Source organism: Nicotiana tomentosiformis, chromosome 2, assembly GCF_000390325.3.
Source record: "Nicotiana tomentosiformis chromosome 2, ASM39032v3, whole genome shotgun sequence".
NCBI classification, from domain to species: domain Eukaryota; kingdom Viridiplantae; phylum Streptophyta; class Magnoliopsida; order Solanales; family Solanaceae; genus Nicotiana; species Nicotiana tomentosiformis.
In genome coordinates this window covers 39,072,604-39,144,286 of record NC_090813.1, presented here as the reverse complement: position 1 = coordinate 39,144,286, position 71,683 = coordinate 39,072,604, and the positions used below count along the sequence as shown (strand labels likewise).

Sequence of the window (71,683 nt, the reverse complement as noted above, 5' to 3'; positions counted from 1 at the left end):
ACGTGAAGAAGAGGGGAAGTGAAGGGGTTAGGGAATAAGCAGACCGTGGGATTAAATTAGGCTAAAAATAGGGATAATGGGATTGGGATAGTTATTAGCAAATATCAGATTTTGAGATAAAAATTTGTTAACAAACTTTATCTTTGTGACGCTAACTTCATTTTGCTTATTTTTATTTTTATTTTAAAAGATAAATTAAGATAAGAAGATTAACCAACATGTCTTACAATATAGGAAAACTAAATATTTACATGTACTTTAAATGATACTAAGAAAGATTCTATAGCTTACTTATTAAAATTCTAATTAAAAGAAACCATATATATATATATATATATATATATATATATATATATATTTGAATTATTTTTAGAGATAAAATTTATACTCTAAGAATGTGACTATTTTTGTAGTTTTTTTTTTAAAAAAACAAAACCTATTAAGATAAGATAAAAGTTTAAAATATTAAGATTAAACCTAAAAAAAATATTTACACTAAAATAATATATAATTTGGATGTGGTCAAAAATTAGTTGTTCACACACGTTATTTTCGTATTCATGCTGCACTTGCTGTATATTTTATTGTGCAGGTACATATATGTCTAGCGGCTTTGTGGGCGCAGGGGTTGGTTAATAATTGTGGGGACATAGGTGAGTTGCATTCTGTATTACGATCCGCAGCCAACAGAGTCTCCTTCAGAGTTATTGTATTTTTCTGTCTAATTTGTATTCTGGACAGATGTTGTATTTTATTTTTAATTCCCTAGTAAATACTCATGCACTTGTGATACCGGGTTTTGGGAATGGTTGTGAATTGTTTAGAAATTTAGTTGCTAAAAATATTTATCATTTACTCTATGAGTTCTATCTTTATTATTTCATTGAAGAAATTTTGATTTCAAAAATAGTAAAAGAGAATTTAATTAACTATATAGTGTTGGCTTGCCTAACAGCGGTGTCCGGCTCCATCGCGACCTTTAATGGATTTTAGGTCGTGGCATAACCGACCGAATTTGGTCGGTATTTTTCGACCGATTTCGGTCGGTCAATTAAATTCTAAAAAGAAAAATTGCCGAAAAAACCAACCGAAATCAGTCAGTATTTTAATTATGTAATTAAAAAATGAACCATTTAGGAATTGACCCGGGATCTGTACTGTCGCAGGATACTATTCTACCACTAGACCATTGGTGCATTTTATTTTAAAACTATCTTTTATTTTATTTATTCTCTTTAATTGTATTTTCGCGCAAAAATAACCGACTGATTTATGGTAGTCTATAATCTTATGTTTTAGTCGCTTATCGCACTCTAATTTACTGCACTTTAATTGAGTTGTAGCTTTAATCGCTATTGTTTTGCACTAATTGCATGTTTTATGCCTTGTAGGAGTGATTTTGATATATGTAGATGTTATGGAATGAATTCGAGTTATTCTGAAATTTTGAAGTCTGAGTAAAAGCCCAAGGATTAAGTCGAAATCGTGTTCGGGGATCAACGGATGATAGTGGAACGAAGCGAAGAATCGAGCAAGCATATTGCGCAGTGTCCAGTAAAATATATATAACATTTTGCTCGGAACTTCGTTTGGAATCTACAATATATCGTTGGAAAGATATTTAAAAGGGATACAACTTTCATGTTTTACGCTTTCCCAAGTTCCCTACTTATATAACCCAGGTGCGTGACCAAGTGCGCGATCGCGCACTTGGGGCAGAATGGTGTGCAAAGTGCGCGACCAGGTGCGCGGTCGCGCATGTCCTGTCCGGGAAAAGCCCTATTTTGCTAAGAAAGGGTAGTTTCATTCTGAATTTATTTTGGGGGCGGATTAAATACCCTCAAACACTATTTTTGACATACCTTAGACCTATGGAAGCTTAGGAGAAGAAGGAGAAGCAAGAGTACAAGGATTTCATCCTTCCTTCCTCGCTCAAATCCGGGTTTGGATTGTATTTATGTTTTCCTCTATTTTTGTTTAATTTGTGAAGAACTCCTCCATGTCTATGGAGTAGAACCTTTTGGGTTTTGTTGGATTTGGTGTATTGATGGTTATTCGTGGATTATAACTCTATTTTTATGTATTTGAATCGTTTTTGAAAGATTTAATTGTTGCATCTATGTTCACTTGTTTTTGTAATCGAGAGAGGCATAACTTGTGATATATTTACACTATATTGTTGGTTGAGTTCCTAGATTCTTCTAAGTAATCGAAAGAGGCTAGTTGAATCCTTGATTAAACCTATTTAGGAGGATAATCGAAAGAGGTTTTCCTAAAGACTAATCCATTACGAATTCTTGCATATCTTCACCGAGATTAAATTGGTTCATATTGTGAGTTTGAGACTTAATCGAGAGAGCAGTTTTTACTAAATATTTGTACTAATAATTAAGTGAATTCGAGAGACTCACTTGAATATTAGAAGTGAATTATCTAGAATTAGATCCCGAATAATTATCTTGCACCTATCCTATCAACCCATATTTTCTCCCATTGATAACTCTCTTTCTTACCTTTGTTGCGATTGTCATTAGTCAATAGCCGTAGATTTTAGATTATTAATTATATAAATCTCAACTGTTGATCCTCCTGCATAGCAATCTAGTTACAAACTAAGATAATACTATTTAATTCAATCCCTATGGAGACGATAATTATTTTATACTATCTTTGACTAGCGAGCACAATTTGAGTGTGTGTTTTGCGTTCGTCACCGATATCGGTTAGTTTTATTAAAAAATAAAATTACCGACCGAATTCGGTTGGTTTTTTAAAATGACTGGCCGAATTAACCGATCGATTTCAGTCGCTTATTTTAATATTAATTTTAATTTATTTTAAATAAAAAATCGACCAGAGTTGGTCGATTTCTTGAAAAATAAATTTCGCAGGACGCAAAAAATAGTTTCCCGCATTTTTGTGCCAAAGAAAACCGACCAAAGTTGGTCGGTTTGGTAAAAATAAATTAAAAAATAAAATATATCGGTCGGTTGACCGTGATCGATTTTTGCCAAATTTCTAATAGTGGACTAGTGGTATAGGATGGGATAAGTTTTATGAGAGGCAAGTTAGCGAATTAAAATAATTTATAAAATCTCAAATGAGATGGAGCGAGTTGTTTGGTTAAATGTTTTAGAATTTAGACCAATTGTTTGAATTGGAATAAATTGTTTTAAGCTTTTGCTCTCTCACTCTGTCGTTCGTTCTGGTATGTTTTTAGATATGGACACAAGACATAATATTTCTACCCACATTATAAAAAAGTACGAACACTACAAAAGTCTAATGATGCACATGCTAACAAAAATGGTACTAGTAAACAAGTTTTTTCTTGGCATAACACATAAACATAACTTGGCCTCAGCTGTTAAATATGCCCTTCAACTTTGAGTATGCACAAGTAGATCTTTACTTTGTCAGTTGAATTATTGAATACTCCAACTTATAAAATATCATTTGGACACCTACAAAATCTATGTGACAAGTCAACATTTGTGTTTAAGTGTTCAATTTTATACAAATTGAGGTGCCTACTTGTGCACATCCAAAATTAGAGGGCATACTTGCAAGCCGTGGCCAAGTTTGAGGGTCTATTTATGTATTATGCCTTTTTTTAGCTAAGGAAAATTAATGAGCTAAAATTCTTAAGCTAGTGTTTGGACATAGATTTGATTGAAATTTGAAAAAGGAGTTTTTGAAGTTGTGTTGAAAAATATATTTTGCAAGTTGAAGTTGTGTTTGGACATGCATTTTATTTGAAGAAAAATTAAAATTTTATGAGTGGAAGAAAAAATTTACCCCAAAACTGCTTAAAATTCCCCCCCCCCCCCCCAAATATGATCATATTTCATAAATAAACAATATTTTCAATTTTTTTCATAAATATGCCTCGGATATCTTTAGCCTTTCAGGCAGAGGGTCATATAGCGATTCATAATATTAGACCTTGTCTTGGTATGTATGAGAAAGATTCGTTGTGCACAGCAGAAGCTCTAATTCATTTTTGAAATTGGTTACCATAAAAACAATGATTGGTTGGCAGCAATAGAAATGAATATGCTGTAATTTTTTTTTTATTTGGTTGACATAAAAACAAGCAGGTAGCAATAGAAGAATGAGTTTTTACGCTAGTGTAGAACTAAAATACTTAAAAGAGCAGTACCATTTTTTTTTTTGTATAATATTATTTCGAATTGAGTTTAAATGGAATAATACGGTCAATAAAAATTTATATAGCAGAACATAGTTAATCGTGGCATAGTAATTGTTGTTGCATATATATGAAAATAACTTTGATTTAATTTATATATACTAACAACTTTTAAAGAATTTTATGGTATCGACCTATTCTTACTAACTAAAATGGATCCTATATTTTATTTTCTAAGCTACCATGCTAATACACTTAAACACTATCAATTAATAGACCATGACTTTTATCTTCTTCTTTTTTTATCGCTAATTATTCGAAACACAATAAATTTATGCAAAATACACAAAAGAGACATTTAAAGTTGACCTCGCATATTTATCTTATACTCCAACTTACTCAATGATCAAGTAGACACTTCATCTTGGCACATGTGAGTCTCGTGGACACCTCGAGCTGAGATGGCAAAATGTTTGATTTTCACACAACTTTGGACGCGTGAAAGCTCTTAAAATTATATTTTTGTTATATTTTTTTCATGCGGGGCCCACTTTCTTATCTCCAATATAATCAAGGCACAGTCACCACCACTCTTCGCCCACCATCACAAACTCATCACCGCCCTCGTGCTATCATCCCAACAAGAACAACACTGGATACACCATTCAATAACCCATAAAATTAAATAGTGTTATGATTTTTATGGCAGCCATAGAAATAGAGGACAAGCGAATAGAAGAAGCATTATTATTTTTGATTCTAATATTCGATCGAATTAAACAAGCAACCAATTGAATCGTTGCCATTGTTCTTATGAATCTGGACCGGGCCTTAACCCTAGTTTTCAAGTGCAATCGTTGTGGAATCCTCTGACGTATTGTCAGAATCATCACCACCATCGATTTCCGTTATGTGGTGGGGATGGTTGAATTATTGAAGCAAATGCTGAATTTTCTAAAAATAATGGAAATGAAATTGAATAGATATGATAAATTTTCTACAAAAAAAATGATAGTGAAATTGAATAGAAAATGAGGGTTATAGGATTTGGTAAAAATTTATAGAGAAGAAGAAAAAGGGTTTGGCGGTGAAGGAGATGGTAAAGAGGATTTTCTAATATATTTTTAAAAAAATATTAAATGTCTTTTTCTTCTTATAAAAACTAGTCAATTTTTTATTTGTTACTTTTCCATGTCATATGCTATTGTAACTCACAATCTAAGCTTACCACACGAGGGTTTCTGCAAGACACACCAATACCAAATTGAAGTGTCAACTTGATCACTAAATTAAAGTATTTAATTGATCATTGAGTAAGTTGGAATTGTTATAAGAGAAATCAAATTATGTTGGATGTCTACTCTTCCTCCATGATCTTCTCAAATGCTTAATGACATATTCAATGACATATTTCTATGCTTAATGACATATTCAATGACATATTTTTATTCACTTTTCATGCCTATATAAAGGTCTTGTAATAGATAGGAAAAATACACAATTGAAGAAGAAATAAGAATCTCTCTTCCTCTCTTTCTCTCTATATATCTTAACTTGTTTTTCCTTGTTCGATGTTGTTATTTTGAGTTATATTTATAACACGTTATCAGCACGATTATCACCTTCATTTTTACAATCACATCCTAGTTGTATTCGATTCTCCTTCAGGTATATCACTATATATTCTTTTAGTTTATGGTAATATATATGCACCAATATGCTATTTATTAACAAATTCATATACTGTTAAGCATTTATTTTAGTTGATCATGTTACTGAAGTTCTCTTACCTTGCTTATTGTTAAAGAAAATATAAGATATAGATCTTAAGTGCGTTAAACTAACAAAAATAATTTAATAAATATGTGTGGACTTGCGTAGAGCAAAACTTATCTTCAAGACATTCTACAAAAATAAAATAGTGATAACCAAGGTGACAAAGTAATTATTGTACATACTAGTTTAAATTACTTTACAATTGGTAGAAAGTAATATTTGAATACATTCACTCTTATCACTGTATATGGTTATTCCTCAAATCCACGTTTATAATAAATTACTTTTCTTTTACCATACTAAATATATCTCTTTGTGTTTATTCATATACTCCATAATTCTTGTTTATTTGGCATATATATATTATATGTTACTTTTTATACTATATATTTGAAGTGATCAACTTCTTAATTAGTTGTCTGATTTATTTTTACAAGTATATTTTCATTGAAAATTATTTGTATTTGTTCTAACCCATTTACTTTTGTGATTAGTTTCAATATGTCAAACTTGTCAAAGCTTGAATTTGTGGCACTAGACATTACCGAAAAGAATTATTTATCATGGGTCCTTGATGCTGAAATTCACCTTGACGCTAAAGGTCTTGGAAATACTATTATACAAGAAAATGAAGCATCAAATCAGGATAAAGCGAAGGCCATGATTTTCCTTCGTCATCATCTACATGAAGGGTTAAAAACTGAATATTTAACTGTAAAAGATCCACTTGAGTTATGGATTAATTTGAAGGATCGATATGACCACCTAAAACTTACGGTATTACCGAAAGCTCGGTATGAATGGATACATTTAAGGTTGCAAGACTTTAAAACCGTAAGTGAGTATAATTCGGCTATCTTTAAAGTAAGTTCTCTATTAAAATTATGTGGAGACACTATCACAGATGAGGACTTATTAAAAAAAATATTTTCTACTTTTCACGCTTCAAATGTGGTGCTACAACAGCAATACCGTGAAAAGGATTTTAAGAAATATTCTGAGTTAATCACATGCCTACTTATGGCAAAGCAGAATAATACTCTATTAATAAAAAATTATGAAGCCCGTCTCACTGGGTCAGCACCATTCCCGGAAGTGAATGCTGTAGCAGCATATGATAAGTCTGAAAGAAAATAAAATAATTACCGTGGTCGTGGACATAGTCGTAGACGTGGACGTGGCAGGGGACGAAATAATTATCGTCATTATGGTGGAAGTAAACAGGAGAACAATAAGGGTTCTTAAATTAATCCTTCAAAAGGTAAAATTAGTATGTGTCACCGATGTGGTATGAAAGATCATTGGGCACGCATTTGTCGTACGCCAGATTATTTTGTCAAACTTTATCAGGCCTCCCTTAGAAAGAAAGAAAATAATGTGGAGGCACACTTGACCTTTCAAAATAATGATGATGAAGCAGGTCCCTCAAACAAATATGATTCTGAGGCACATCTTGCATATAAAGATGATGATTTTGGAGGCCTAGCAAATATTACTCATTTAGAAGCTGGAGACTTCTTTGAGGATATTGACTGAAGAACTAATCATCTTACTGGGAATGAAGATATAATAAAAGTTGTCATTTTGTTATGTTTGCAACTAGTTTATCTTTCTTAAGTGTATTTTCCTAATATATCATGTGTTGCTAGTTTCTATATTCCTAATGTATTTCTTAATATATATTTTGTTTGTCTTTCGTATTTCTTATAATATACTTTTTAATTTTTTTTTTATGAAGAATATAAAAATTTCCCGGTCTTCAGTTGGACTCAAGATTAATAAAGATGATATATGTCTTCTGGATAGTGCTACAACACACACTATTTTAATAGATAAGAGATATTTTTCTTATTTGGTAATGAAAGAAGCCAATGTTAATACAATATCCGGTAGTACAAAATTAATTGAAGGTTCTGAAAGAGCCAATTTATTACTACCAGGAGGAACAAATTTGGCTATTGATGAAGCACTATATTGTAGTAAATCTCAAAGAAACTTATTAAGTTTCAAAGATATTCGCCAAAATGGCTACCATATTGAGACTACAAATGAGGAAAAGATTGAATATCTTTATATTACTACAATAATGTCTGGTAAGAAATATGTGCTTGAAATATTACCTGCTCTTTCCTCCGGCTTATACCACACAAGTATTAGCAAGATTGAAACGCATGCCATAGTAAATGAAAAGTTTACTAATCAAGATAATTTTATTATTTGGCATGACCGGTTGGGTCATCCTGGTTCTACTATGATGCGTAAAATAATTGAGAATTCACATGGACATTCAATGAAGAACCATAAGATTCTTCAATTTAAAGAATTCTCTTGTGCTGCATGTTCTCAAGGCAAATTAATTATTAGACCATCAGCTATTAAAGTTAGGATGGAATCCCCTACATTTCTGGAACGTATACAGGGTGATATATGTGGGCCCATTCACCCTCCATGTGGACCATTCAGATATTATATGGTTTTGGTAGATGCATCTACAAGATGGTCACATGTGTGCTTACTATCAACTCGCAATATGGCACTTGCGAGATTGTTGGCTCAAATAATAAAGTTAAGAGCACAATTTCCAGATTATGCAATTAAGACAATTCGTCTTGATAATGCTGGTGAGTTTACATCCCAAGCCTTTAATGATTATTGTATATCAACTGGGATAACAATTGAGCATCCGGTTGCTCATGTTCATACACAAAATTGTCTAGCGGAATCATTGATCAAACGCCTCTAATTAATTGCTAGACCAATGCTTATGAGAACAAAACTTCCCATTTCAATATGGGGTCATGCTATTTTACATGAAGCAACACTTGTGCGGATAAGACCCACAAGTTATCATAAAGTCTCCCCATTTGCAATTGGCTTTTGGTCAGGAGCCAAATATTTCTCATCTTAGAATCTTTGGTTATGCGATATATGTTCCAATTGCTCCACCACAACGTACAAAGATGGGTCCCCAAAGAAGGTTGGGAGTATATGTTGGGTATGAATCTCCTTCTATTATAAAATATCTGGAGCCTATGACTGGAGATTTATTTACAGCAAGATTTTCTGATTGTCATTTTGATGAATCAGTATACCCAATATTAGGGGGAGAAAATAAGCAGCTGAGAAACGAGATAGATTGGAATGTATTATCAATATCTCATTTAGATCCTCGAACAAATCAATGTGAACAAGAGGTTCAAAAGATAATTCATTTGCAAAATATTGCAAATCAACTGCCAGATGCATTCACTGACCTACCAAGGGTGACTAAGTCACATATTCCAGCTGCTAATGCTCCAATTCGAGTGGATATCCCGGTAGGACAATTAATTAAAGCAAATAATTTTAAACTACGCTTGAAACGTGGTAGACCTATCGGTTCTAAGGATAAAAATCCTCGAAAAAGAAAAGGAGCAAATGATCAAAGTGATCATAATACGGAGGCAGTGACTCAAGAAGAGCACAAAGACATAACAAATGATAAAACCTCAAGGGAGGTTTAGGTACCTGAAAATGATAAGAATGAAGAGATCTCAATAAGTTATGTCTTAACGGGAAAAAGATGGAACCGAAATAATATTGTTATCGATAACGTTTTTGCTTATAATGTCGCTATTGAAATAATGCAACAAGATGAGGATCTTGAACCAAAATCTGTTGATGAATGTAGACAGAGAAATGATTGGCCAAAATGGGAAGATGCTATCCAGGCAGAATTAACTTCACTTGCAAAACGTGAAGTTTTTGGGTCTGTAGTCCAAACACCAAATGGTGTTAAGCCTGTTGGCTATAAATGGGTTTTTGTACGTAAAAGGAATGAGAAAAATGAGGTACAAAGATATAAGGCACGCCTTGTTGCACAAGGATTTTCACAAAGGCCTGGTATCGATTATGAAGAGACATATTCTCCTGTTATGGATGCTATAACGTTCCGTTATCTTATTAGTTTTGCTGTCCATGAAAAGCCTGACATGCATTTAATGGATGTGGTTACAGCCTACCTTTACGGCTCACTTGATAATGAGATATACATGAAAATTTCCCAGGGATTTAAAATGCCTGATGCACATAATTCGAAGTCCCGGGAAATATTTTCAATCAAACTGCAAAGATCTTTGTATGGTCTAAAGTAATCAGGTAGAATGTGGTATAACCGCCTTAATGAGTATTTATTAAAGGAAGGTTATATAAATGATACCATTTGTCCATGTGTTTTTATAAAGAAAACAACATCAGAGTTTATTGTACTTGCTGTATATGTTGATGACATAAACCTTATTGGAACTCCTACAGAACTCCAAAAGGCAATTGATTATTTAAAGAAGGAATTTGAGATGAAAGATCTCGGAAAAACAAAATTATGTCTTGGTTTGCAAATTGAACATTTGGCAAACGGGACTTTTGTTCATCAATCTGCCTACATAGAAAAGGTATTGAAACGGTTTTACATGGATGAAGCACATCCATTAAGTACTCCGATGATTGTTAGATTACTTGATGTGAATAAGGACCCGTTCCGACCTCAAGAAAGGAATGAAGAACTTCTTGGTCCTGAAGTACCATGTCTTAGTGCAATTGGTGCACTTATGTATCTTGCTAACACTACAAGGCCTGACATAACTTTTTCAGTTAATGTCTTAGCAAGATATAGCTCTGCTCCTACAATGAGACATTGAAATGGAATCAAACACATATTGCGGTATCTAAAAGGGACTATCGATATGGGGTTATTTTATGGCAATGATTGCAGTCCCGATCTTGTTGGTTATGCCGATGCTGGGTATTTATCTGACCCACACAAGGCTCGATCTCAAACAGGCTATGTGTTTACATATGGAGGCACTGCCATATCTTGGCGATCGACTAAGCAATCAATAGTGGCTACTTCATCTAATCATGCTGAGATAATTGCTATTCATGAAGCAAGTCGAGAATGTGTATAGTTGAGGTCTATAATACACCTTATTCGAGACAAGTGTGGTTTGAAGTGTGATAAATTACCCATAATTTTGTATGAAGACAATGCGGCATGCATAGCCCAATTGAAAGGAGGATTCATAAAAGAGGATAGGACAAAGCACATTTCACCAAAGTTATTTTTCACACATGATCTTCAAAAGAATGGTGATATCAATGTGCAACAGATCCGTTCAAGTGATAATATAGCTGATTTGTTCACCAAATCTCTACCGATGTCAACCTTCAAGAAACTAGTGTACAAGATTGGGATGCGAAAGCTCAAGGATGTGAATTGATACTCTCATCAGGGGGAGTTAATACGCGTTGTACTCTTTTTCCCTTACAAGATTTTGTCCCACTGGGTTTTCCTTGCAAGGTCTTTAACGAGGCAACCAAAAGGCGTATTTCTAAACATGTGTACTCTTTTTCCTTCATTATGATTTTTTTTTTCAATAGGATTTTTTTCTAATAAGATTTTAGCGAGGCACATTATCTATGGACATCCAAAGGGGAGTGTTATAAGAGAAATCAAATTATGTTGGATGTCTACTCTTCCTCCATGATCTTCTCAAATGCTTAATAACATATTCAATGACATATTTCTATGCTTAATGACATATTCAATGACATATTTTTATTCACTTTTCATGCCTATATAAATGCCTTGTAATAGATAGGAAAAATACACAATTGAAGAAGAAATAAGAATCTCTCTTCCTCTCTTTCTCTCTATATATCTTAACTTGTTTTTCCTTGTTCGATATTGTTATTTTGAGTTATATTTATAACAGGAATGAGATATATACACTTGATGCCAACTTTTTAAGTATCTCTTTGCCACAAATTTAACTAGATTTAATGATTTTTTTCTTACTAGATTTCATGAATTGAAACCACAATTGTGGCAATTTGGAGAGTAACGGACACATCAAAAAAAGAAGGAAACCCTGAAAAACAGACCTTGCCTCCTTTTCAGTTGGCATTTTCGTTTTACAAAAACCCTAAACAACTTTGAAATAGCAAATTGAGAAAGTTTATCATCCTCTTCAACCATGGCAGAAGCAAATTCTGTGACTCAAAGCTCTGAACAGCCCAACAAATTGCCTGAAGCTGTGGCAAAGCAAAACCCGCTGCCAAACATTCCTGAAAATGAAGCTGAAAAAAGTGGGCCTCAAAGTAAGTTGTTGGTCTCATCTTTCAGATAGTATCTTTAATTCTTTTAGCTGTTTGGTCTCTGGTCTGTAAAAGTCATTGAAACTATCAATTGGTCATATTTAACGTGAGTGATGATAAAAATTGAGCTTTTGTGATATCTCATTTTTGCAACTGTACAGGATGGTCGGGGTTTAGTATTTTTAATCCGCGGAACCATCCCTTGTGTGTCTGGAACTTGTTAAATGTGGATGTACTTGACTTCAAGAGTAGTAAAAAAAATATGATCTTTCTTTTTTCCTAATTGTTTTCATTATTTTAAAAAAAGCATTTGGTAAGCAGAAGAGAAGCAAGCATTGTAGAAAGAACTGGAAGCTTTACCTCCCTCCCCCCCACCCCCACCCCCCCTTTTTTTTTTTTTTTTTTTTTGCTTTAGGCATCTGGAACCCCCAGGCGCGAGATGTTCTCCAAATTCGTGTTGGGTAGGCCACTTAAGGAGTAAATCTCTTCCTACCGAGATGTTCTCCCTTCCTAGGGGTCAAACCCCATACCCATACCGCTAGTTAAAGGTAGAGGACCATCACGTACATACCCATTGGTTGTACTGGGAGCTTTAATGAACTGATTTAGAAGACGAGGGCTGAATAAGTAGGATGATGCATCCTAACCCCTACTCGCCGGAAGTTTTTTGTTCATTTTTTCTGAAGAATTACTTGAAGAATCGGTGCATGATATATTTGATTTGTACGCACATAGATAGGTGTATGCTACTGTATATATTATGAACTATGTAGTAGTTTCCTAGTTAGTTCTCTGTTTTGAGAATGATGTATTGTGTATATGTTTTGAATGGAAACTGACCATGCAAATCTTGCTCTGTTTAGCCTTTTTTTTTGGTTAACATGTTTTAAACTATTGGAACATAATGCGTTTGTGATACAAGCTCCACTTTTCTGAGTTGCTCCTTGTCATTTCTTGTTATAGAGATTCCTGAGGAGCTTACACACAAGAACCGCCTTCAAGAGTTCACCCAACGATCATCCCTTGATCGCCCTGTTTATCAGATTGTCAATGAAGGCTCTCAACATGCACCTCTCTTTAGATCCAGTGTTTTGGTTGATCGGTTTTGGTATACATCTCCTAGCACATTTTCACAGTTAAAGGCTGCGGAGCAGGACGCTGCAAAGGTTGCCTTGATAGGCGTGAAAGAAAAGATGAAACATGAGGGATGCCCTCTTATTCGTGAGGTTTGTGTAGTATTGCAAAATAATGTATCTATGACATTTAGCTAATATATAAGAGTCCCAGTGGCTTGTATCTAGCTCCTAGGTGATTTCTCAAAGGAACACTCTTCTTTAAGGCGTGTTTGAGTTTTAATTGATGCTCATTTTTAGAAAATTGTCCTTCAATTTAGTTATTTCTTTGGCCATGTCTTAGCAGCTATTATTAGGGTTAGAGTATTGGATATCTGGAGGTTAACAAGGTTGATTTTATGATCATCCTGAAGTATGGCACTGCTAATGTTGTAATATGAGATGAAGGTCTCTTATTTTTCCAACTGAACAGGTCAATAGACGAAAGCTTGAAAGTTGTAAAATTAATAATAAAGCATACTCATGTGCTTCATATAAGGATGTGTAGACCGATGCATCATAGTTTTGTATTCATTTTATAGCTCTATGACTATTAAGAAATTCATTGTTGATCTATCCATGATCTATTTAACTAGTGAATATTGAGGAAAGGTTCAGAGTGTAATACTTCGAGATATTTTCTTTGTCAAAGATTTAAGAGAGTATGATAACGTGTAGGCATTCTCTCCAAAATCTTTATCTCAGGGTATAAACAGTCTCCAAATTGCTGGTCAATAATAACCAAGTATGAGTTCTTGCAAAGAAGAATTTTTCACTATCTGTATGTTTAGTCTTGGACTCTCCTATTATGTGCAACTTCCTCGAAAACTTTGTGTCAGCCAAATGCCCAAGGAAGTAATCTTCTTCAGTTGCTCTCTTTACCCATCCTCATGTTCGTTTTCTTTGTCATTACACAATCAATTTTAACTAGCCGTGGTAGTTGTGGTAACTATGATATGCTTGATGTTGATGAATGAGTTTCTATAACTTTCTATTTTAGGCCCTGGGAAGAAGATGTGATGGTGGCAGCATCACAAAAAACAAAAGAAAAGAAGATGTGATGGTGGCATGTGACAAGTTTATCTAAGAAATATCTGTGTGAAAGATGGTAATCCTCTTAGGTTAGTAATGAGCGGGTTAATGACTTAATTCAACTGGAAGGTTCAGATGACCTTCTCATAACCTTGTAACAGTAAAGACAGCTGATTATGGATTGAAAATTCACAGTTTTGGTAGATGATTTACCATTTTAGTGAGTGAAACATGATTCTCTTTGATTGAAGTGTTTAACACAGTCCTGTTTTTCAATACAAGCTGTGAACCTGTAGTGCCCGTAGGTACTTCGGACGTAATTTTTTTTTAAACAACCGTGGTGTCCGGGTCAGCTTGCGCACACTTCGACTAATCCATGGGATACTTCGGACGTAATTATGTGCAAACACTGACCTTATATGGTGCTTTAACTTTTAATGCTCTGTAGTATATATGAAATCACTGAGACTTTATTTTTTTTTTAGCTTACCATAATTAACTTATTATCAACTTTAATTACAGATATTGTTAGGTTGAAGCCGATAAAAGCATTCTTCTTTGCTAACGGTCATATGAAAATTAGTCAACTCTGAAGTGCTATTCGTATTCTTTCCAGCATCATCAATAAACTACAGATGATTTTTTAGCAAATAATAAGTTTAGCAGAAAAAAGTTTGTCAATTACTGTAACTGTCAGTTATTGTGTTTATAAGCATACTAAAAGTAAAATCTACACAATAGGATTCTGCTATGTTCTTCATTTTAGACTTGTATGTATTCATGGCGTTATTGAACCTGTATGTATTTTTGAAAAGAGCATATGAAGGCCTTTATATTGAAAGAGCTGAAATGAAAAGGTAAAAAAAACTCTTAATCTTACTGAATTAGGTGAAGATTACATACCATGTATTGAAGAGTTTATGCTAAGGTGTGACTTACAAGCATATTTCCTTTCTAATTATAAATAGTCAAAGGATATTTGGTTATAACATTAACTGTAAGGTATTGAAAATATTCATTATGGATATCCTGGAGTAGTAAGCTCCTTGACATTATTAACTTTCTACCTTAACACATTCATGTGTGTGTATATTTTCTAAAAGGTTTTTTAATTTTTCATTTCAAATATAAACTCTTAAAAATTCAAAGTAAGATAATATTTTTCGAGATTTTTTTTTTTCGAGAGAAGTAATAGGCTATTTTTCTTTAGCATTGTGACTTTGGACATTTCTGTTCACTTTTTACATAGCATGGATGTATAGGACACATTCTGATATAAAAAGTAGGTTGATTTATTTATGAAGTGTTAAAGATCCAGAGAATGAGATAATGGAGAAACTTTCGGTTAGAGCTGTTGTACTGATGTGGCGTTTGGATCTTAGATCTAGCATGCTGGTTCATCATTTGTATAGTTTCTGAATATCTAAATCTTATGCTTCAAAGGTTAGTAATCCAAGTCTGTTTCAACTCTTGGTCAATCGACCCTATTAAAGTTTTCTAGATCCATTTACTCCAAACCTGGAAGACAATCTTAACAATGTTTCTCCTTTTTCATATTACTTATGATGATTTTACCTTTTGTACTTTGTCTAGGATACAGTGTTTTGCAAGTCTATCCTGAATGAGTATGCTGTAAAGATGAAGCTTGAGAAACCTATTTATCATACAGTTCAACCTGAGGGGTTGCTTCCTGTTTTCAAGGCTACAGCGGTCTTTAATGGTATTCAGTATATGGGAGAAACTGGAAAAAACAAGAAAGAAGCTGAACAAATGGCAGCTCGAGCAGCGGTTATGTCCATTTTAGGTCAATCGCCTTCGACCAAATTCCCCTCCCGGAAAAGGAAGGGAATCTTAATATCCAGTCTTTCAAGGATGTAACAAAGTGTTAACTTTTCATCAATTCTTTTGCAGAAACTGATTCTGGAACCATGATGTTGGAGATCATCAAGTCTAAGCGCAAGCTTTATGTTGCACTTGATAAAGTCCAGGATACAGGTGATATTAATGCTGGCTTCATGCCAACTGAACTTAATCCTCCAGTTCATGTGAGTAAAAGGAAAGAAGTTGAAGTTATTGACGATGCTGGGGAAAAGACTTATTCTGGACTTTTAGCATATGGTTTGGGACAACCTAGTGATATTCACGCACCTAATCAGCTTCACGTCTTTAAAAGACCAAAATTAGCATCTTCATCAGTGGAAGTTGCCCCTCCCATGGTATTTGTGCCCCCTGTCATTGATCCATCTTTGCTATGTTCAACTTCAGGAAAGAAACGTAATCGGCGAAACAAGAAAAAGGCAAAGAAAGATGTGCAAGTTGACCCTCAGTAAGTTTTATAATTTTTTTGAATGTATCTGTATTTATTATACATGTCCAGGTTATTGTAGAGTATGTAACGTAGAATGATTTTAAAGGTTCTGCCATTATTAGATTCGCTAAAATTTTTTATTTCATGGAACTTAAAGTCCTGTATAAGAAGCCCGTTCTATGTTCACAACCAAGTCAGCTAGTGCTCTGCTCATTTTTTCTTCTGTATATAATCCTTTTTTCTCTTCGCTGATGGGTGGCTAATCCTATCTGTTTGCCCGCCAGTGTTACATTCTCCCATGTCCTTGGGTCATTGCAATTTTTTCTTGACTCTAGCAAGTTGGTTTCTGGTCAAACATGCCTTGTCAAGTCATGAGTCTATTAGTTGACCATATTATAAATATCTCATCGAGATGAATACAACAGTAAAAGTCTCGCCCACAAAATTTTTCAAAAACACAATAGTGCATTTGTTTCACATGCCTTCATGCATCATCAATTGTCTATGATTGATTTAATTTGTTCAAACAACAACAAAAAACCCAGTATAGTCCCACAAGTGGGGTCTGGGGAGGGTAGTGTGTACGCAGACCTTACCCCTATCCTGAAGGTAGAGGCATTGATTTAATTTGTTAATATCAACTAATTTGTCAAGTTAGTTATATATGTCAGCTGACCCGTTTAGCAGTCTAGATCAAGTTAGCAATTATGTCAGCTGACCTTTCTAATTAGTTGTCCACGCCAGCTGACACGTCAAATCAACATACTGTTCTTTCAGCAGTACACGCCACAGAATCTAGTACTTAGTGCCCCATCATCAAGCACGTCTTCATGTCTTCTATAATTAATATTGTTAGTATCTGGACAATATAGTAATTGGTTCTATATGTATTATATCGACGTTTTTATCCTATTTTGCAGTCTAATTCGTTAAGTTCATTATGAGATCCTAGAATCCAGTATATGTGTGACAAGTTTAGGACGTAATTGTTATTTTTTTTTTCTTATATATGGTGAAATCCGGGCTAGCTTGTGCGCACCTCGGCTATCCCACTGGGTACCTGCTACCTCTCACCGGCACAGATACCAGCTAATGTAGCTCACCAAGGCTTAGGCAGATGAAAAGAAATCACCTAGTATTTTCCTTCTTCTTTGGGGTTTACGCCCTATTCTTCAAGATCTGTTCTCACACCCTTGGGTGTAGTTTAGGACGCACAAATTGTGCGTTCTACTTTGAGGCGGAGTGAGTGAATGTGTTTAGATGTGTTATATATTTTTAGGTTAATTTTATAGGACACTTCTTCCATGTCATTTTTTATGGTATTTGATTGGACATAGAGTTTAAGATGTTAACTTTTCTTATATATTGTGTTAGTGATAGTGAACAAACTATCAATGTAATAATTGCAAAGTTAGGTTTAATGGAGAAAACATCCCATCAAAGTTTTGAATATAAGTAGTTTAATGAATCTGTATCCCTAAAAGTAGTGAAAGTAGCATAGAAATGGAATGTCTTCAAATATTATATTACGTACATGCCAAATTGGAGAGTGTCATATAAATTGGAACAACGAGTATTATAAGAGAATATTTTAAGGTCATGCCATAATTAGAAATTCTAAAATTAGGAATCTTCTCTTGTTTTATGTAGTCTAAACTCCTGTATAAAGGAAGCCCTCCTGTATAAAGGAAGCCCTCTTTCTGTTTGACAAGAGTGGGTTGCTCTAGTGGTAAGCACCCTCCACTTCCAACCAAGAGGTTGTGAGTTCGAGTCACCCCGAGAGCAAGGTGGGGAGTTCTTGGAGGGAGGGAGCCGATGGTCTATCGGAAACAGCTTCTCTACCCCAGGGTAGGGGTAAGGTATGTGTACAAACTACCCTCCCCAGACCCCACTAGTGGGATTATACTGGGTTGTTGTTGTTGTTGTCTCTTTTTGCTCTTGTTTCAAATTTAATTAGATGCATGGAAGTGGAACAAATTCTTGTGCATGTGATGTTTGTATGTGCTCCCATGCTTTGTTTACAGCAAGAACTGATTTTAATCCATACTTCTTCATAGTAATGCCAATTCACGAGCAAGTCTTTTACCTAGCACGGGATGGCCTGTTGGCCTTGTTCATCTACTTCTGATGTTTTTGTTTGCTGGGTTTTAAGCATTGTGATACTCTTGCCTGCCTTCTGCAGTTTTTAGTACTTCTTAATATTTTCCTATACAAGAACCACCACAAGACCCTCTTTTATGTTTAAAATATTTAAATTCTCTAAAAGGTTTACTTATATCTATGTTGGACCAAGCGTGAAATTGTACCCAAGTCAAGGATGACACAGGAAGTGGGACAAACAGATATATTGGTAGTTAGTATAGATGTTATTTGGCTTGGATCACGTTTGCCTTGGAAGTAAATTCCAAGTCACTTGTGATACTTCATTTGCAATATTTTTGGATAAATATATTGCATTTGTAAGATTAAGGTTGCTCGCTTGTCAAGGATTACTTTGAAAAGCTACAGTGATTTTGTGAAGCGAAGATGGGGAAGAAAAACTCTGCAAAGGGAAAAAGTTGGTCACATGTCTAGTTATATCATATGACTTAGAAACATGTAAGTGGATCTCGTTGATATATTTTTTATGAAACTAAGATAGGAAGGAAAAGCATGAAAAGGGCAAGAGTTTATTTTTTTTAAACAAACTCCGAAGTTGGATGAGAACCAAACATGTATTATATATATATGGCTCATTGTATCATTGCTAATAAATCAATAGAATATTTTCCGTATATTATTTCTCGCATGGTATAAGAGCGTGAGTGAGACACATCCGGAAAGTCAGACAGTCGACGTGCGTCAATTTTCGGCGACTTTCTAGAGGCATGTACTTTATACACTAATGACATATCTCGTTTCTATGATGTGATATCGCGGATGACAAATTTGAAGAAACATGAATTGAATATGTCGACTTACTTGGGACAAGTACAGGCAGTTATGAGGAATTTGAGAAGTTGATGCCAATTTCTGCTTGTGTTGAAAAGAAACAAGAGCAACGACAAAAGATGTTTCTAGTTATTACACTCGCTGGACTTCCTAATGACCTTGATTCAGTGCATGACCAGATTTTGGCTAGTCCGACTGCCCCTATATTGGAAAGTCGGGTATCTCAGACTATGGAGAATAGACGAGGCGGAGGTGGTTTTGGAAGGTCTCGACCCAAGTGTTCTTATTGTAATAGGCTTGGACATACCCGTGAGGTGTGTTACTCTTTGCATGGTCGACCACCTAAAAATGCTCATGTTGCTCAAACAGAGATAGCAGGTAACCAGAGGTTTTCTTTATCTGAAGGGGAATATAATGAGTTCCTTCAGTATTGAGCAAGTAGCAGACACCTCCACAAGTAGCCTCAGTTGCTCAGACTTATACTTCTGTTGCTGGTAATTCCTTTGCTTGTGTTTCCCAGTCTATTACTCTTGTACTGTGGGTCATTGACTCAGGCACCTCTGATCATATTTCTGGTAATAAGTCACTTTTCCAAATATTGTTTATTCATAGTCTCTTCCCAGTGTTACTTTAGCTAATGGAGTCCAAACAAAAGCAAAATAAGTTGGACAAGCTCCCTTATCCTCTGTCACTTTAGATTCTGTTCTTTATGTTCCTGGTTGTCCTTTTAATCTTGCATCAGTTAGTCGGTTGACTCGTGCCTACCATTGTGGTATATACTTTATTGATGACTCTTTTGTTATGCAGGACCGCAATACGGGACAGATGATTGGCACAGGGCGTGAATCACAAGGCCTTTACTACCTTGACTCACTCAATCCTTCCACATCATGTCCAGTTACAGATTCTACAGACCTAATTCACAGACGTTTAGCACATCCAGAATTTTCCAAGCTTTAAAAGATGGTGCCTAGTTTATCTAGTTTATCTCTATTAGATTGTGACTCGTGTCAACTTGGGAAACTTACGCAAATCATTTTTTCGCGTAATGTTGAGAGTCGTGCAGAGTCTGTTTTTTCTTTTGTTCATTCTGATATATGGGGTCCTAGTAGAGTTCGTTCAACCTTAGGATTTCGTTATTTTGTTAGTTTCATGATGATTACTCAAGATGTACTTTGGATTTTCCTAATGAAAGATCGTTCTGAGTTGTTTTCTATATTCCATAGTTTTTATGCTGAAATAAAAAATCAGTTTGGCATTTCTATTCGTATCTTACGTGGTCATAATGCTTTAGAATACTTATCCTCTTAATTTCACCAGACTTTTCAAGGAATTATTCATCAAGACATCTTATCCGTATACCCCTCACCAGAATGAGGTAGCAGAGAGAAAGAATAGACACTTCATTGAGACTGCTCGCACACTTCTAGTTGTGTATTATGTTCCGTTGCGTTTTTGGGGTGATGCAGTTCTCATGGCTTGTTATCTGATTAATCAGATGCCTTCATCTTCCATCCATAGTCAGATTCCGTATTGTTTCCTCGGTCACCCTTATACTCTCTTCCTCCTCATGTTTTTGGGAGCACATGTTTCGTTCATAACTTAGCTCGCGGAAAAGATAAGTTAGCTCCCCGTGCTCTCAAGTGTGTCTTCCTTGGTTATTCTCGAGTTCAAAAGGGATATCGTTGTTACTCACCTGATCTTCGTAGGTACCCTATGTCAGACGATGTCATATTTTTTAGTCTCGGCCTTACTTTATCTCTTCTGATCACTTTGATATATCAGAGGTCTTACCTATACCGACTCTTGAGGAGTTTACTATAACTCTTCTATATCTTCCGCCACAGAAGTCTTACCTATATCGACCATTGAGGAATCTTGTGTTGCTCCTCCTAGATCCCCAACCACAGGAACACCACGTTTGACTTATCATCGATGTCCACGTCCAGCATCAGGCCCAGCTAATTCACGTCATGCACCTAGCCATGCTCCTACTGCGGACTTCTCCTCTTAGTCAACCGATTGCACTTCGAAAAAGTATACGGACCACACTTAATCCCAATCCTTATTATGTCGGTTTAAGTTATCATCGTCTGTCATCACCCCATTATGCGTTTGTATCTTCTTTGTCCTCTATTTCCATCCCTAAGTCTACAGGTGAAACACTGCCTCATCCAGGATGGCGACATGCTATTGATGAGATGTCTGATTTGCATTCGAGTGGTACATGGGAGCTTGTTCCTCTTCATTCAGGTAAATCTACTGTTAGTTGTCGTTGGGTTTATGCAGTCAAAGCTGGTCCGGATGGCCAAGTTGATCGGCTTAAGGCTCGTCTTGTTGCCAAAGGATATACTTTGATATTTGGGCTCGATTATAATGATACTCTCTCCCGCGGCTAAAATAACATCAGTCTGCCTTTTTATATCCATGACTGCTGTTCGCCATTGGCCTCTTTATCAGTTGGACATTAAGAATGCTTTTTTTCACGGTGATCTTGAGGATGAAGTTTATATAGAGCAACCACCTGATTTTGCTGCTCAGGGGGAGTCTAGTGACCTTGTATGTCGCTTGCGCCGGTCACTTTATGGTCTAAGCAACCTCCTCGAGCCCGGTTTGGTAAGTTCAACACAGTTATCCAGGAGTTTGGCATGACTCGTAGTGAAGCTGATCACTCTGTGTTTTATCGGCATTATGCTTCAAATCTCTGTAGGTTTATGTTGACGATATTGTTATTACCGGTAATGATCAGGATGGTATACTAAGTTGAAGCAACATCTCTTTCAACATTTTCAGACTAAGGATTTGGGCCGATTAAAGTATTTTCTGGGTATTGAGGCCGCTCAGTATAGCTCAAGTATTGTGATCTCACAATAAAAGTATGCCTTACATATTCTTGAGGAGACATGAATGATAGGTTATTGACCTGTTGTCACTCCGATTGATCTGAATTCTAAACTTCTGCCAGGAGAGGGGGAGCCGCTTAGCGACCCTGCAAGAGATGGGCGGTTGGTTGGTAAATTAAATTACCTCACAGTGACTAGACCTGACATTTCCTTTCCTGTGAGTGTTGTAAGTGAGTTTATTGATTCTCCCTGTGATAGTCATTGGGATGGAGTCATCCGCATTTTTCGGTTCAGCTCTAGGCAAGGGTTATTGTTTGAGTATTGAGGTCATGAGCAGATCGTTGGGTATTCAGACGTTGATTGGGCATGATCACCTTTTGATAGACGTTCTACATCTGAATATTGTGTTTTGGTAGGAGGTAATTTGGTGTCTTGGAATAGCAAGAAACAGAATATGGTTGCTCGGTATAGTGTAGAAGTAGAATATCGAGTAATGGCTATGGCAACATGTGAACTAGTTTGGATCAAACAGTTGCTCAAGGAGTTGAAATTTGGTAAAATCAGCCAGATGGAACTTGTGTGTGATAATCAAGCTGTCCTTCATATTGCTTCAAATCCGGTGTTCCATGAGAGAACTAAACACATTGAGATTGACTGTCAGTTCGTCAGAGAAAAGATACTCTCAGAAGACGTTGCTACAAAGCTTGTGAAGTCGAATGATCAGCTTGCAGATATTTTCACCAAATCCCTCACTGGTCCTCGTATTAGTTACATATGTAACAAGCTCGGTACATATGATTTGTATGCACCGACTTGAGGGGGAGTGTTAAAATAGTTATATGCAAAATAATCCTAGTCCCATATGTAGTAGGAGTAGAACATGTATTATATATATATGACTTATTGTATAATTGTTAATAAATCAATAGAATATTTTCCCGTGTATTATTTCTCACAGATTGCTTAGCCATTCTCATTTGAGATTTTTTGCTTTCAATAGGTTTTCAGCTTTGTCTTCTTCAGGTTCAGGGGAATGGATGCACAACCATTCAGTGTTTTCCTTCTTGTCTTCGGGAGTGCCTAGTGTGATCTGAGGCAATATAAACTGTGCTGAATAGCAGGATCTATAATTTTTGTAATTCAGAGAGATTCAATCAACTGATTTTTCTGTGATTAATTTGCTCTCTCCATCTCTGACTACATTATCTTTATACTACCTAATCATAAATCTACTCCTGGATAGCCGCCATGCATGGGTTTATATGTATTGTTAGTCCGACCACCTCATTTAGTTTTAGCAACCCAAGAATTATGCAAGTTGTCTTCTTATTCGCAATGATCACATATTTCTTTGGGAGCTCTCTGTATGGTTTCATTTGCTTAATTAACACATCCTCTTATGTATGCAGGGTGCCTGGTGCCATGTTGCCATTGACTCAACTTCCTCCCTGCTCGGTGGCACAGTGAGTTCCTTTGCTGATCATTTCTGCTAGAGGTGAAGAAACTTCATGAACCTCGTTTAAATTCTGTTAAAAATCATGCAATACTAATTGTATTTTGCTAGGTGTGATTAAAAGTCATCTGGTGAAATATGTTGCAGGTGTGAAATCGTTGAATTTGCCGGAATTGCGTCCTATGTCTGACCCCTATATGTATGTAATGTCATGTAAACTGTTGCTCCTTGTAGTAAGTTGGTGGACAGTGTTCGACTTGTTAAAGCCTTGCAACTTCTGCTGTAGTTGTGGATAGTTCGTTATGGGCTTTCCAATTTTCCTTGTGCCTTTTACTTTCTATGGCGTTTTCTTGCCTTGTTATCTCTGATGCTAATAAGTGAAATTGGTTTTACAAATGCAAGGACGTAGCGCGCACAAAAATCAGAGAGACTATTGAGAAAATGTGCCCTACACGTGGAGTGTTAAGTCATGTTTTTTTGTGGTAATCTAAGCAGCATACTGAGGATAACAGTTACCTTTTCTGCTCTCCTTGTCTTCCTATAAATTTGGTATTTTTTGCGCGCGGTAGGTAATTGGGACCAAGTGAAAAATAGGACACAATAGAAGAAAAACAGGAATGGCCTCCCGAGAAATCAAACAACAAAGCTTGAACGAACACGAGACTATTCACTATATGCTATGTTGCATTTGTATTTTGTGTTAATTTAAAATTAGCAGTATCAGTGAAGTCAATTGACATGGGTGGGTTATGATTCAGTGGGTGTTTTACTTTGTGTTACAAGTAAATTACTAACACGAAATTCGTTGGCCTCGACCATGCGTACACTACTTTTGCATACTTGGAGGATTATTAGTGCACCATTTCAGAACAGCCTTAGCTCATACTTAGCTCAAACCCAATTGTTATGTGATTTCCTTAAGCTAGATAGCAGAAGATACTTTTTAGGACTTACGTATAGTAGATCATAATTGGATATTTATAACTGCACAAAACGAAGAGAAGGCATATTCGAATATGCGAGCAGATTCCCTTAATGACCATCTATTAATCCCATGTGGGAATGATATGACAAAAATAATATGAAAAAAGAAATCAAAATACATTCGAGTAAACTACCCTCTATAGCCCCTCAAAATTTTAATAGCTCATGTTTTTTCCCATTGACACGAAATGGCCCTTCGGCCCAAACATATTGTATCTAGTAGCCCGAAATGTCTATTATATATATATTTTTTATATATTGACAGCCTACTTTATATATATATTTTGTATAGTGACAGTCTATTTTGTATAGTAACAATTTATTTTGTATAGTGACAGTCTATTTTGTATATATTTTGTATAGTGACATTCTATTGTATATAAACTATATAGTGGCAGTCTATTTAGTATATTTTTGTATAGTGACAGTCTATTTTGTATATATTTTGTATAGTGACAATCTATTTAGTATATTTTTTGTATAATGACATTCTATTTTTGTATATATTTTGTATGGTGACACTCTATTGTATATAAATTGTATAGTGACAGTCTATTTTGTATAATTTTTGTATAGTAACAGTCTATTTTGTATATATTTCAACTTTATGCATAGTTATCTTCTCTCATCTTCCTCTCATTGAGGGACCATCCACTGGCGTCCATGGCCTCACAGTCGCCGAAAATGGTAACAAGATCGCCGAAGTTTTAAATTTTCAGCAAAAGATCTTCAAAATATTAACTTCATATTCACAGAAACTATAAGAGAAAATCAGAAAAAGAAGACAAGGCTGTCTCTCTCGTTGCCTTATGCTACACCTCTGCCGAAATCCGGTCGGCCAACGATGACCATGACTGCTCCTCTCGCTTTCCTCTTCTTCCATATAGGTTGCTGCTACTGATTTTTACTAGTCACCGCCGGAATTGACCACTGGCCGGTGACGGTATTACCCCCATCGACGACAACTGTTCCACGCTATTGATACGCCATCCCTCTCCTCCTTCATCTCTATTTCTTTTGTTTTGATGTTGTTTTAACGGGTAAAAGTCCAGATCTTCTTAGATCTGGCCGGTTTTAGAATTTTCCGGCGATGTATCTAAACGAAAGGAATTCAGTCAGTGAGGTTTCCGGCTAGCAGTTGTTATTGTTTTTAGGCTATGACTTGTATGGGTCAATTTGTGGCTACTGGATGATATATGTTTGGCCCGATGGGCTATAAATGAATTTCTCTCATTAAAGTAATCCATCTTAACATAACTGTTAATTTTCCGTTTACTTATTTGTTAAACAACCATATTTCCTACTGAAATCTATATTTATTTATTTCAAAGTTTATTCTCCAATTTACTAACAACAAATTCAATTCTAAAGATGTTTCTATCCATGTGCTGACACGTAGCAGCCCATGTTAAAAGAGCAGGATTAAAGGGATAGGACTTGATCAACTTCATTAAATGTTAGCCAAGGCCAATCTAATCTCAGTTAAGTAAATCATTGAGGCTTAATTAGCTGTTTATTAGATAAGGGATTTATATATAGTACATATTACCTGCCCAGATAAGATGTATTCAGGAATCAGGAGCTTTAAAAATGAACATGGGGTTTTAACTATACTACATATAGTATTAGGATATTACTGCCTTTAAATTAAATGCACTAGACTTAAAACACAACATAATCTCCTTGAGACAAGGAATTCTGCTCATCTCCCAATGCCAGCTTTGATTTTCACATTCCCCATTTCTTCTTGTCTGTGACAATACACACAAACATGTGGATGACTATCTTCATCGGGTTTGCCAAAACATAATGAAAAGAAATTGCTTAATTTATTTCTGTTTTATGAGTAACCAATTATTAATTTAATACTGTCAACCATCTCTTAGTTCACATACATTAATTCCTGGAGAAGTGTCGACATCTCAAACTTACCATAAGAAGTAGTATAACGATTTTGCACACTTGTGAAGTAGTTTGCCAAGTCGTGTAATGCAAAGAAAAGGGCTACTATTTGGAAAGAGACGTAGTGCGTTTCCGTTAATTTTTTCCTATTATTTTTCTAAAACTAATTAAAGTTTAAGTTCTATGTATGCTCCGATAATGCAATTTTGTTTCAATAACCAACTCATGTTAAAGCAGCTCTAATAATGTAAATTTTTTTACAATGTCAATATATATGACAAAATGCAAGTAAAACATAGAAGTTCCTCACATAATTAATGCGTACTATTAGCTCTGTTTCAATTTAATTATTTGAACTTTTTCGGAGTATTAGGTTCAAATTGACTAATTTTTTGTGTGAATTTAAATTTAGATTCTTTAGGTTTTTCGAAATATAATTTACATATAAAAAGTAATATAACTCAGAGTAATTAATAATTCAAATATTTAAAAATTATTTGTAAAAAATATGGTAAAAAAACCTTATTTAACTTCTATAATAGTAAAAGGTTTATTCTTTTAAAAACATATGGAGTATATATAGTAATAGTTCCATGGTTATTTTAAGAAGTAGAACCAAGAGTGGCACTGTTAGTCAACAAAAGTGGAAGTTCTGTCTAAGATCAATTAAGACAAAACGTCCCTTTCCTGCAACTACCTGCTCCTTCAGGCCAATTGTTTTAGCAATTATTGGAAAGAAATTCCATATATATGCAACCACACTTGACGACGTGAATAATTGATCGTCAACTCGGTGCTGCATGCTATTAACAATAATATAAGCTGAATGATCCAAATTAATTGTACACGTACAGATAGTATCCGAGTGCAAGCATGAAATTTAAAATATAAATTTAAGACTAATTGTAAAACCTATAATATTAGCATCCCAACAAAAGGGATCATCAACGGCGTTGGAATACGTTGTATAGCTAGTCCTGTAATTGTCTAAAACCTATAAAACTTTCGTTTATAATGTACTTTAGACGACGATCTTTTCATTTCCAAACTTAGTTTGCATCATATCAAATGTTTATACGCCGATTTTCTTTTTTTAACTGTCATAAATATTCGAACTAAGAACCTTCGTGAATGATTTGTAGTAATGCAAATTCATGCATTCACGATAAGGTAATAAGGTTCCATATTGTTTAAAACTCATAAATAAGAGAAGTATAACCAATATTTACCTTACAATCAGAGTAATTTTTTTTCTCGGAAACAACCTGTCTACCTCACACGAGGTAGGAGTAAAGATGTAAGATTTGCGTACACTCTACGACCCTGGGTATATTATTTGTATACGGTAAAAACCGGTTAGTCCTTCGTACGAACTGGTTTAAATGGTAATACATTGGATCGGAGAAGCGTCTTCATAGTATCAGGTTGAGGTCCGAAGTCAGGTCACCAAGCTTCGAGCCCGAAGGACCGATCAATGTCAAGCTCGATGTTATTATCAAGTTGGAATCCAAGTCGAACTATGATGCAAAGTAAAGTTATCGAACTTATGATTCAGAGACCGACCAACACTGACCCCGAATCAATACAGGAATCCGAGTCAGAATCGAGCTCGAGTCAAGATCGAGAGCTCGAGTCAAGACCAAAAACTCGAGTCAATATCGAGCTCACAGACAAAAGCCATTGCAATCCCACTAGAGGAGAGAATCCTGGCAGGAATTATGGAAAAACTAATTTATCATGGGTCTCCCACTATATATTTTTAATTATATCTAAAAGTAGGATCCTCCACTATAAAGAGGGTGGCTACATTTCTGTAAAGGACAGTTCTTTGCTTACATTGTAACTCAAGCACCATATACTCCTATATTGAAGAATTATTCTTTAAAGTTTCATAAATTGATTTATCTTGCTTAGTCCCGAAAATCATATTCTTTCCAACCTCGTTTATTTTGCATTCTTTGCAATCCGTATTTGATATTTCTATTTATCCTTACGATTTGTATTAAGCTATACCACATATCCTTAGAACTACGTACAAATTTAACTCTATCCGTTTTTCAGGTAAACAGTTTGGCGCCCACCATGGGGCTAAGGATAACAATGGTTATTTGATACGAATCTGCAAAAACACACCGTTTTGCGCTTGTTTTCGGATGTATCTTGGATTTCGGATTAGCAACGACTAAGTATCAATCAAATGGCCTTACCTATCGACAATGAAGCTGGTCTTCAAGATGAGAACAACAACCTGACACCCAGTATTGAAAGACCGCTTGTCAACGCCGTTGGAGCTCGAATCGAAGTGCCGACAGACATTAATTCGCATGTGGCCATTGAGGCGAACCTACATTCTGAACCTGAAAATAGCATTCATGGTGGAATTCGATCTGCAGCTCGAGATACCCATAACGTCGAGGAAAACAACGTCAACTTGCGTATGATTTTCGAAATGTCGCAAGCTCAACAGGCAGCAATAGCTCAGTTGCAGAGTCAAACCCAGATACCGAGTAGGCCGGAGCCCAGCAACCCCGAGAAATCGCCCATACAACGGAACCAGCTATAGTGAAATCAAATGAGCAGGAGTCAGGGACTAATCCCGAAATTGCTAAGATGTTCGAAGAACTGACCAAACAAATAGAATCGGGAGAAATGAGGATCGAAGCAAATGACAAAAAGGTGGAAACATACAACTACAGGGTTGATCAGATCCCGGGGGCACCACCAATATTAAAGGGCTTAGATTCTAAAAAATTCATATAAAAGCCTTTTCCCCCAAGCGCAGCTCCTAAATCGATCCCAAAGAAGTTCCGCATGCCTGAGATTCCTAAATATAACGGAACTACCGACCCCAACGGACATGTCACCTCATACACATGTGCCATCAAAGAGAACGATCTAGAGGATGATGAGATCGAATCCGTATTATTGAAGAAATTCAGTGAAACCCTGTCAAATGGAGCAATGATATGGTACCGTAACTTGCCATCTAATTCTATCAATTTTTTTGCTATGCTTGTGGATTCCTTCGTGAAAGCACACGCCGGGGCCATAAAAGTCGAGACCAGGAAGTCGGACCTGTTCAAGGTAAGACAAAAGGAAACCAAATGCTAAGGGAGTTTGTGTCTCGTTTTCAAATGGAGCGAATGGATCTACCCCGAGTCACGGACGATTGGGCTGTTCAGGCTTTCACTCAAGCTTTGAACGAACGAAATTCGATGGCTTCACGACGGTTGAAGCATAACCTTATCGAGTACCCAGCTATCACTTGGGCCGACGTGCACAATCGGTACCAATCAAAAATTATAGTCGAAGATGACTAGTTGAGGTTTGAACCCGCTGCTTGAAGGGATATCAATTGAGAACAAGGTTCGATCAGGGATCGATACCGACCCTATAACGAAAACCACAGAATCAATGAATCGAGACGTAACCCTGGACAAATCAACAAAAGAAGTGATCGAGGTCAAGGGTCTCGGGGGCTGATGAACAGAAGTGGGTTCGACATGCCTACCGGATCTAAGGAAGCGCCTCAGTTATCGGAGTATAACTTCAGCATTGATGCATCCGCCATCGTGTCTGCTATCGGATGCATCAAAGACACTAAATGGCCTCGACCTATGCAGACTGATCCTGCCCAGAGGAATCCCAATCAAATGTACGAATATCATGGCACCCATGGCCACAGAACGGAAGATTACAGGCAACTAAGAGAGGAGGTAGCCCGGTTATTCAATAAAAGGCACCTTCGAGAATTTTTAAGCGACATGGCAAAGAACCATTTCAAAAATAGGGATTTCGGCAAGCAAAACGAACAAGAAGAACCACAGCACGTCATATACATGATCATCGGCGGCGTCGATTCCCCTCAAGGGCCGGTGCTTAAACGCACTAAGACATCGATTATGAGAGAAAAGCGATCTCGAACTCAGGATTACGCACCCATATGAATTTTGTCCTTCAATGATGAAGATGCAGAAGGAGTCATATAACCTCATAACGATGCAATGGTAATATCCGTACTTATGAATAAAACTAAAGTTAAGCGTGAGTTAATTGATCTAGGTAGCTCGGCCAACACCATAGGATCGAAGGTTGTAGAACAGCTCGGTCTACAGGACCAGGTCTTACCCGCAACATTGGTTCTAAACGGATTCAATATGGCATGTGAAACCACCAAAGGGGAGATAATTCTGCCGATAAACGTGGCCGGGACCATCCAGGAAATGAAATTTCACATAATCGAAGGCGACATGAGGTACAACGCCCTTTTTGGAAGGCCATGGATCCACAACATGAGAGCTGTACCTTCAACCCTACACCAGGTTCTTAAATTCCCAACATCAGGGGGAGTCAAAATAATGTACGGAGAACAACCGGCCGCAAGATAAATGTTTGCTGTCGAGGAAGTGAATCCGATATCCTCGCCGTCGCCAAAAAAGGGATCGGACTCAAAAGGGGAAGGAGATGCCAAATAGCAATCACAAACATCATCTTTAACCCAACCAGAAAATTAGAAGATCGATGAAGATGATGATCAAAGGATCCCTCGATCCTTCATGCTTACCGATGATTCCGACGCTACCCAATCAACGATTGAAGAGTTGGAACAAGTCATACTAATCGAGCATTTGCCCAAACGAAAGGTATTCCTGGAAACGGGATTAACCCCCGAACTCAGGAAAAGGCTTATTCAATTTCTTATTGATGACATGGATTGTTTTGCTTGGTCCCATTTAGATATAACAGGGATCCCACCGGATATAACGACGTATCGGCTAAGACTGAACCCTAGGTTCCAACCAATAAAGCAAAAGAGAAGGCCCCATTTCGAGGTAAAGCACGCATTCATAAAAGACGAAGTAACTAAAATTCTCAGAATAGGGTCCATTCGGGAGGTGAAATATCCTGAATGGCTAGCCAATGTAGTTGTAGTCCCTAAAAAAGGGAACAAACTTAGAATGTGTGTAGATTAGAAGGATTTAAACAGGGCATGCCCTAAAGATTCTTTTCCACTGCCTTACATCGATCGCATGATCGATGCCACGGTCGGTCACGAGATTCTTACTTTTCTCTATGCCTATTTAGGGTATAATCAAATCCTAATGAACCCGGAAGACCAGGAAAAGATTTTATTTGTCACCAAGTATGGAACATATTGTTATAATGTGATGCCCTTCGGGCTAAAAAATGCAGGAGCTACTTACCCACGCCTAGTAAATAAAATATTCGAGGAACAAATAGGTAAATCAATGGAAGTTTATATTGATGACATGCTAGTTAAGTCCCTACGCGCACAGGACCATTTGGCTTATTTGCAGGAAACATTTGAGATTTTAAGAAAATACAACATGAAGCTCAACCCCGAGAAATATGTTTTCGGGGTTGGTTCGGGCAAGTTCCTCGGCTTCATGGTATTAAATCGGGAGGTCGAGATTAACCCCGATAAAATCAAGGCCATCGAAGACATCGCCATCGTGGACAGCGTAAAAGCCGTGCAGAGGCTAACGGGATGGACTGCTGCCTTAGGCCGATTCATTTCAAGGTCGTCAGATCGAAGTCTCAAATTTTTCTCTTTACTCAAAAAGAAGAACGATTTCTCTTGGACCCCGGAATGCCAACAAGCATTAGAGGAATTAAAACGATATCTATCGAGCCCACCACTGCTTCATACTCCAAAAACAGACGAAAAAGTGTGCTTTTACTTGGCAGTATCGGAAATCGCAGTAAGTGGTGTCCTAGTTCGAGAAGAGCAAGGTACGAAATTTTTCGTTTATTATGTAAGTGGAACCTTAGGAGAAGCAGAAACTAGATATCCACACTTAGAAAAATTGGCACTTGCACTGATAAGTGCCTCTAGAAAGTTAAGACCGTACTTTCAATGTCACCCCATATGCTTATTGACCACTTAACCACTCCATAATATTTTGCACAAGCCCGAACTATCAGGCCGATTGGCCAAATGGGCCGTCGAACTTAGTGGGCACGATATCGAATATCAACTCCATACGACCATCAAGCCTCAAATTTTAGCGGATTTCGTGGCCGATTTCACGCCGACCCTCGTACCCAAAGTTGAAAAAGAACTCTTATTGAAATCGGGTACGTCATCAAGGGTATGGACCCTTTTTACGGACAGGACTTCGAACGTGAAGGGGTCCGGGCTAGGCATTATTTTAAAGCCACCCATGGGTAACACTTTTAGGAAATCTATCAAAACTACTAGGTTGACTAACAACGAGGCCAAGTATGAGACCATGATTGCAGGTCTCGAGCTAGCTAAAAGCTTGGGAGCAGAAGTTATTGAAGCCAAGTGTGACTCTTTGCTGGTGGTAAATCAAGTAAACAAAACCTTCGAAGTTCTAGAAGATAGAATGCAAAGGTATCTGGACAAACTGCAAGTCACTTTGCACCATTTCAAAGAATGGAATTTACAGCATGTTCCACAAGAACAAAATAGTGAGGCCGATGCACTTGCAAATTTGGGATCATCGGTCGAGGAAGGCGAGATAAGCTCGGGGACTGTCATTCAATTCTCGAGATCCATGATCGAAGAAGGTCATGCCGAGATAAATTCTACAAGCTTAACCTGAGATTGGAGGAATAAGTATATTGAATACTTAAAGAATGGAAAGCTCCCATCGGACCCTAAAAATTCGAGGGCCCTACGAACCAAAGCTACTCGATTCACATTAACTGTAGATGGAATGTTATACTGAAGGACATTCGATGGACTATTGGCAGTATGCTTAGGTCCAAGAGACACCGACTACGTCCTACATGAGGTGCACGAGGGCACTTGTGAAAATCACTCCGGTGTCGATTCATTAGTCCAAAATATAATCAGGGCAGGGTATTATTGGATCGATATGGACAAAGATGCAAAGGAGTTTGTTTGAAAATGTGACAAATGTCAAAGGTTTTCACCAATGATCCATAAGCCCGGAGAGCAACTTCACTCAGTCCTATCCCCATGGCCATTCATGAAATGGGGAATAGATATCGTCGGCCCTCTGCCATTGGCCCCAGGTAAAGCTAAGTTTATTTTATTTATGACTGACTATTTTTCTAAATGGGTTGAAGCACATGTGTTCGTGAAAGTAAGAGAGAAATAGGTTATAGACTTTATCTGGGATCATATCGTATGTCGATTCGGGATACCCGCCGAAATAGTGTGTGACAATGGAAAACAGTTTGTCGGCAGCAAGGTGACTAAATTCCTCGAAGACCATAAAATAAAAAGGATATTGTTAACACCGTATCACCCTAATTGGAACGGACAGGCCGAATCAACGAACAAAACTATCATTCAAAACCTAAAGAAGAGGCTGAACGATGCTAAGGGAAAATGGAGAGAAATCCTACCCGAAGTTCTTTGGTCATATCGAACAACATCAAAATCTAGTACGGGGGCAACCCCGTTCTCCTTAGTATATGGCTCCGAAGCCTTGATTCCAGTCAAAGTCGGGAAACCCAATGCCAGGTTTCGATATACAACAGAAGAGTCAAATAACGAGGCTATGAACACTAGCCTCGAATTATCGGATGAAAAACGAGAAGCTGTTCTCGTCCAATTGGCTGCCAAAAAGCAGCGAATCGAAAGATACTATAATCGAAGAACCAAGCTTCGCCATTTTAAACTCGGGGACTTAGTGCTAAGGAAAGTCACTCTCAGTACCCGAAATCCAAACGAAGGAAAACTAGGACCGAACTGGAAAGGACCGTATCAGGTTCTCGAAAACGTCGGAAAAGGATCATACAAGCTCGGTATTATAAACGACAAACAACTATCAAGCAATTAGAATGTGTCGCACATAAAACGATACTACTGCTAAGGTATGACCTTTCCATATTCGTTTACATTTCGAAACTAACCCCTGCAGGAGTCCGATCAGGAGCTAGGATGGATCCTTCAATATGAAGCCCTAGGTCTGAAAGCACGCGTTGCACTCTTTTTTTCTTAGACCGGTTTTTATCCCAAATGGGTTTTTCGGCAAGGTTTTTAATGAGGGAACCATTGATCATGCTAACTTAGAAACAATTCGACAGTATCCGAGGCCTCTTTACAATCGACCTCGAATACTGGGGGCAATAGCCCCTCAAATATATCAAGTTCGATGCAAGAAACTTACTTCATAATAACAGGGTTCCGATAGGAAAAATTGTAAGAGCCAAATGGTCAAAACGAACCATGCTCATGTAGTTGTCCTGAGCCCTGACACAAAACATGGACACATGTATAATGACTTGCAAAGAACAATTTCTTCTTTACCGATATCTTATATCCAAGAAAGATTCCCCTATTTCGAGATTTATTATGCAAACAGGCTTAAGGTAAATCAACGAGTTCGAGCAATACTCACTCAACTATAATCCCAAGGGCTAACCAACTTGAGTTCGAGCAACCATTCTTACTCGAGGACTATCTACTAAGCCTACGTGCTACATTACTTCGAGTTCAAAATCGCTCACTCGACTATTAAGCCTACGAACTACATTACTTCGAGTTCGAAATTACTCAATCGACTATTAAGCCTACGGGCTACATTACTTCGAGTTTGAAATCACTCACTCGACTATTAAGCCTACGGGCTACATTACTTCGAGATCGAAATCACTCACTCGACTATTAAGCCTATGAGCTACATTACTTCGAGTTCGAAATCACTCACTCGACTATTAAGCCTATGAGCTACATTACTTCGAGTTCGAAATCACTCACTCGACTATTAAGCCTACAGGCTACATTACTTCAAGTTCGAAATCACTCACTCGACTATTAAGTCTATGGGCTACATTACTTCGAGTTCGAAATCACTCGCTCGACTATTAAGCCTACGGGCTACATTACTTCGAGTTCGAAATCACTCACTTTACTATTAAGCGTGCAGGCTACATTACTTAGAGTTCGAAATCACTCACTCGACTATTAAGCCTACGGGCTACATTACTTCGAGTTCGAAATCACTCACTCGATTATTAAGCCTACGGGCTACATTACTTCGAGTTCGAAATCACTCACTCAACTATTAAGCCTGCGGGCTACATTACTTCGAGTTCGAAATCACTCACTCGACTACTAAGCCTACGGGCTACAATACTTCAAGTTCGAAATCACCAAGCCTACGAGCTACATTACTTCAAGTTTGAAATCGCTCAATCAGATATAAAGACTACGAAGTCCGAATTCGATCAAATTGCCTAAAGCCTTATGAAAACATTCATAAGGCATGAATAAAATAAAACCTTCACAAGAAAAAAAATAAAACAGAGGCAAGACGGGAGAAGAAAAGATATTTGTATATATTTACGGGATTGTTTACATGATTGTTTGCAACATCCGAAATAGAAACTAAGGGACTAAGTTTCTTGGTTATCCCCGGGAGCGGTCTCTTCTCCATCGGGCTCCTCCCCGCTCTTTCTCCCGTCATTGTCATCAGCATCATCGTCATCATCGGAAACCAAGAATTCAGCATCGGCTTCGAGCTCCTTAGCCATTTTTATCTCTTCAATAAGGTCGAAACCTCGAGCGTGGATCTCCTCGAGGGTCTCCCTCCGAGATCGACACTTAGCAAGCTCATCAACCCAATGTGCTCGAGTGTTGGCGGTCTCGACTGCCTCTCTTGCTTGTACCTGAGCAGCTTCAGTATCGGCCCAATAAACGGCCACAAATGCATCCGCATCGACCTTTGTCTTTTCGGCATCAGATTCGACCTTAGCAAGTTTAGAGGCCAATCGAGCCTCGAGCTCCTCTATTCTTCTTGCTTGAACCGAGATTTTCTCCTTTATACTTTGAAGCTGATTTTCGGCCGATGACAATTGGGCTCGAGCATCCTCTTTCTCTGCAGCAAAGCGGTCCATACCTTCTTTCCACTTCAAGGACTCCTCTTTTATCACATCAACCTCCTCACGGACTTTCCCGATTATCTCAATTTTTTGCTGCAGCTCTGAGGCCAAAAAATTAGACATTATTCCGGTATCGAGCCCATAGGCTTTTAAAAGTATCATTACCTGCTTAGACTGATCGGTCTGATCTTGGTGAGCCTTGGCCAACTCAGCTCGGAGGTCTTTGATTTCCTCTCCCCTTTCACCTAAGAAGAGTTTAAGGGAGTTCCTCTCCTCCGTGATCCGTTGAAGATCGGTCTCAAACAGATGTAGCTCAGCTCGAGACCAAAAACATACTTCTCGATGAACCGCCACGGCCTGCGAAGAAGAAAGAAAAGAAGTTAGGAAAGAATAACAAAACATGAAAAATAATATCAACAAAGGGAGTTAAGAGCTTACCCGATTCAGAGCTAGATGCACTTCATAGAGAAGGCCCGACATATTACTAGGGCCAGCAGCATCCTTGACCCCGGTAAGCAGATCACGGAAATGGTCCTCCCCTTCATAAGACCGGCTCATCTCGAGGGCCCCCAAAGCTTGGTCTTCCCGAATAGCCCCTTCGAAAAAAGCAGGAAGAGTGGGCGAATCTCCGATTACTATTGCCCCAGGCGACTCTCTTGGGGTGTTCTCCTCAGTTCAGAGAGCTTCAGGACCGGTCCCTTTTGATGTATCCACCATTTGTTGACTTCGGTAGGAAGCATCCTCGATCTCTAATGACTCGGGGACTTTGTCTGAACCTTTCTCTAATATCTCCTCGGTTCGGGGCGGAGCCTTATGAATCACCGTCGATTCAGCTACCTTTGGGGCATTGGTGCTTTTCTTCATTCGGGCCGCCAGCGCGGACCCGTCGTCTTCTTCTTCTTCTTCTTCTCCTTCTTCTTCTTCTTCTTCTTCTTCTTCTTCTTCTTCTTCTTCTTCCCTTAGATGCAGAACTGATTCTACGGTCAAGGGAATGGTATTCTTCTTCGGCTTATGAGCCGTCCTCTTCTTCGATTTTGGATCTTCAGGGACGGTGGCCCCTTTCCTTTTATTATCCTTCACTAGCTTTAGAACGGACACCGAAGCCTCTTCCTCGACGGACGAGGGCCTCAAAACCGCATCTTTGCCCACACCTACATATGGGAAAATTTATTGAAGTATATGGAAAACATCTCATTCTAACTACCAAAAAATACGAGAAATGGGCTTACCATGATTTTTGACCTCCCATTGGTCCTTTGACAAATCACGCGATGAGCACTCGGCGTATGTGGAGGTTGAAGCCATAGCTCGTACCCAGTTCTTGAAATTGGGAACTGCGCCGGGCATCCAGGAAATCGCTGCATCACAAAAAGGGGGATATCAGTGAGAAAAGAAATAAAAAGGCAAAATAGAAGGAAATAACATCAGAATTACACTTACGCTTCATGTTCCACTCCTCGGGAAAAAGCATATTTTCAGTCGCAGGTCCGAAGTCCTTACTCGAACGAACCTGCCTATCCAACCTTGATCCCTGTCCTCGTCTATGCTTGAGAACAGAGCCTTGGTAGCCCGACGCTGAAGTTTTATTAACCCTCCTCAAAAAAGGCGAGGATGGTACAATCGGATGAGATGGTCAAGGGTGAACGACATCCCCTCAATTTTGTTCACAAAGTATCGGATCAAAATAACGATCCGCCAAAAAGAAGGATGGACCTGGCCTAGGGTTATTTGGTATTGACGGCAAAAGTCAATAATAATAGAGTCGAGGGGACCTAACGTGAAAGGGTAAGTGTACACACTTAAAAACCCTTTCACGTAAGTGGTGATATCTTCGTCAGAAGAAGGGATTATTATTTCTTTGTTCTCCCAATTGCAATCTTTCTTTAGCTGTTTGAGGTGCCTCTTAGTTATCGAACACATGTACCTCGATACTGGCTCACATCGGCCGGGAACCGACGAGCCTTTATCGACCTTAAATCAGAGGTAAGAACACACGCCCCAGGAACGCACTCCTCAGGCCGTGGCTCTACCGGTGTTTCGTCGGCGACAGACTGTGAAGATGAAGCTTTCTCTTTCTGAGGAATGGTTTGTGATGTTTTCGCCATTTTTGAATTTAAAGGACGAGAATAGAAAAAAGTGACAAAAATTTGGTAGTTTTGAAGAAGGACTTTTGCAGAGAGGAATCACGGATTTGCGAATAAACTCAGAGGGTACGAAAAAGAACTTGGAAAATTTGGAAGATTGAAGATGTAAAAGTGATAAATGGTAAAAGGAAGGACTATTTATAGATTAAAGCAATGGCGGTTCAATATCAGCGGTGGCCGACCACCATCTGACATGCATTAAATGCCTTGAAAAACTAAACCGATGGGACAACTATCACGTGCGTCATGATCGAGCCCAATGTGAACGTCAGCTTATATCTGATCGAGCCGTTGTGAAATCATGCCGTTTCTCGCTACATCCTTCTCGAGAAACGAGAGGACTATCTGTATACGATAAAAATCGGTTAGTCCTTCGTACGAACTGGTTTAAATGGTAATACATTGGATCGGAGAATCGTCTTCATATTATCAGGTTGAGGTTCGAAGTCAGGTCACCAAGCTTCGAGCCCGAAGGACCGATTAATGTCGAGCTCGATGTTATTATCAAGCTCGAATCCAAGTCGAACTATGATGCAAAGTAAAGTTATCGAGCTTATGATTCAAAGACCGACCAACACTGACCCCGAATCAATACAAAGATCCGAGTCAGAATTAAGCTCGAGTCAAGATCGAGAGCTCGAGTCAAGGCTGAAAACTCGAGCCAATATCGAGCTCAGAGACAAGAGCCGTTGCTATCCCACTAGAGGAGAGAATCATGGCAGGAATTATGGAAAAGCTGATTTATCATGGGTCTCCCACTATGTATTTTTAATTATATCTAAAAGTAGGATCCTCCACTATAAAGAGGATGACTATATTTCTGTAAAGGACAGTTCTTTGCTTACATTGTAACTCAAGCACCATATACTCCTATATTGAAGAATTATTCTTTTAAGGTTCATAAATTGATTCATCTTGTTTAGTCCCGAAAATCATCTTCTTTCCAACCTCGTTTATTTTGCATTCTTTGCAATCCGTATTTGATATTTCTATTTATCCTTACGATTTGTATTAAGCTATACCATATATCCTTAGAACTACGTACAAATTCAACTCTATCTATTGTCGTTGTATTTTTTGTCATTGAGTATTCAAGAAATTCCAAGTGAATCCGGCTGCATGTTAAGTATATCTCAATTAAACACAAAGAAATCCTAGAAGAATTTCCAAACCAATCTTTATCTAGGCTGGAGAAAGTATATGTAAAATCCATCACTAGCTTAATTAATTAGCTGGCCGAGGGTTAGCTTACAGACCTTTATAGAATGTAATATATAATTTTTATATGAAGATCCACGTGCTCTAGCTTGGCTCCTCAAGTTTAAAGGAAAGTTGGTAGGAAAGAACGCCCTCAAGAAAACAAGTCCATTTTGCAGAAATTTAGACTTTTAACAATGTGTTGTATTGGAATCTGAGACGTGGGTTTTGCGAAAGAAACGCCGAAGGTCTTGCTGACTTCTCCAAAAAAATTTTATAACATTAATCACTTCTCTCATTCAATTCTGGTCACCTTCTGCCAGCTAATTAATTACTATCAATCTAAAACTATTTTAAATAATTTATTATGTACCATCTATATATACTCTATCTTAGTCTCACACTTGTTTCAATAAAGACAATTGGACCTTTTCACTACAAAAAAAGCCAGAAAACAAACAAAATTTAGAGCTACCTAGCAACTTAATTTTAGCCTAGCTCTTTGTACTTTCTCCTTTTCTTTGGTCTATCCAATTTTCTTCAGATATGTCTATGGCGCTAGCCAAAGAACATATTATGAATGACACAAAAATGGGCTTAGTTGATAGTTATGAATATTATGAAGGTGAATTTGGAATGAGTGATCATTCCTCTCCAGAGTTATATGGGATAACTGAGGAACCTCCAAAATTAGTTTTTGAAGAGGGTGAAAATCCAGAGAAAACAAGTCCAAATATAGCCAAGAATTTTGCTATAAGCAGTTCTTCTTCACTATCCAGTCCCAGCAGTTCCAATTCCAATGGCCATTCTGTGATTAGCTTCAAAGGGGGGTATGGTAATTTTATGCATTCAACAAATGGTTCTTTGCTAAGCTTTGAGCAAAGTGAAAGATTTTGTCCAAATCCAAGAATGAGTAGTAATAAAGTGGAATGCTCAGTTTGGGAAGATAATAATTTGCAGTACAATAATATTTATCAGAATTCCCTTACTCCTAAGAGTAGCAGCAACACTAGTCCTCGAGTATTGATTAATGAGAATTCCAAGAATATTCAACGAGCCAATAGCTATGGGAATAGTAATGCGATACCATTTGGATGGCTAAATTCTGAAGCTAATGCAACTGTTGAGGACTTAGAGAGAGAGGAATCACGTTTCAATAAGCGCCCTTGCATGGTAATTTCATATCTAACCTTAATTACTCATTCCGTGCGATTTGACATGTTATATAGCAAGTTATTTATTCTTATTTTTCAAGTTACCAAATTATGTTTGTTATAAACAGTACTTACCAATTGTTGCAATAAACTTAACGTAAAAAAATTATACTTTGTTAGTGCACCTAACTTTAACAAGTGTAAATAGTGTTAGATTTACATTTAGAAGATACTTTCTCAATTTAGAAACCACGTCATCTAAATTATGTATACGACACTAAAAATATCCATCATATATTCGCTAACCAATTATATAGGTAATAGTAGGCACTTACATACCTTTTTATTTGTTCACAAAAAAGATGATTCAATACATCGTATTTTATTATCACCAATTTTCTCAATGATTATGATTCCATTATAAAGAGATGGATTTAATGCAGGAAGAGAGCATGCAAACTAATAAGAAGCAATGCACTGGGGGTTCAAAGAAGGCCAAATCAAATACTTCTGTTGCTACAAAGGATCCACAGAGCATTGCAGCCAAGGTTTGCTAGCTCCTAATTAATATTGAAGTAATTTAAAAGCTTAATTATTTTGGAATAGTGTGTTAAAGAACAAAAGGAATGTCTGTTTGTAGAATCGTAGAGAACGGATCAGTGAACGCCTTAAGATATTGCAAGAACTTGTTCCCAATGGTTCCAAGGTAGGTTTAATTAAATCCTTTAATTACTGTTTCTCCATTTATAATTCTGGAGGTTACTTAATCATATGAAAAATCCTTATATTAATGCAGGTTGATTTGGTCACCATGTTAGAGAAAGCAATTAGTTACGTCAAATTTCTTCAGGTGCAAGTGAAGGTGAATACTTATAAACCTAATTATTTTTGTGCTTTTATCCTAAAAAGGGTCACTTAATTTCCTTTTATATGATTTAACTTGTATACACAGGCAATGTAAAAATAAGTTATATTTTAAATATATTTTAACATATCTTGTACTAGGTAATTTGTTCTAGGTAGCTAATTTTATCGTTTTTTATTAATTATTACATGTAAAAATTTCTTATGTGACATAATAGTATAAAATCCGTTATATTAAGCTCCTATCATTATTATTATTATAGGTGTTGGCAACGGATGAATTTTGGCCGACACAAGGTGGAAAAGCTCCAGATATTTCTCAAGTAAAAGATGCCATTGATGCTATCCTTGCGACTCAACGAGACAGAAACTCAAGCTCCAAGTGATACAACCTAAAATTAAGGCGTATCGGAGTTTTCCTTTTGTTAATTACCATGTATTAGAATTAAAAGATTCCAAAATAAGTCGTTGGGAAAAAGAAAAAAACAGCTCATTGAAAAGAAGAAGTTTCTTTTTTTGGATCGTCTTCTTCGATTTGTCATGCTTTTTTTTAAGTTCAGTGATCAGTGTGATATAGGGAGTGAAATTTAGGTTTATGGAAGAAGCTGGCTATTATCATTACAGTCTTCCAAAATTCATTTTTTAGCTTTCTCATATTTGAAGTACTAAAGAAATCCCTAGGAGTAATACAAGAATACAAGGTGGTTGACAAATTGGGGCAAAACCAAGATTTATATAAATGCACGTCAATGGAGAAGCTAAGGGTTTGTTTGGAAACTATATGGTGTAACTAAAAACTTATTTATTTGTCATAATAAAACGCAATTACGGTGTAATTTTTATAGATTTCATGTTTGGTTGCACAATTATAATAATAATATTTTTTAATTTTAAAATAAAAGTTAATTGTAAGAGATTAAATATTTATTTAGATTAACCAATTAATAAAATATAATGTGTAACAAATATATTTATATTTAAGAAATTTTAATGTTATTTATTACTATGTGAAATATTTTTTTAAAATATATTAAATAATTATAAATTAATACATTAATATTGTGAAGAATAATTTTTTATTTCCAATTTATGTGATAATATTAAATTCATGATTTTTTGAGTGTTTTAATATAAACAAGATAAGTATGAGTTTGAAAAGTATTTTTCTACTTTATATATTTATAATAGTAATAATGAATAGAGGACAAAGCTAGTAGCACATGAAATTGCGTTTAACAAGTGTTCCTCTTATGTTTTAAACGGAAGAGAAAGAATGTAAAGAGAATACTAGCTTGAATAATAAAAATAAAAATAAAAAAGAATTTAAAAAGTCATTAGTAAGTATACCCAGTACTACAAGCAATTTTTTTAATCTCCCATTGAGAAATGGAGTGCTCCCTTCAGTTACACTAAATTTCATGATGCCCAAGTAATTATTTGACCCAAATTACACTTAATTATGTCCAAATATAATTGGAAGATTGGCGTAAAAGGAGCTTTTTGGGACTGGTCTTGAAGTTTTATCCCTAAAATTGATAATATTACCAGACGGCCCTAATATGTATAGATGCACGTTTAATAAAATAATTTGTACTAAAATACTGTAAGGTTGAGCGGCAAAGATGGCTGCAAGCTAAGAGCAATCAAATCGGTGAACTGTGATATGCACAAGCTACGGCAAATTGGTAGGACTTCATAATTTCAAAACTGGGAACAAAAGAGTAAACATGCAAGTTATGACAAAACAACATGATTGCATATTTTATTCAATCTAACTATCTTGTTAGATAACTACCACCGCATTATCATGTTTCACCAATGATACCTCAATAACATTATAAATAGTTAAGACAAAAAGGTCAAATTGTTAACTATATTGATCATATCATTATAGTTCTCTACTGGATTGTCATGTTTTATCAATGATATCTCATTTAAAGTAATAAACAAGCATGACAAAAAGATAAAACTTTTAACTATATTGATCATATCACTACAGTTTATTTGGTAAAGAATTCCACTAGATTATCATGTTTCATGAGTGATACTTTATTTAAAGTTATACGGTTTTGACAAAAGATAGAACTAATTTTAGCTATATTGATCATATCACCATGGTTCATCTGGTATAGAATTCTATAAGATTGTCAACTTAGCTCAAACTACTTGTTTTATTTAACTGACGACTATGACAATACGATAGATTTTAAAGTGTATGCATTCTACCAATATATTTAAATTGATTGTGAATCCTAACATATAGACATAACTTAACTCTCACATACTCAACTTATTTACAAGAAATATGCGAAGATATAAGTTTATGTCTGGAAGGCATATATATTATTTGACTCGTCTAATACATTAAATACGCATGGACTATTTTGGAAACAAAATCTGACAAAATTGATAATTAGCGGAGGAATTTGAGTTGAAACTCAGCTGCCATGGGAGATTCATGGAGCTCGGAGGGAATGAAGAAGCTTCTAGAAGAGAGAATTTGGACTGAATTGAGAAAATGATCTTCATTAATTGAGAAAGAAAAATGATAGTGTTCCTACTTATACAAGTTATTGTACAGCTGTAACTAACTAATCTACCATCTAACTGCCACTAACTAACTACTAACAACTTAATCGACTGATTGCAATAATAACCCTTCTTAACAAATGTGGCTAGGAATTAAATACAATACAATCCTAATCTCAACACCCCCTCAGGTTGGAAGGAAGGTACTCACTGCCAACTTGCGAAGCAAAGAAGAGTGCTTGATTCCTGTTAAGGACTTTGTAAAGATGTCTGCCAACTATTCTTCTGTGTGTACATAATGCAAAGAAATTAACCCTTCAAGTAGCTTGTCCCTAACAAAATAGCAATCCATTTCTATGTGCTTTGTCCACTCATGAAACACTGGATTCCTTGCAATGTGTAAAGCTGCTTGATTACCACAGTAGACTTGAATGGGAAGAGTTAAAAGCACAGTCAATTTTTCAAGTAGCTTGAACAACCAAACAAGTTCTGCAACCACTTTTCTGGCAGATCTGTACTCTGCTTCTGCAGAAGACAAGGACACAGTAGACTGTTTCTTCGACTTCCAACTAATAGGACTGTCTCCAAATAATACAATGTAATCACTAACTGACTTCTTAGTCTCAGGGCAGGATGCCCAATCTGAATCACAAAAGGCTCTCAACCTGTAGTCTGCATTGTTTGATAAGAAGATACCCAACCCAAGATCACCCTTTAAATATCTAAGTACATGCATAGCAACTTTAAGGTGAGAAACTCTGGGGTTCTATATATACTGGCTGAGATGTTGAATATTATAAGCCATGCCAAGTCTTGTGTTGGTGAGAAAGTTCAATTTTCCCACTAACTTTCTATATTGAGTAGGGTCTGTGAGTAGATTGCCATCAGCTGCTTTCAACTTTATTGAAGGATCAAGGGGAGAGGACATGGAGGTGCAATGCAGACACTCAAACTCTTTTAGCAGATCAGTTGTAAACTTCCTTTGTGTAATTATTACTCCATGTTTGTATAGTATTTCTGATCCTAAGAAGTAATGTAGTCTCCCTAGGTCCTTTATCCTAAAGGTATCATGTAGGAAGGTCTTCAAAGCTTCAATCTCTCCCAAGTTTGTCCCTATTAGAAGAACATCATCTACATAGACTGCTACAAAGATAACTCAACTTCCTTCCCTTTTGTAGAATAGAGAATAGGCTAGCATGGAATGTACATATCCCTTAGAACACAAAGCTTCAATCATTTTGGCATAACACTGCCTACTGGCTTGCTTTAGCCCATACAAGAATTTTTTCATCTTGCATACCAAATCTTATTTTTCTACCACCATCCCTGGTGGCACATACAAGTCTCAGTGTAATCTATCCCTGTTTGCTCAGTGTATCCCTTAATAATCTGTCTAGATTTAAACCTTTTAACACTCCCATCTGCTTTATGTTTAACTTTATACACCCACTTACATCCTATTGCCTTCTTCCCTGCAGGTAGTGGCACAAGATCCCAGGAATAAAGTGCATCAAACTCTTGATTCATTGCCTTCTGCCAAGCAAGTATGGAAGCTGCCTCCTCAAGTGACTCAGGTTCATAATCAAAAGAAAGTTTTTCAATTAAATGCTGACTATCATTAGTTAATGTATTTAGGGATATATATTATAGATGGGGAACATATGTTTGGAAAGAGAAAGAGGATGAATTGTGGTCATCATTTAGAATGTGTTGCCTATTATCAGTGCTGAGCTTAGGTACATTATAGGATGTTTGTGTGTTCTCTAAGGTCTATTATGAACTAAGGTTGTAGTGTGCTCAGATTGTGTAGAGCTTGATGAATCATCTAGAAGAAGTTGTTGCTGGCTCTGGGCATGAATGGAAGGTTTAGAGGATGTGCTGGATGTTCTATTTGAATTTGAGGAGCTCTGGTAATCTTGATGAGATGGTGAAAAAGCTTCATGAATATTATTAGTAGTGTCATTACCAAATGAGGGTTCAAGTGACATTAATTGATGATGATCCTGATGTGGACCACTACCATTATTACTGTTAGTGGGACTGGTAGTTTCAATATCACTTACACTGGGCCCTATATGAGAAAAAGGAAAGGATAAATGTTTACACTTAATCACCAGATCAGTGGGCTTCCCTGGTAGTATAAATGGAAAAACAGTTTCATGAAACAACACATCTCTTGAAACATGTATCTTTCTTGTGGCAAGACTGAGTACTTTGTACTCTTTTGATCTAAAAGGGTATCCTACAAAGACATGAGGTGTTGACCTTAGTTCAAACTTATCTTTGTGAGGTTTCAGATTTGTAGGAAAACATAGGTACCCAAAACTTCTAAGGTGTGAGTAATTTGGTTTCCTCCCATACATTATCCCAAATGGATATATGCCTTTAAGAGATGAGAATAGTAATCTATTAATCAGATAGGTAGAAGTTAGAATGCATTCCCCCCGGTATCTTATAGGTAATTTGGACTGATACAACAATGCTCTTGCAGTTTCAAGAAGATATTTGTGTTCTCTTTCGACTATCCCATTCTGCTGTGGAGTATAAGGCAGGTTTTCTGGTGTCTAATCAATTTGGTCTGGAAAAACATGGTTGTCTCAGTATTCACAAATTCTAAGCTATTGTCAGTCTTGATTGTTTTTATAGAGGTATTGAATTGGTTTTGGACCATTGCAGTGAAGGCTTTTATAACATGTAAGGCATTGATTTTGCTGGTCAGGAGATGTGTCCATGTACACCTACTATAGTCATCAACTAAGGTAATGAACAACAATAATAACAATAACATACCCAGTATTATCCCACACCGTGGGGTCTAGGGAGCGTAGTATGTATGCATACCTTACCCTACCTTGTGAGGATAGAGAGACTATTTCCAATAGACCCTCGACTCAGGAAAGCATAAGCACCACATTAATAAAAATATAGACAAGAAGGGACAGCACCAAAAAGCCATATAAAAGCAAAATAAAAACAACAATATAGTAAGGTGATCAACAATGAAATAAAACAACGATTAGTCATAAAAACCTACTACCAACATAAAGCGAGACTATGTGCCAATACTATTATTATGAACACTCTAGACTACCTACTCTACTACCCTAATCCTCGACCTTCATATCTTCCTATCAAGGGCCATGTCCTCGGTCAGCTGAAGTTATGCCATGTCTTGCCTAATCACCTCTACCCACCTCTTTTTTGGCCTACCTCTACCTCTCCGTAGGCCCTCCAATGTCAACCTCTCACACCTCCTCACTGGGGCGTCTGTGCTCCTCCTCCTCACATGACCAAACCACCTAAGTCATGCTTCCCGCATCTTGTCCTCAATAGGGGCTGGTCTTGCCCAAATCACACCTCTATTCGGGGTTATGAAGTGGTCGATTTCAATAATAATACCCAACAAGGAGTCAGGATCGAATCCATAGGCAGCGTAGATGGGATTAGGTATATATTCAGAATAAGCATGTGAAGTATCTAGATTGCACTTCCACAAACTGTGTTTTGATCCTACTTCTAAAATAACGCTAAGGTTTGCAATTCTCAAATATAAAGTTAGAGAATAATATTTTTGGTGTTGTTTTTTAAGTATGTAAAAGACCTAGGGCCGTGACTTCCACCTAGGTATTTGCCTAACGTGTTGTGGGCTTTAGAGCGGGTTATGTTGGTCGGGGTGTATTATAGCAATCGACACACGATTACCCACTCAATACCTCTCGGTAATAGAGTGGTTTTGCCCACTTTGGCTTTCTCAAGTCCAAATGAGTAATGCACAAAACAATTGATAGATACTCAAGTCGGGTTTTACTATCTCTAGATTCAACCCTTTAACTGGGACTATCAATTTCTTGAGTTCATCCCAATTTATTGTTAGCCAAGTTTTCCTAGACTAAGTCTCTCTTTCTCAAGTAGAGACTAAGTCAAATAGGCTTGAATCAATATTTGCAACCATTAATTCTATAATTATAGCAAGAACTAGGCCAAATATTACACACCCAACCATAAACAAGCCCTAAATCAAACACCCATTAGGTACCTACACTAGGGTTGGGCCACAACCCTAGCTAGAAATTTAGCTACTCATATTGGGTAAAGAAGAATATAAGAAGAAAAGATGATCAAACTCATATTTAATGATAAATAGATGAAAATCCAATGTAAAATTGACAAGCTATGATAAAGTTTCCTGAAACAGTAAAGAAAAATGGCTACCAACTTTCAGATATTCAAAACTTGACCTAATTTCGTGAAAGTAGTCTATTTATACAAAGCTAGAATTTTCGAACAAAATTTCCCTTTATGAGGTTCTGCGGCCGCATAATTCTATGTGCGGTCCACACTTTTCTTCAGCTCTTGACAGGAGTGGATTCTGTGTCCACACAATTCTGGATTGCGGCCGCATCTCTTAAGTTCCGCGGTCCGCATAATTTTAGGTGCGGCCGCACAATTATAGTGCGGTCCGCAGTTCTTGTTGGGCTTGAATTTGACACTCTATGAACTTTGACTTCTGCGGCCATAAATTATTGTGCGGTCCGCACTTTACACTGAAGCTCTGTTGAATTTTCTTCTTGTTCTGTGCCCGCAGACAAAATTCTGCGGTCCGCACTTTAGCCTTTTTGCTTGATTTTTGTCCTTGGTCAAAATCACTCCTTCTTGAGTTGAATTTCATAACTTTGGCTCATTTTCCAATACTCCTACAAGTAAGCATATTTTATCAGTTTTCGAAAATACCTTTAAGCATTTTTGAACTAAAACAAAAGTCAAAAGGTGCAAATAAGTAGTACTCCCAACTTGTCGCGAATAACCTCATTTTTAATCCTATCTAACCTGGTGTGCATGGTAAAGACCCCACAAGTCTATATGTAGAAGTTCAAATATCTTGGTTGTGGACGTAGTTGTCGCACCCTATTTTCTTGCGAAAGCAGGTTTCGACATGTTGATGTCGCCCAAACTCACACCACAAATATAGGTAATGAGGCGGTCGAAGCAATAATAAAACCCAACGCAAGTCGGGGTCAAATCCTCAGAGAGTTAGAATTGGGATTAGGTATATGCTTAGTGCAATTGTACGATATGCCTTAGATTACACTTCCATATTCTTGTTTGTTATTTCTACTTCTACTTTAACTATTGATTGCAATTATAAAACTAGAAGACAATATTTTTGATTTTGGTTGTTTTCCAAATGATACAAGATCTAGAGTCGTGACTTTCACCTAGGTGGTTACCTAATGGGTGTAAACTCTAGGGCAAGTTTGATTGGTCGGGGTTGTAATATAGCAATCACACGCAATTACCCACTCTATATCTCTCGGTAGTTTGAGTGATTTTGTCCAATTTGGCTTTCTCAAGTCCAAATGGGTATTGCACAAAACACGTGATAACTGCTTAAGTCAGGTCTTACTATCTCTAGATTCAACCCTTTAATTGGAGCTATCAATTTCTTGAGTTCGCTCCAATTTCTTATTAGCCAAGTTTTCCTAGACTTAGTCTCTCTTTCTCAAGTAGAGACTAAGTCAATTAGGCGTGAATCAATGTTTGCAACCATTAATTCTTGAATTCAAGCAAGAAATAGGCTAAATATCACTAACCCAATCACAAACAAGTCCTAAATCAAACACCCATTAAGTACCCACACTAGGGTTGGGCCTCAACTCTAGCTAGAAATTTAGCCACTCATGAAAAATGAAGAAATACAAGAAGAAATTAAGATAGAATGCATAATAATTGATTAGGGAAAGAAAATCTAATGTTTAGAAGCTAATCTAATACAATATTACTCAAAATAGTAAAGAAAATTGGCTCAGGTACTCTCCCAAAACAAAACTTTCCCTAAAAATGACAAAAGGTTCTATTTATACTAAGCTAAAAATATCTGACAAAAATGCCCCTGCGGAGGTTGTGCGGCCGCATAATTATGAGTGAGCTCCGCACTCTGAGCTTGACTGGTCAACTGCTCCTTCTGCGGTCGCATAAAAGTGGGATGCGGCTGCACTACATCTAATTATGTGGTCCGCACATTTCTGAGTGCGGCCGCACACTTGATTTGGGCTGGGACTTGGACCTTCTTCTGCGGACCACATAATTATGAATGCAGCCGCACCTTTGAATCCCGTGGCAGCATAATAATAGTACAGTCCGCACAACTGTCACGACCCAAAACCTAACCCATCGTGATGGCGCCTATCGTGAACTAGGCAATCCGACTCATTTCCAAAAAAAAATTGATATTTTCATTTCAAAGTTAATTTTAGGCTATTTAACATAAAAACTTTCGTAAAAGAGTTCAAATCAAAACAAAAGTGCGGAAAAGAAAAAGTCCGTCATCGGGGTGTCACTAGTCATGAGCAACTACTACAAACTGTCTGATAACATTAAGACTAACATAGTCTGGGAAAAATCCAAAATACAAATAAGGGGAATATAAGGAAGGAGAAAAACAGGGCTGCGATCGCCAGACAACTACCTTGCTATCTCCATTGATCCGCAACTGAATATATCAACAACCACTACCGTGGCCAGCAATGCCTGGATCTGCACACAAGGTACAGGGAGTAACGTGAGTACACCCACTCAGTAAGTAACAATAGTAAATAAAGACTGAGAAGTAGTGACGAGCAATAATGCAAGTAAAGTTCATATCCCCAAAAAAATATTCAGTCAAATACAACATGCTTTTAAAACCAGAGTTTGAATCAAATCAGCTCTTTTAAAACCAGTTCCAGTAAAATCATTTAAAGACATCTTTCAACAGTTTTCAAATGAAGGCTCAATGCAAATGTGAGCAAAAATAATGAAATCATAATCTGCCCCTCGGGCAAGATCACTCATATACAGCCCCTCGGGAAAATCTCACAATCACTCGTATACTGCCCTTCGGGTAAACCTCACCATCACTCATACCTCCCAGTCACTCAGCACTCGGCTCTCTTACTCAGTAGGTACCTGCGCTCACTGGGGGTGTGTACAGACTCCGGAGGGGCTCCTTCAGCCCAAGCGCTATATCAAGCCAATCATGACATAAATCAATGAGGCCCTCGGCCTATATCACTCGTGTACTGCCCCTCGGGCAGACCTCACCATCAATCATGCCTCCCAGTCACTCAGCACTCGGCACTCGCACTTAGTAGGTACCTGCGCTCACTGGGGGTGTGTACAGACTCCGGAGGGGCTCCTTCAACCCAAACGCTATATCAAGACAATCATGGCATAAATCAATGAGGGCCTCAGCCTATATCAAACATACTGCGGCGTGCAGCCCGATCCCATAAATATCCTCACAAATCAGGCCCTCGGCCTCACTCAGTCATAAACCTCTCCAGCCTTTCGGGCTCTCAGACAACAAAGTATTCAGCCCAAACAACATTTATATGATGCATCAAAATAGAGTAATAGAGACTGAGTTATGCTGTAAATATGTATAAATATGACTGAGTATAGATTCTTAATCAAAAACAATGAGAGGATAGCAAGAAAAGACCTCTAAGGGTCCAAACAACACTGGTATAAGGCCTAAACATGGCATCCAACCTAACTTACAGAAATTCTTTCTAAAACACATAAGAATCGTATAGTTTCAACAAAATATTCAACTTTACAGTTGATACGGGGCGGACCAAGTCACAATCCCCAACGGTGCACGCCCACACGTCCGTCACCTAGCATGTGTGCCACCTCCAAATAGTAAAATAATATAAAATTCCGGGGTTTCATACCCTCAGGACCAGATTTACAATCGTTACTTACCTTAAACCGATCAAATCCCTACTCCGCGATGCTCTTGCCCCTCGATTCAGCCTCCCAATGCTCAGAATCTATTCACAATTAGTACAATACCATCAATTTATGCTAAAGGAATGAATTCCACTAGAAAAACTACCAATTTACACCAAAACCCCGAAATTGGCTCAAACCCGGCCCCCGGCCCCACGTCTCAAAATCTGACAAATGTCACAAAACCCGAATGCACATTCACTCACGAGTCTAGTCATACCAAATTTACTAAAATCTAACAACAAAATCCCCTTCAAAACCTTAAAATTCCATCTTAAGAACTCTTGAACTTTTTCCCCAATTGCTCACCCCAATCCACAATTTAGATTATAAAAATCAAGATATATTCATGGAATTTAACCAAAACTAAGTGAGAAACACTTACCCCAATCAACTCCCTGAAAATCCCTTCAAAAATCGCTTAAATCCGTGGTCTCTTGGTCAAAATATGAACAATGGGCTCAAACCCTCGATTTTGAAATTTAACTCTGCTGCCCCAGATTTCCTTAATCGCGATCGCGGAAAAGGCCTCACGATCGCGAAGAACAACTTCGCTCCCTCAAAAATTTACTCTACGCGAACGCGTAACTCCTCACATGAATGCGATGCACTAGCTGCTCACACCTACGCGATTGCAATTTTCCTCACACGACCGCGAAGAGTAACACTCAAACTCCACTGCTGCCTCACTTCTTCTTCGCGAACGCGGCCAAGCCCACGCATTCACGGTGCACTGCCTGATAACCTTACGTGATTGCATCTTCATCTTCGCGAACGCGAAGAGCAATTTTATCTGACCTCTCAGATGACATACGCGATCGCGAGATCTCCCTCGCGAACGCGATGAAGAAAAATGTCTGCAATAACACCAGAAAATCTGCCAACTCCCTAAGTCCAAAAATGACCCATTGAGCATCCGAAACACGCCTGAGGCCCCCGGAACCTCAACCAAACATACCAACCAATCCTAAAATACCATACGAACTTAGTCGAGCCTTCAAATCACGTCGAACAACATCAAAAACACAGATTATGCACGGATTCAAGCATAATGAACTTATGAGATTTCTAAATTCTACAAACGACGTCGAAACATAACAAATCGCGTCCGAATGACCTCAAATTTTGCACACGAGTCTGAAATGACTCCACGAACCTACTCCAACTTCCGCAAATTTAATCCGACCCCGATATCAAAATTTCCACTGTCGGCCAAATTCGCCAAAATTCTAACCTTCGCCAATTCAAGCTAAATTCCACTACGGACTTCCAAATCACGTTTCGGACGCACTCCGAAGTCCAAAATCACCTAACGGAGCTAATGGAACCATCAAAATTCAAATCCAAGATTGTTTACACATAAGTCAACATCCAGTTGACATTTCTAACTTAAGCTTCTACTTTAGAGACTAAGTGTCTCAATTTACTCTGTAACCACTTCGGACCCGAACCAACTAATCCGACATATCATAATATAGTTGAAGAACACAAAAAGAAGTAGAAATGGGGGAAACAGGGTTATAACTCTCGAAACGACTGGTCGGGTCGTTACATCCCCCCCTCTTAAACAATCGTTCATCCTCAAACGGGTCTAGAAACAGACCTGGAGTCTCAAATAGGTGTGGATATCTGCTCTGCATCTCCCGCTCGGTCTCCCAGGTGGCCGCCTCTATAGGCTGACCTCTCTACTGCACCTTCACTGAAGCTATGTCCTTTGACCTCAACTTTCGAACCTGCCGATCCAAAATGGCCATCTGCTCCACATCATAAGTCATATCGCCCTCCAACTGAACCGTGATGAAGTCCAAAATATGGTACGGATCACCAATATACCTCCGGAGCATGGAAACATGAAACACTGGATGCACACTCGACAAGCTGGGTGGCAAGGCAAGCTTATAAGCCACCTCCCCTATCCTCTGAAGCACCTCAAAAGGCCCAATAAATAGGGGGCACAACTTGCCCCTCTTCCCAAACCTAATAACACCATTAATGGGTGAAACCTTAAGCAAAACCTTCTCCCCTACCATAAAAGACAAATCACAGACCTTCTTGTCTGCGTAGCTTTTCTGCCTAGACTATGCCGTGCGAAGCCGCTCCTGAATCGATTTTACCTTATCTAATGCATCCTGGACCAAGTCTGTACCCAAGAGCCTAGCCTCACCCGGCTCAAACTATCCTACTAGAGATATACACCTCCTCCCATATAAAGCCTCATACGGAGCCATCTGAATACTCGACTGATAACTGTTATTATATGCAAACTCCGCGAGTGGCAAGAACTGGTCCCATGAACCCCCAAAGTCAATGACACAAGCGTGCAACATGTCCTATAATATCCCGACTCGGCTCCAAAATATCCAATCTAACAAGCTGGCCCGCTAAGGCATGAACATCCAATGCCAAGGGTCTCTTTGCTGCTGGGAGATATGCTAAACTCCCCAAACTCTCCGCCCGGTGACTCATGGCATCGGCCACTACATTGGCCTTCCCTGGATGGTACAAAATAGTGATATCATAGTCCTTGAGAAGCTCTAACCATCTCCGCTGACGCAAATTAAGATCCTTCTGCTTAAACAGATGCTACAGACTCTGGTGATCAGTATAGATATCACAATGAACCCCATACAAATAATGACACCAAATCTTCAAGGCGTGAATAATGGCTTCTAACTCAAGATCGTGGACAGGATAGTGCTTCTCATGGGTCTTCAACTGGCGCGAGGCATAGGTAATCACCCTACCCTCCTGCATCAGAACACAACCAATGCCTACCCTCGAGGCATCATAATACATGATGTAAGAACCTGAAGCTGATGGCAAAACTAACACTGGAGCTGTGGTCAAAGCAGTCTTGAGCTTCTAAAAGCTCCCCTCACACTCATCCGACCACCTGAATGGAGCACCTTTTGGGTCAATCTGGTCAAGGGCGATGAAATAGATGAAAATCCCTCCACAAAGCGACGATAATATCCCGCCAACCAAGGAAGCTCCTAATCTCCATGCCTGAGGATGGTCTCGGCTAACTCTGCACCGCCTCTACCTTCTTCGGATCCACTTGAATACCCTCACTGAACACTACGTGCCCCAAGAATGCTACTGAATCGAGCCAAAACTTACATTTGGAGAACTTTGTGTAAAGCTTCTCCTCTCTCAATATCTGTAATACAATCCTCAGATGCTGAGCATGCTCCTCCTGGCTACGAGAGTACACCAGGATATCATTAATGAATACAATAACGAATGAGTCCAAATAGGGCTGGAATAAACTGTTCATCAAATGCATGAACGCTGCTGGGGCATTAGTAAGCCCAAAATACATCACCAAGAACTCAAAATGGCCATAACGGGTCCTGAAAGCTGTCTTAAGAATATCCAAATCCCGAATCTTTAGCTGGTGATACCTGGACCTCAAATCAATCTTAGAGAACTCCCTCGCTCCCTGAAGCTGGTCAAATAAATCCTCAATACGAGGCAAAAGATACTTGTTCTTGACTGTGATCTTGTTCAACTACCTATAATCAATGCACATCCTCATGAAACCACCTTACGAATAGAACCGGTGCACCCCAAGATAACACACTAGGCCGAATAAACCCCTTATCAAGGAGTTCTTGAAGCTGTTCCTTCAACTCCTTCAACTCCGCCGGTGCCATACGATACAGTGGAATAGAAATGGGATGAGTGCCCGGCACCAAATCAATACCCAAAGTCAATATCCCTGTCAGGCGGCATGCCCGGCAGGTCTGCAGGAAACACATCCGGAAAATCACGTACCACCAGAACAGAATCAATGGTAGGAGCCTTTGCACTAACCTCCCTCACAAATGCCAAATAAGATAGGCAACCCTTCTCAATCATACGCTGAGCCTTCAAATATGAAATCACCCTGCTAGGTACATAATCTATAGAACTGCTTCACTCAAACCTCGGAAATCCCGGCATCGCCAGCGCTACGATCTTTGCGTGACAATCTAGAACAACATGACATAGAGATAACCAATCCATACCTAATATCACATCAAAGTCAACCATACTGAGCAGCAAAAGGTCTACTCTGGTCTTTAGACCCCCAATAGTCACCACACACGACCGATATACGCGGTCCACAATAATAGTATTGCCCACATGAGTAGATACATGAACATATGAAACTAAAGACTCACGAGGCATATCCAGAAAATGAGCGAAAAACGAGAAAACATATGAATAAGTGGAACCAAGGTCAAATAATACAGAGGTATCTCTATGACAAACTGAGACAATACCTGTAATCACAACATCTGAAGCAATAGCATATGGTCAGGCAGGGAGGCATAAAAATGGGTCTGGCCACCCTCTGATCTGCCTCCCCCTCTAGGGCGACCCTTAGCTGACTGACCTCCACCTCGAGCTGACTGGGCGGGTGGTGAAGTAATTAGTGCTGAAGTCGAAGGCTGACTCCTCTACTGAGATAAACCTCCGTGATGACGAGGACGCTGCCTCCACATATTCTCAAACTCCCCACACTCAAAACAACTCCCTAATATTGGTGGCGGGGACTGAAGGGAACCCCTAGCACCGGGATAACTAGTAGAAGAACCTGGCATGGAGGGGCCCTGAACTGATGGAGCACAGGACGAACTATGGGATAGGAGGGCACTAAGTGATGAGTGGCCCTGATGAGAACTGTGAGAACCATGGCCCGATAATGCACCACAGTGAACTAGGCGAGCTGACTGAGCATGCCTGAATGGACGGCCTCTGCCATGTTGGAACTGACCCCCATTAGAAACACCACTGATTCCACCCTGACCACAAGGCCTCTTGGCCTCCCTCTCAACCCTCTCCTGACCGCGAACCATTTCAATCTGTCGAGCAATGTTGACAACCTCATCAAAAGTAGCACCAGACACTCTCTCTCTGGTCATAAGCTACTGAAGCTAAAAACCGAGGCCATCTATAAACCTCCTGATCCTCTCTCGGTCTGTGGGAACCAACTAGATCGCATGATAGGACAACTCGGAGAACCACATCTCATATTGTGTCACAAATATATCACCCTGACAAAGCTGCTCAAACTGTCTGCGTAGCTCCTCTCTACGGGACTGAGGCACGAACTTCTCCAAAAAGACCACGGAGAACTGCTGCCAAGTAAGGGGTGCTGCGCCAATAGGCCTACGCATCTCATAAGTCTCCCACCATCTGAGTGAATCCCCAGAAAACTAAAAAGTAGTGAATGAGACCCCATAAGTCTCCAGAATACCAGCTGTATGGAGTATCCTCTAACACCTATCCAAGAAGTCCCGGGTATCCTCTCTCTCTGTGCCACTGAAAGGTGGAGGCTGGAGTCTCTCAAACCTTTCCAACCTACGCTGATCATCCTCAGGCATAACAGGAACCACATAGTCCTGAGCAGCTGCAATCGGCTGGGCTGGTGGTGACCCCGGTGTCTGGAGTCCCTGAACACCCTGCTCGGGTGTGCGAGCGGCGGGAGTCTGAGTGCCTCCCCCGACCTGAGAAGTGGCTGCGGCCGTCGAGATAGAGACCGCCTGAGCAAGGCCGGTACACGCTGTCAGAATCTGAGCTAGGGCCTGGAATCACAATAGGCACAAGTGGTGCCTAAGCTGGGGCATTAACTAATGGGATATGATCCTGATCTGGGGTAACTGGTGGGTCTGCAAGTACTGCCCCAGCTGCTGTGCGGGCTGCACCTCTACCCCTACCATGACCTCGATAGCGGCCTCGGCCTCTGGCAGCCCTGACTGGCGGTACTGGTGGCTGTCCATCATGACCGGTAGCACGAGTCCTCACCATCTGTGAGAGAATGAAATAACAGGTGTTTAATTACCAGAACAAACAGATTCACACGACAAGAATCCAAGAATGTGAAATTTTCCTAAGGGTTCTGCAGCCTCTTGAAGATAAGTACAGACGTCTCCGTACCGATCCGCAAGACTCTACTAAACCCGCTCATGATTCGTGAGACCTATGTAACCTAGGCTCTGATACCAAGTTGTCACGACCCAAAAACCTAACCCGTCGTGATGGCGCATATCGTGGAACTAGGCAAGCCGACTCTTTTCCCAAAAAAATGATATTTTCATTTCAAAGTTAATTTCATGCTATTTAACATAAAAACCTTCGTAAAAGAGTTCAAATCAAAACAAAAGTGCGGAAAAGAAAAAGTCCGTCATTGGGGTGTCACTAGTCATGAGCAATTACTACAAACTGTCTGATAACATTAAGACTAACATAGTCTGGGAAAAATCCAAAATACAACTAAGGGGAAGATAAGGAAGGAGAAAAATAGGGCTGTGATCCCCAGACAACTACCTTGCTATCTCCGCTGATCCGCAACTGAATATATCAACAACCACTACCGTGGCCAGCAATGCCTGGATTTGCACATAAGGTGCAGGGAGTAACGTGAGTACACCCACTTAGTAAGTAACATCAGTAAATAAAGACTAAGAAGTAGTGACGAGCAATAATGCAAGTAAAGTTCATATCCCCAAAAGAATATTCACTCAAATACAGCATGCTTTTAAAACCAGAGTTTGAATCAAATTAGCTCTTTTAAATCCAGTTCCAGTAAAATCATTTAAAGACATCTTTCAACAGTTTTCAAACGAAGGCTCAATGCAAAAGTGAGCAAAAATAATGAAATCATATTCAGCCCCTCGGGCAATATCACTCATATACAGCCCCTCGGGCAAACCTCACAATCACTCATATACTGCCCCTCGGGCAGACCTCACCATCACTCATGCCTCCCAGTCACTCAGCACTAGGCACTCGCCCTCAGTAGGTACCTGCACTCACCTGGGGTGTGTACAGACTCCGGAGGGGCTCATTCAGCCCAAGCTCTATATCAAGCCAATCATGGCATAAATCAATGAGGCCCTCGGCCTATATCAAACATGCTGCGACATGCAGCTCGATCCCATAAATATCCTCACAAATCAGGCCCTCGGCCTCACTCAGTCATAAACCTTTCTAGCCTCTCGGGCTCTCAGACAACAAAGTATTCAGCCCAAATAACATTTATATGATGCATCAAAATAGAGTAATAGAGACTGAGTTATGCTGTAAATATGTATAAATATGACTGAGTATAGATTCTTAATCAAAAACAATGAGAGGATAGCAAGAAAAGACCTCTAAGGGTCCAAACAACACTGGTATAAGGCCTAAACATGGCATCCAACCTAACTTACAGAAATTCTTTCTAAAACACATAAGAATCGTATAGTTTCAACAAAATATTCAACTTTACAGTTGATACGGGGAGGACCAAGTCACAATCCCCAACAGTGCACGCCCACACGTCCGTCACCTAGCATGTGCGCCACCTCCAAATAGTAAAATAATACAAAATTCCGGGGTTTCATACCCTCAGGACCAGATTTACAATCGTTACTTACCTTAAACCGATCAAATCCCTACTCCGCGATGCTCTTGCCCCTCGATTCGGCCTCCCAATGCTCAGAATCTATTCACAATTAGTACAATACCATCAATTTATGCTAAAGGAATGAATTCCACAAGAAAAACTACCAATTTAGACCAAAAACCCGAAATTGGCTCAAACCCGGCCCCCGGCCCCACGTCTCGAAATCTGACAAATGTCACAAAACCCGAATGCACATTCACTCACGAGTCTAGTCATCCAAATTTACTAAAATCTAACAACAAAATCCCCTTCAAAACCTTAAAATTCCATCTTAAGAACTCTTGAACTTTTTCCCCAATTGCTCACCCCAATCCATAATTTAGATTATAAAAATCAAGATATAATCATGGAATTTAACCAAAACTAAGTGAGAAACACTTACCCCAATCAACTCCCTGAAAATCCCTTCAAAAATCGCTTAAATCCGTGGTCTCTTGGTCAAAATATGAACAATGGGCTCAAACCCTCGATTTTGAAATTTAACTCTGCTGCCCAGATTTCCTTAATCGCGATCGCGGAAAAGGCCTCACGATCGCGAAGAACAACTTCGCTCCCTCAGAAATTTACTCTACGCGAACGCGTAACTCCTCACATGAATGCGATGCACTAGCTGCTCACACCTACGCGATCGCAATTGTCCTCACACGACCGCGAAGAGTAACACTCAAACTCCACTGTCGTGATCGCGTCTTCATCTTCGCGAATGCGAAGAGCAATTTTATCTGACCTCTCAGATGACATACGCGACCGCGAGATCTCCCTCGCGAACGTGATGAAGAAAAATATCTGCAATAACACCAGAAAATTTGCCAACTCCCTAAGTCCAAAAATGACCCGTTGTGCATCCGAAACACGCCCGAGGCCCCCAGGACCTCAACCAAACATACCAACCAATCCTAAAACACCATACAAACTTAGTCGAGCCTTCAAATTACGTCGAACAACATCAAAAACACGGATTATGCACGGATTCAAGCCTAATGAACTTATGAAAATTCTAAATTCTACAAATGACATCGAAACATAACAAATCGCATTCGAATGACCTCATATTTTGCACATAAGTTTGAAATGACACCACGAACCTACTCCAACTTCCGAAAATCCAATCCGACCCCGATATAAAAATTTCCACTGCCGGCCAAATTCACCAAAATTCTAACCTTCGCCAATTCAAGCCAAATTCCACTACGGACCTCCAAATCATGTTCCGAACGCACTCCTAAGTCCAAAATCACCTAACGGAGCTAACAAAACCATCAAAATACAAATCCCAAATCATTTATACATAAGTCAATATCCGGTTGACTTTTCTAACTTAAGCTTCTACTTTAGAGACTAAGTGTCTCAATTCACTCCGAAACCACTCCAGACCCGAACCAACTAATCCGAAATATCATAATATAGCTGAAGAACATAAAAATAAGCAGAAGTGGGGGAAACAGGGTTATAACTCTCGAAACGACCGGCCGGGTCGTTACAACTGCTTCAATCAAGGCTCTCTGATTCTGGTCGTTTTCCGGCCGCATAATAGTGAGTGCGACCGCACTTGGCATCCTGCGGCCGCACAATAATGGTGCAGTCTGCATTTCTTCAGCTTGCCCAAAATTCCAACTCTATGAATCTCTCTTCCGCGGCCGCACCAAAATTATGCGGTCCACATACTCTGAAGCTAATATGACAAGTCTTCTTCATTGTTTACAGCCGCACACAGTATTGTGCGGTCCACACTGTAAGCATTTTTGCCTTGTTTTGGTCTTTGTCCAATTTTGACTCCTTTTTGAGTTGATTTTTACTTCTTTGGCTCGTCTCCCAATATTCCTGCACGAAAGCATATTTTGTTAGTTCTCGGGAATATCTTTAAGCATTTTTGAGCTAAAACGCAAGTAAAAGAGAGCAAATTAGCGGTCAAAATCCCTACTTATCAACTCCCCCTAACTTAAGCTTTTTCTTGTCCTCAAGTAATTAAGGCAATTCCCACCTCCACTAGAAAAAAAGGATATTTCAGCTGGCCTAAGGTGAATCAATCACACATCAATTGGGACCAACAATTACCCACAACACGTATGAATTATCAACAATGCAATGATTTGCCTTTTTGAGTACAATAGTTCTAATATGACACTAGAGCATCAAGAGTTGACTTTATTCATCAAGGAAGTTCGCTCTTTTATGTAGGTCATTATGGTTCCCAAACTCCTCCTTATCTACTCTTCATTAGCATATTTCACTTTAGAATGTAACACTCGATGCAAGGATTGTGAAAAACTCGCTCATCTCTCTCAAAAGAATGCCACAAGTCCGGCTCTAAGTACCACAAGCTTGCCCCTTATGTAAATCACCACTAATGTAAGCTCACTCAACTTGAAATGATGTAGGGCTTTTGCGGGATGTAATGAAGGATTTTGGACTAAGGTAGGACTTGTTGGAATAGAATGGTTTCATATTTCCTTAAGCACTCCATTTTCTTTTTGGCTCATACGTTGTCGACTCTTTGAGTCAATTCCTTTTTCCTCGGGGGAACTAGAGAGACGTAACGTCACTCTTTCTTGGTCATGACATTCATTTTTCTCCTTTTCTATTTACTCCATGCCCTTCATCATTGTTTTCTTTGAATCCCTTCAACTTTCCACCTTATTCACTTTCTTTTTGGCATTTTTCTTTTTATTCTTTCTTTCTTTTCTTTGCCTTCCCTTTTCTTCCTTTTTTCTCTTCTTTGTACCTTTTTTTCACTTTCAAACTCCTCGTCTCTCCCCCAAACTTATTTCTTTTGCCAATTGTTTCTCAAGAATGCTAAGGAAAGATTGGATGCCAAGAGAGGGTCATTACAAAATGGATAAAGTCTTGTAACATGGTTATTAAAAGAAAGAAGGCTTAGGCTCAAATGGGTTGACTAGGGATATCACATTGGTAGGCTATAGAAGATTTCAAACTTCAAATCGGATCAAGGAGAGCCTACAATCATTTCTCAAGCCAAGCTACACTTAGAATTTCGCCTAGAAAAATATTCGGGGAAAGTTCTAGACTATTAGCATGGGAACTTAGACTTGCAATTCAATACCTCCCCTTTCACGATGCTGAATTGCAAAAGAGACCAGAGTCGAGGGCTCACAACAATCCTAGTTAAGATTGAGAATTACAAATGGCTCGACTGAACCACTCGATGACTGTTTAAGTCAACATAAGAGTCAAAAGGTCACAACTAGAGCTATTTTATGCCAACAACTTTGTTTTTAACCATAAGGTTGGAGGTAAATATGTTGGTACCAAGTGAAGCATGCTTGAGACCCTTTTATTCATTGCTACTATATTTTCCTAAACATAAAAGAAAACGGACTCAATCCCTTAAGAAGGTTGTCACGCCATCCATCGTTGGGAAGAGCCACCCGGTTCACACAAAATCCACCTTTGGAAAGAACTGTGGCATTAAAAAAACCAAAGGCTTGTTGATCACTCAAATGTAAAAAGAAGCTAACAAATCAAAAAGAAACTACTAAAGTAAATAAGAAGTTATACTACTAAGAAAGACAAAGTAAAGAAGCTACGAAATAAACTACGGAAAGTAAGATAAATGAATATACAAACGAAGTAAAATGAATATATGCATAAGGGAGACTGAATATATACATTAAACGAATGGGAGAATATATACATACCAAAGATAAAATAAAGATAAAGGAAAAATAGTATGAGAGTTATTACAGGCTGTATGTCAATGTCAATCAATCAAAATAGACCCCCCCCCCAATAAAAATAAGCATTGTCCCCAATGCTTAACAAAAATAAGAACAGGGAAGGGTAGAGAGTTAAGATAACTCCCTATGTGGTCTCAGTCTGCATGGTATCTGCATCACCCTCTGTCTTATCTAGCTGTATCTCATCATCACCTGGCTGAGGGACAACAGGGTTGCTGAGCATCTGGATCATCTCCTCAGCGGTGTGGGCAGTCGTAACCGGCTCCTCAGACTGGCCGACGGCTATATGTGATGCCTATGGTACTGCTGGTGCTGAAGGTGCTCCCTCCATAAGTAAGTCCACTGGTAGATCTCCGGCAGATGCAATTTTGGCAACCACTTTCCTCAACTTGTCCACTGACCTCTTTGATGCCTGAGACTTCCACATCTTCTTTTTTTGCTTTCCCAACTCCTCAATGACCTCCCCATGCGCCACTAAAGTCTCTATAATGGTCTTCTGGTTGTCCAGAATCTTCTTCAATGTTTCCTCCACTGATGGAGGTACCTGTGGTGCTGCTGACTATGCTGCAACAACACTGGATATGTCAGATAACTTTGAAGTAGCTGCCTGCATCCAGTTGTTGAGACTCGCCAATGTTTGGGAGACTCGCAGCGCAGTCTGTGGATAAGTGGATGAAGCTGGCACTGATAATGGCATTGATAATGAAGCTGGTGGTCTAGAAGACGATAATGGTGGCATAGCTGCTGTCCCGGTGGAAGGACTGACTGCTGTGGAAGGCTCAGCAGCTGAATCAGTAACTACTACCGCTGGCTCCTCAGACTGGCTAGCGGAGGTAGTTGCCTTACCCTTGAACTTCGGGTTATCAGCACCGTGCAGGTGGTACCATGAGAAAGGCTTCTTGGCCTTTACTTCTGTATCATATTGCCTCGGCTCCATCTTTTGATCTTTGAAGTATTCTGTGAGGAAGTTCGGGTACGGGTATGATCTCTCATCTTTCTAGACAGCTAATGTGATGTTGGTGGACATGATGGCACCAACATTAATCGGATACCCAGCCATAATCGAAGCCACCAGGACTGCACGGGAAAGTGGGAGGTCGTTCTCATTTAGACACGGATCAATGTGGCAGCACACAAATGTTTGCCACCCTTTTGCTTCGAAATTTAGGGTGGCACGAACTATGGGAACCCCTGCTGTAATCCACAGAGGTGTTGATCCTCGAATAGCCAAAATCTCAGCTAGCCACGGGCGAGCTGCATCACCCATAGCCAGCTTTTCCAAGTATTGGGCTGCCTCCACTTCTTCAAATCCCACATAAGAGTTCAAAGCATAGGAGTCAAATCGGATTTTTAGATTTCACACTTTTGTCACCTTGGTACCCTTCTTAATGTGAGCCACATTGGCATAGAAATTTTTAACCAAGTGCTCATTTACATTGAGGGCGCTTTGGGTGCACCATTTCCATCCTTTTCTCTCCTGGAACTGTCTGAGGACATTTGGGTTGTGCTTGTCCAAATCCTTCATCAAGAATTGTTGCTCAAGAGTGAGCGATCTCTGGGGCCACCACTCTCTAAATCTGTTGAAGGCAGTCAAGCTGACAAATCTGTCTTCCCACATCTCCCTTTTCCTCGACCTCTCTAAACCCCCTACTGTAGCATCACCCCCTCTATCATCGTCTGGGACATCATCATCATCAATATTGATTGATGTAGCCGGGGCATGTGAGGAAGAAGGCTTAGAATCTGGGCTACCCTCTTCCGAACCTTCAGAAGATTTAGCAGCGGAAGGTGACTCATCTACCAAGTGGAATCTACCCGGGACTTGTTGTGATTGGGCTTCTGGCTGTGCTTGCACGGAGTTACCCTCAGAAACTTCCCCAGATGGGAGATATTTACTGGTCTCGGAGGGTTCAGGAACCCTGTTGACGGTTTGTTTCTTGCCTATGGTCCTCTGAATGGCAAGTGGTAGGTTACTCTTGCCGCAGCCTCAGCTTCGGGAGGGTTCTGCCCCCCCTTTTGATGTATCTTCTCCACCACGTGATCTAACCATCGTCTGCAATTCATAACAATAAGAATCAGTTAGAGTGCAGGTTCATAGGACACAGATATATGCATGACAGTTGCAGGCCAGTTGTGGAAAAACAGAAGAGGCAGTACGGACCGCACAAAAGTGAGTGCGGCCACACAACCAAAAGTGCGGAACGTACAATTTTAAGTGCGGACGCACATCCCAAAGTGCGGACCGCACAATTTTGAGTGCGGCCGCACAACCAAAAGTGCAGACCGCACAATTTTGAGTGTGGACGCACAACCCCAGGTTCAGAATACTGGGCTCTCTGATCATTCATCAGTGCAGATATAACAATTTCACTGCGGACCGCATATTTTTGAGTGCGGTCCGCACAATTCAAGCACACAGAAGCCCTAAGTTAAAGGACTGCGGACCACACTAAAATATGTGCGGCCGCACAGTTTGAATTTTTATGGGCAATAAACTAGGGTCATGCAATGTTTTTACAGTTTAGACATGGTTTGCACAAATTGACAAGTTGTGGTCTACCCAGTCCCTAATTAACACATATGAGGCTACCCACATGATTTTGAAGCACATATTAAGCACATTTGACATTTATAGGCCTAAAAATAACTAAACTAATCAAAGAAAATAAGAACACAAATTAAGAAGAAAGAACACAAGTTTAACATGGATTGAACATACCATTAGTGCATGATGCAGCTAAGAATCTAACTTGATGAAATGAGGGAAGATTTAGAGCTAATGGGGTATGCACTATGCTTGCTTAGGGCTTGAGCTTTCAGAGAGTGTAAAGTGTGAAAAGTTTTGAAAAGCCCTATTTATAGGTTGACCCGTCGGGCCCAGGACGTACCTGAGTGTGGCCGCATAATTTTTGAGTGCGGTCCGCACTCCTTACCTGTACCTAGGAAGACTTTCTGCGGTTCACACAAGAATGAGTGCGGCCACAATTTGTTTAGGAAATTTGACAGGCCAAACTTCAGAGACCATGCATTTTTTATCTTCCAGTTGTGCGATCGCACACAAAATTGTGCGGCCGCAGAGTAATTGTGCGGTCCGTATAATTTTGGTGCGGTCCGCACTCCTATGACACTTAGCCAATTTTTCTTGCACAGACCCTGGAATTCATACCCATTCCTGCATACACTTCAAAACTAGTTAGCATAAAAAAAAGCTATCTAACAAAGAAGAAAAACAAGAAAAAGAAAAAGATGCATGGGTTGCCTCCCAAGAAGCGCCTGATTTAACGACGCGGCATGACGCAGATTACCAATCATTTGAAATGAAGAATCGCCATAATGTGGCCATCATCAACCTTGCCAAGATAATGTTTAACCCGATGCCCATTGACTCTAAACACCTCATCATTCTTATTTTTCAAATCTAGAGCACCAAAGGGGGTTATGTTCACTACTTCAAAGGGGCCACTCTATTTTGACTTTAACTTGCCCGGAAACATCCGTAACCGGGAATTGAATTATAGCACAAGATCACCCTCTTTAAATTCCTTGTTGTGGATGTACTTGTCATGGAGGTACTTCATCTTCTCTTTGTAAAGAGACGAGCTTGTGTAGGCATGATACCGGAATTCATCAAGCTCATTCAATTGTGACATCCTTAGATTTTCCGCGACATCCCATTCAAGGTTCAACTTCTTCAAAGCCCACATGGCCTTATGCTCAAGTTCTACCGGAATATGGCATGCCTTCCCGGACACTAACCGGTATGAAAATATCCCGATCGGTGTTTTATAGGCCGTTCTATAATCCCAAAGAGCATCATCAAGTTTTCTTGACCAATCCGTCCGGTTGGCATTGACCGTCTTTGACAAAATACTCATTCTCTCCCGGTTGGAGACTTTAACTTGTCCACTTGCTTGAGGATGGTAGGGGGTTGATACTTTGTGAGTGACACCATACTTTGTGAGTAAGGTATCAAAAGCTTTGTTGCAAAAATGCGAACCCCCATCACTAATAATGGTTCTTGGGGTACAAAATCTCGTGAAGATGTTCTTTTTCAAGTATGCCACCACGCTCCTTGCTTCATTGTTGGGCAAAGCAATGGCCTCAACCCATTTAGATACATAATCCACCGTAACTAGAATGTAGGTGTTCCCACAAGAGCTAACAAACAGACCCATAAGATCAATACCCCACACATCGAAGATATCTATCTCCAAAATGGTGGTGAGAGGCATTTCATTATTCTTTGAGATCCCACCGGCCCTTTGGCATTCATCACAGTGCTTGACAAGCTCACTAGCATCCTTGTAGAGAGTAGGCCAATAGAATTCACAACTCAAAACTTTTGCTGCCGTTCTTGCTCCACCATGGTGACCAACATACGGTGAAGAGTGGCAAGCCTCAAGAATACCCATTTGTTCTTCCTCTGGCATACATCGTCGGATCACACCATCGGTACATATTTGGAAATGATACGGCTCATCCCAATAATAGTCAAGGGAATCCCGTTTGAGCTTCTTCCTTTGGTTTGAAGAGAACTCATTCAGTATAATGCCACTCACAAGATAGTTTGCTAAGTCGGCGAACCGTGGCATCCCGGTCATTGAAACGGCTAGGAGTTGCTCGTCGGAAAATGAATCATTGATCTCAAGGCCGTCATGTGGCCTCCCCTCCTCCAATCGGGACAAGTGGTCCGCCACTTGATTCTCGCTGCCCTTTCGGTTTTGAATCTCTAGATCAAACTCTTGTATAGAAACACTCACCGCATCAACCTTGCCTTAGAATCTTTCTTGCTCATCAAATATCGAAGTGCCGCATGGTCGGTGTGAACAATCACCTTTGTACCCATCAAGTACGGGCGGAACTTCTCCATATCAAAGACAATAGCAATGAGCTCTTTTTCGGTCACTGTGTAGTTGACTTGGGCATCATTCATGGTCTTGCTAGAATAATAGACCAGATGGGCAATTTTGTTGATACGTTGCCCCAACACCGCTCCAACCGCCACATCACTTGCGTCACACATGAGCTCAAACGACAAGCTCCAATCCGGTGCGGTAATAATAGGAGTAGTAGTCAACTTGAACTTAAGCAACTCGAATGCCTTCATTCAATCTTCATTGAAATAGAACTTGGCATCCTTCTCCAAATGCTTACACAAAGGGTTTACCATTTTGGAAAAATATTTGATGAATCGGCAATAGAACCTTGCATGACCCAAGAAGCTCCTCACTCCCTTCACGGATGTAGGGTAGGGAGTTTGGAGATCATTTCAATTTTGGCTTTATCAACCTCAATACCATACTTTGAAATCTTGTGACCGAGGACAATGCCTTCTTCGACCATGAAGTGACATTTCTCCCAATTCAAAACCAATTTAGTTTCCTCACATCTTGCCAATACCTTGTCCAAGTTGTTCAAGCAATCATCAAAATAATTCCCAACGATGGAGAAATCATCCATGAAGACCTCAAGAATGTCTTCCACCATATCGGTGAAAATAGCCATCATACACCGGTAAAATGTTGCTGGTGCATTACATAACCCAAATGGCATCCTCGAGAATGCAAAGGTACCATATGGACAAGTGAAAGTGGTCTTCTCTTGGTCCTCAGGAGCAATAAGTATCTGATTGTAGCCGGAGTATCCATCCAGGAAGCAATAAAAAGCATGTCCAGCCAACCTATCCAATATTTGATCAAGAAATGGAAACGGAAAATGATCTTTCCAAGTGACTTTGTTGAGCTTCCTATAGTCCATGCACACTCTCCACCCGGTCACAGTCATGCCCCTTTTCTTTGGGACACATTGCACCGGAGAAGTCCATGAGCTATCGAAAATGGGGCAAACAACCCCGGCATCCAACCACTTTATGATCTCCTTCTTGACCACCTCTTGCATTGCTTCATTTAACCTCCTTTGATGTTCAATGGGGGGTTTGGCACCCTCCTCCAATATAATATTGTGCATGCAAAAGGTGGGGCTTATGCCCCGGATATCCGCCAAGGTCCATCCGATTGCTCGTTTCCTCCTTTGTAGCACCTCCAATGTGGACTCTACCTGCATGTTAGTCAAACAAGAAGAAAGGATAACCGGTAAAGTAGAAGAAGGGCCAAGGAATTCATACCTGAGATGCGGAGGCAATGTCTTTAACTCCAAAATGGGAGGCTCCTCGATTGAGGGCTTTGTTGGAGGAGTCTTTCAGTTTTCAAGATCCAAAGATAGCTTGCGGGGCTCATAAGTGTACAACCCCATCCCTTGCAATGCATTCACGCACTCCACATTGCCTTCTTTCTCCTCATCATCATCAATATTGAGCAATACGGCTTCCAAATTATCCTCAACATTCATTTTGGAACTAGCCTCATCAACAATTACTTCGGTGACTAAATCCACAAATGAACAAACTTCGTTGCTATTTGGTTGCCTCATCGATTTGCACACATGGAAAACCACCTTTTCGTCACCCACCCGGAAAGTGAGCTTACCGGTTTCCACATCAACAAGAGCCTTCCCCGTAGCAAGGAAAGGTCTACCCAAGATAATCGGTACCTCGTAGTCAACCTCACAATCAAGGATCACAAAGTCCGCTGGAAGGATGAACTTATCAACACAGACTAACACATCATCAATAATTCCCAATGGCCTCTTCATATTCTGATCCGCCATTTGCAACCTCATAGATGTGGGTCTTGGTTGCCCAATTCCCAAAGTTTTGAACATAGAGTAGGGCATCAAGTCGATACTTGCCCGCAAATCACATAAAGCTTTGGCAAAGTCAGCACTCCCAATAGTGCAAGGGATTGTGAAAGCACCCGGATCTTCCAATTTCGGATCCATTGAGCGAAACATAGCACTCACATGATGTTTCATCTTGATAGTTTCACAATTCATCGACCTCTTCTTGGTGACCAAGTCCTTCATGAACTTTGCATAACCCGGCATTTGTTCCAACGCCTCAACCAATGGTACATTGATAGACAAATTCTTTATCATGTCAATAAACATTTTTAATTGGTTCTCACTATTTTGCTTTTCAAGCCTTTGAGGGTATGGAGGATGAGGCCTTGGCATTGGTGCTTTAGCCTTTGGCACTACCGGTTCCGGTATGTCAATCACGTGCTCCCTAGACGGGTTCACCTCTTCTTACGTCTCCTCCACATTTTCATCAATATTAATTCTCACTTCGTAATTAGCTTGAACCACATTGCTTGGAATTTCATCTTCTTGAACCACAACATCATCATCCACAATTCTTCTTTGATTTGAGGTGGTTGCATCTCCACCTTTTCCACTTCTCGTAGTCACTGCCATAGCATGTCCCGTATTATTCCCACCCTTTGGGTTCACCACCGTATCACTTGGTAGTGCCCCCTTAGGACGAGTGTTTAATGCTTGTGAGATTTGCCAAGTTAAACCTCCAAATTGCGGATTGAAGTGTTATGGGAGGCTAATTGAGCACCAGAGTCGGTAGTTTTCTCCATCATTTGTTTGAACTTATTTTCAATCTGTCCCATCTCATTGTTAGAAGATCTTGGGCCTTGAAAAGGATAGGGAGGTTGATTGATCGGTTGTTGGAACATCGGGGGCCTTTGAAAACCCGATCCCCGGTTGTTGTTGTTATTCTACCCTCCTTGATTACCTCCCCAATTACTTTGATTGTTGCCACCCCAATTGCCTTGATTTCCTTGATTATTCCAATTGCCTTGATTATTGTTATTTTACCAATTGACTTGATTGTTGTTGCCACCACTCCAATTGCCTTGGTGGCCTTGGTTGTTCCAATTTCCTTGATTTTCTTGTGATCTCCATTGTTGTTGATTTTGAGCATTGTTTCTTTGACCTTGATAATTATTGACGTATTGTACTTCTTCTTCTTGCTCATCATATGAATCACCTTGGTCATACCCACTATCATCTTGCATGAATTGTTCCGGACGACTTTGCCCTTGTTGACCTTTTTGCCGTCTCTTGTTCATCATCATATTTACGCCTTCCATCACATTCACTTGTTTCGGCCCTTGAACTTGTTGCAGCTGAGTTTTTGCCAATTGGTACATTGTGGTTGTTAACTCTGCGATAGCTTGCCCATGATCATGTAGTTCCTTGTGTAGGTGAATGACATTGGGGTCACCTTGCGGAACATTGGCCCTACTTTGCCATGCTGATGAGGTATCCGCCATCTCATCCATAATTCACAAGCTTCGGCATAAGGTGTGTTCATGAAGTTCCCACTGGCGAGTTGATTTATCACACATTGATTTGTTGTGTTGATCCCCCTGTAGAAGGTTTGTTGGATCATGTCCTCGTTCATATCATTATTTGGGCACTCTTTAACCATGGTATGATATCTTTCCCAAATCTCATGTAATGGCTCATTGGGCTCTTGCTTGAATGCTAGAATTTCATCCCGTACTGTATCCATGTGC

At 39.1% G+C, this 71,683-nt stretch overlaps 2 protein-coding genes across 5 annotated transcripts; both read left to right on the top strand.

Moving 5' to 3' along the window:
• The first annotated feature begins 11,925 nt into the window (after positions 1-11,925).
• Positions 11,926-24,138, top strand: LOC104095400 (double-stranded RNA-binding protein 4-like). 4 transcript variants are annotated; one of them, XM_009601536.4, is made up of 6 exons: positions 11,926-12,061; positions 13,022-13,284; positions 15,796-16,006; positions 16,114-16,528; positions 23,694-23,779; positions 23,885-24,075. In XM_009601536.4, exons 1-5 carry the CDS (start codon positions 11,938-11,940, stop codon positions 23,749-23,751), a joined length of 1,071 nt encoding a protein of 356 aa, XP_009599831.1. In that variant the 5' UTR covers positions 11,926-11,937; the 3' UTR covers positions 23,752-23,779; positions 23,885-24,075. The 4 variants fall into 4 exon arrangements, with proteins under 4 accessions (XP_009599831.1, XP_033511848.1, XP_070051311.1 ...); XM_070195209.1 differs by having other exon boundaries at positions 11,938-12,074; positions 13,041-13,284; positions 23,885-24,138; XM_033655957.2 differs by lacking the exons at positions 23,694-23,779; positions 23,885-24,075 and adding an exon at positions 20,249-20,657.
• Positions 24,139-40,238: 16,100 nt separating this feature from the next.
• Positions 40,239-42,669, top strand: LOC104095394 (transcription factor RHD6-like). The gene is made up of 5 exons (XM_009601528.2): positions 40,239-40,980; positions 41,405-41,509; positions 41,602-41,667; positions 41,758-41,823; positions 42,089-42,669. The coding sequence occupies exons 1-5, from the start codon at positions 40,354-40,356 to the stop codon at positions 42,209-42,211; spliced, it is 987 nt and encodes a 328-aa protein (XP_009599823.1). The 5' UTR covers positions 40,239-40,353; the 3' UTR covers positions 42,212-42,669.
• Positions 42,670-71,683: the final 29,014 nt, after the last annotated feature.

Excerpts from the sequence above, each read along its gene's own strand:
- LOC104095394 (XM_009601528.2), top strand. The coding sequence starts at position 40,354 with ATGTCTATGGCGCTAGCCAAAGAACATATTATGAATGACACAAAAATG. Across the intron at positions 40,981-41,404 it reads TCAATAAGCGCCCTTGCATG|GAAGAGAGCATGCAAACTAA; the intron begins GTAATTTCATAT and ends GATTTAATGCAG. Across the intron at positions 41,668-41,757 it reads TTGTTCCCAATGGTTCCAAG|GTTGATTTGGTCACCATGTT; the intron begins GTAGGTTTAATT and ends ATATTAATGCAG.
- LOC104095400 (XM_009601536.4), top strand. The coding sequence starts at position 11,938 with ATGGCAGAAGCAAATTCTGTGACTCAAAGCTCTGAACAGCCCAACAAA. Across the intron at positions 13,285-15,795 it reads GATGCCCTCTTATTCGTGAG|GATACAGTGTTTTGCAAGTC; the intron begins GTTTGTGTAGTA and ends TACTTTGTCTAG. Across the intron at positions 16,007-16,113 it reads AGCGGTTATGTCCATTTTAG|AAACTGATTCTGGAACCATG; the intron begins GTCAATCGCCTT and ends ATTCTTTTGCAG.